The sequence below is a fragment of the Psittacula echo genome (assembly GCF_963264785.1).
Source record: "Psittacula echo genome assembly, chromosome: 7".
Taxonomy (NCBI): Eukaryota; Metazoa; Chordata; class Aves; order Psittaciformes; family Psittacidae; genus Psittacula; species Psittacula echo.
In genome coordinates this window covers 282,085-343,845 of record NC_137740.1, presented here as the reverse complement: position 1 = coordinate 343,845, position 61,761 = coordinate 282,085, and the positions used below count along the sequence as shown (strand labels likewise).

The 61,761-nt window shown below is 42.3% G+C and overlaps 1 protein-coding gene across 1 annotated transcript; it reads left to right on the top strand.

The window, feature by feature from the left end:
• Positions 1-1,043: 1,043 nt before the first annotated feature.
• MSH4 (mutS homolog 4) lies at positions 1,044-31,695 on the top strand (the record flags this gene model as incomplete). The annotated part of the gene is made up of 20 exons (XM_080623339.1): positions 1,044-1,311; positions 3,460-3,621; positions 6,425-6,588; positions 9,190-9,300; positions 10,348-10,463; positions 11,061-11,234; positions 13,616-13,788; positions 14,519-14,586; positions 17,354-17,428; positions 17,845-17,909; positions 18,461-18,630; positions 21,398-21,534; positions 21,980-22,083; positions 22,895-23,019; positions 24,799-24,999; positions 25,641-25,759; positions 26,326-26,454; positions 26,824-26,998; positions 31,076-31,164; positions 31,510-31,695. The coding sequence occupies 20 exons, from the start codon at positions 1,044-1,046 to the stop codon at positions 31,693-31,695; spliced, it is 2,811 nt and encodes a 936-aa protein (XP_080479465.1).
• Positions 31,696-61,761: the final 30,066 nt, after the last annotated feature.

The window sequence follows — 61,761 nt, the reverse complement described above, 5'->3', positions numbered from 1 at the left end:
GTTTGCATCAGGTGTCCTGTCTGCTTCTTCCCGGCTTCCCCTCCTCCCTGGCAGAGCATGAGACTCAGAGTAAATATTACTGAGCAACAACTAAAACCATCGGTGTTATCAGTGCTGTTCCCAGGCTGAAAGTCAAAAACACAGCACTGCACCAGCTACTGAGAAGGAGAAAAATGACTGCTGCTGCTGAACCCAGGACAAAAGGAAAGCTCAGTGTAGGACTTTAAATTGATGACAAGCAGTAGCTGGAATGGGCACCTGCAGCCTGCCATCCATCACTGCCGTGACGCTGAAGTTCCTGGTACCAGGCTGGTGATAACTCGCTGCTGAGAAAGCACGTGCTGTCTGAACTGTGAGCAGATGCCAGCAGAAGAGCTGCAACTGCTGTCATTTCAGTTGTGAAGCTGAATATCCATCAGACTGCAGTTGTCCGTGAAGAGCTGTGGGCTGGCAAGGGCTGGCTTCTGTTTGGAGTGTTTTTTAATGCAGGTGTGTTACGTTCCAAGGACGAATCTTGTCTAGTCAGGATGTTTATTGGAACGGTTTTAGTGGTGTGTATACATGCTAATGCACAAAGTAGTGTCACAGTGTGCTAAGGACATGTTCTAACACAATTCTTGATGTACACAAGCTTTATGGTTGTTATTGGGATCTTTTAGCACCTAAACTCTTGAGCAGGGAGGACGTGGCTGGTACGCTGCTGGAGCAGTTTCTGGATACTGAAGAACATATGTGGGACAAATTGCATATAAATGTTTCGCTCCCGGTTTTAAGGGTTCCCTTTCCTTGCACTCGGGCCACCCTTTTTACTGCGTGTTCAAAGCGGGACTGGTTGCGGGCCGAGCAGCGCTGTCTCCGGCAGGACAGCGCTGGCAGCGTTGGGCAGGGTGGGGCCCGGGCGCTGTTTGTGTCCGTGTGCGGCGGGGGCGGGAGGTGCAGGGCGCGCGTGTCCCCTCAGCGGCAGCCGGGGGTGGGGGTGTGAGAGCTGGGCGCAGGCGCCGCCATTGCTGTGGGTGGCGGTGGTCGTTCGGGGCGAGGCGGCGATGTTGAAAGAAAGCAGTAAGGCGGACTCGTACAGGCGGGAGGCCACCTCGGAGTCCTACACCGGCCGCTGCTCCTCCACGTCGGGGTTGGGAGGGCGGGTGGAGCGGCCGCCCCGCTATACCCTTGGGCTGCTGCAGACGCCGCGCAGCACGACGGGCAGCACCGGAGGTCTCTCCAGCGGCGGAGCGAGGCCGGGCAGCTCAAGCGGGGAAGGCCTCGCTCTCAGCCAGGTTGCCGGGGTGAAAGCGCCGGTTTCCGGAAGAGGAGGTGGGATGCTGCGTTGCCCTCTCTGTACGGGTCTCGGCCGCTTTCTTCTGTCGCCCTGACCTCTGTTTCGGTCGGTCTTCGCAGGGGCTGTTGCACGCGGTGGTTGCCTGAGGAGGGGCAGCAGTAGCAGCATCTCCTTAGCGACCTTTCTCTCCCCCCTCGCCCCTTCTAGCCGTCAGGACAATGGTGGTCGTTCTTCACACTTCTTCAAATAAATCTTCATTATTTTCTTTATGTGAGATTTGTAGATAGCATTATCTCAGTTTCCTGATGGGGTCAATAATTCGGTCTGAATTGCAACACAGTATTGCTTCATTAGAGACCTGAACAGCGTTCAGGTGGTTATGGGGTTTAGGTTTGATTTCTTTGGTGGTGTTTTTTCTTTTTTTTTTTTTTTTCTGTTTTTTGTGGGTTCCTTTTTTTTTTTTTTTTTTTGGTTGGTTGGGTTTTTTTTTTGTGTGTGTGTAGTTTTAAGTGCTGTTATCCTCCATGTGTTGTAAAGATGTTGAGGTCCTAAAATGTGACATTGCTATTGCCATCCTCCACATAAAGCCGCTGTTCACCCCGGGCTGCTGGCTCCCGCTGAGAACACGCCCCCTCAGCTCCTGGCTGCTGAACATGTGTGCACCAGCCAGTTCATAGATTTTCATCCTACCATGAATCTCTGTATTTTGACACAGAAAAAAAATGGTTCAAATTGTATGTTTTCCAGTGAAAAAAAACTATAAAAGGAGCTAGAAATTATTTTAACATTTGCTGGAATGCATTCTGAAATGCATACATCTTCATTACATGTAAACTGGGAGGAGGGTAACGTGGTTGTGGGTAATGTACGTGGTCAGTCATGAATCCTAAAAAATGCCAAACAACAAACAAACAGAATTTCAATTTGAGTAGTGCGTAACTTGTTAAATGCTGGTTTTAAAAGATACCCATAGACGGTTTGGTTCATCTGGTCTTGAAAATTACGTTTTTCCCCATGTTATGCCAGGAAAGCAAAGTCTTCTCTGCCGAACTTCTGAGTGAACTTATGCCAAAACCTAAGTGAATGATTTTTTAAAAAAGCATCACTATGCATTGCAGTGCTGATTTGTCCACTTTTAAAAAAGCAAGCAACCAACCAAAAACCCCAAACAAAACGGACTGAACTAATGATGTTTTGTTTTTTTTTTTTTCCAGATGTCACAGTTTTGTAAGGTCTAAACAAAAGCAAACAACCCCCACAAAAAACCAATATTGTCAGTATTTTTGTACCAACCATGAGGAAATGTCATGCAGTTAATGGGTCATCTGAGGACAGTGCTGAAGTATTCTGTCTTGTAGATCTATTTTTAATTTAATAGAAGGAAATGTTTGGGCTTCCATGTCTCTTAATACCTGGAATTTTGTAACTGCTAAGTGGAAAAACTGTTTCTATTTCAATTCATTTTTATGCAACTTACAGCAACTATTCAAGCTAAATTAAGGATGTGATGTTGGTTTTAGGCATCTCAAGAGAACTGAAAATAAATATTTTAAATAATTCGTTAAACAGAAACATGATGTGAGAGATTTTGCAGGACTTAAAAATAGAGATAAATCCAAAGATACATGTGTAAAAGAAACTGCAGTTTCCCAGATTGTTGTATGATTTCTGAGAGCTGAACCCCATAAATTCTGAGGGAGATCATTCTCAAGCTGAGGAGGTTTTGAGCATGGTTCTTCGTTTTCTTTTATTAAAAGAAGAATGCTGACCTTCAAAAATAAATGAACCCATAAACACATGCAGTTTCAGGTACAGATTTACAAATTGATAGGCAAATGTAAGATGGAGCTGACACCACATTCATAACTTTAAGGTACATTAGAATATGAAATTATATGTGGTACAGTGATTTCTGTAGTATTTCAGTCTATAGCAATGCAAACAATGGCTTCCATTGGTGCTGCAGGTTATGTCATTGTGGAAAATAAGCATTGGTAAAGGTTTGATTTCAAAACAGACTAATTTTTATTTTATTTCATACTTCGTAGAGCTTCTGTGACATTAGAGGTTGTTGCTTGGATATCTCTTTAGTAAGAAAAATAAAGTTTTCAAAGTGGTATATGTGTGTATTGCTTTCTGAATAAAAAAATTTCTGTATTTTTTTTTCCTCCCCCCCCTTTCAGAATCATATTTTGGGGACAAAAGTTCTTGTGTAGAAAACACTAGCACACTGAATCTCACAAGTTCTTCTGTGCGAGGTCTGAATAGCGCATGTGTAGGAAAAACACCCCTCTCTTCTAGTAGATCTGTTTGCAGAAGCCATACGCCTCTTATGGGATATTCAGGTAAGATTAACAGCTATTAAAGGAAACAGTCCTACTTACATTTCTTACATTATTTTATTAAGCACACTTTATTTTTTAATGTGATCCAGTAAGATACTGAAGTGTATTCAAAACTCAGAACACAATGTGTTTTGTACTACAGAGGATGCCTGCCAATGCAAGATGTACCCATAGGGGAAAATGCTACATTAGATACTTGAGTAGATGTTTTGGTATTGCAATCTCTTGTCATTCTCCATTCATATATAAATTATCACTATAGTTATAATTCAGGCTTTTTTCAAATTGTTCAAAATGGATTTATTTTTGTGGCCATGTTGGTTTGTGTGGTGACTGAACTGAAGATCCCAAATTCATGCACATTGCTGATCAAGGTTTCTTAGGCTTGTAAATGCTTTGTACATTGTATATCATGATGTCATTTTCAAGTCTCTTAGCGCAAGTTTTACATGGTTTACATTGGTATCTTCAAAGATGTAGAACACTAGATCTTCAGAGGAATGCTTATCCATTGGGTATGAGCTATTTGTGAAAATGTTGTGCTACAGGTTAATGATACCTTGTGCCAGGTTATGTGTATCTGTGTGCTCTGGTAGTGCAGAAGTGATGGGATTCAAAGTTCTTTAACTGATTAATCAGTTCGGTCTTCGGTGTTCTTAAAGTTGTTTAATGGTAATTCTTTGAAGCAATGAAATTATTTAAATATTTATTTGAAAAAAATACCTATTCCTGATAAGAATATAAACTGGCTCTCCACTTGCCACTGAATTATTATTTTGCAAAATGTAAGTATCATGAAGTGTATGATTTCCTGCAGCTATTGTGATGCAGTTTTCTTTGTGACTACTCCAGGAATTGGAGTAACTATGATGTTGAAACCCACAGAGCAGATTTCTCTAGACATTATGCAACTTAACAGTGAAACAAGATCACTTCGTCAGTTTCCTTTGATTTTACCTGTGTGTTCTTTAGCCTGGAGAAGTTAATTTTTTCTGTTTTGTGTGTGACAGTCCTTAATCAATCCTTCACTGACCTTTAATGACTACAGCATATCCAGAATCTCATATTCTGCTATGTAACAAAGTGTATGTAGCAGCTGCTTTCCATAGTGTGATAGTTACTTCAGTATTGCTCAGTAAGTTACACATTTGCTCGTTTGAATAGCACAGTCTCACAATATTTGGTCGCAGATTTCCAAACAAAACATTGTTAGTAGCTTCTCCGGTAGAATTTGGAAGAATGCAACACCATTTTGCAAATATGAAACAAAAATTAGATGAGATACCAAAAGAAGCAGTGTATACATGTTTTTAGTTTTTCATAGACTAGGAGAATTTCAGTACACCGAATAAAACGACATCAACCCATTACAAGAGCACTGCTTCTTAAATGTGGAACATAATTTGGTGTGTTGGGACTTCATTATTATTGGTTAGACATGTTGTCGCACTGATTTGTGATGGCAGGCACCTAGCGCAAAATTGGGGAGAAGTGGGAGGGCAAGCTCATTTCATTCAACTTCTTATCACCCGAATTCTGATTGTGGATGATAACCTCATCTCTGAGACTGTCCAACTTCCCAGCTCACAGCTTTAGCTTTTAGGTGCCAGAAGAGTAATGCTAAGACAGTACTATATGAAGTGGTGTGGGAAGAGTGAGATGAAGGAATGTGTCAACCTTTGTCTCCAGGCAGCTATACTGCATTAAACCATAGTTGAACAAAAAATAGGCCCATTTTTGAAATTTCAGCTATTTGGCTAAATGACATGCGATGAGGAATCACAGGTCTGTTCAGGAATCACAGGCCTGTTCAGGTTAGATATAAACATCAGGTTTATTGTAGGTCTGTAATACAATCCCAAAGTAGATTTGCTGTATTGTGTTGGGCATATTGCTAAAGGAGTTGAGTTGGTGGTTTTATCTGCCGGGGGGGGTGGTGGGGGGAAGAGACTAGGTAAGAAAATGAGGGTTAGTGTCTTCAGGAAGGAAGACATTAGGCGTTAAGGAGCTTAATTTTCACACTTAGTCTTTGCAAGGGGTGTCTTGGAGAGATAGCTGGGTATTTGAAGGAGGAGATGACATTTGTTAAGGTTGTGATGATATTTGGGAAAATGCAAGCTAAAAAAATTTTCAGATATCAAAAATGATAAAAAAACCCTCCACACCAAAATAAAAATCTAGTTACTGGGACTCAAGCATACTATAGATATAGATATTAGAATAGTTTAGCATAAAATCAGATAAAATATATGTATTTGTGTATAAAAACATTTGTTTTCCCTAACTTTATCTAAGTTCCCTAACTAAGATCTAAGCAACCTAGATCAGTTGTGCCTTTAGTGGAATATTATGCTACAGTATCTCTCTGCAATTAATACATCTGATTTTAACTAATGGTAATAGCTGTGCATCATTTGAATTTAAATGGCAAGTGTTTAATAATAGCCATGCCTTTTGGCATGTAATAAACATTGGTTCTTTGTTTAGCACAGAGGTAGTGACTCAGAAAGTGTTTTCAGTTGCAACAGAGATGTGGTTAGTTCTGACAATCTTTAATTAATGTGTTCAGTCAGTCTTTTAATGTAAGATGTGATGATCATGCTTTGGAAAGTGCCTTGCCTGTATGGTGTGGCAAGTAAGGAGTTCAACAACCAGGATTTTTAATTTTTAATGAAATTTGTTAAATTGAATGGGATTTCCATTATATGGGAGTACAAATACATATTTCACTTGAGATGTCAAAGAATGATTCTGTGAACGTAAAGTAGTGGCTTGTAACCGAATATATGCAACTGTTTTACAGTTACATCCTCGTCTGCAGTCTCTACTCATACTGCTGCGTCAGTTATTGTAGCTGTAGTAGAAGGAAGAGGCCTTGCCAGAGGTGAAGTAGGAATGGCCAGTATTGACTTAAAAAATCCTGAGGTGATATTATCACAGTTTTCAGACAATACAACTTATGCCAAGGTATTGTTGCATATACTTAATTGCTGTGTCTCTTACAGGCTAATTATGACTTCCTTTCTTAAAAAAGCTTGTGACTAATGGGAACATAATAGTTTGTAGAAGAAACTTCTCAAATGTGAAAGTAACAAGTTCTAGAAAATGTGCAGTGTTGAAAGGACTGTTTTCCTTACTATGCCTCAGGTTTTAGATGAAGGGGAAAGAATGTTCTGCAAAAGAAAAATAGCCTTTGCAAAAACCAGTGTGTCTGAATTGTGAGGGAGTGAGATGCCTAGTTTTGAAGATCATTGGGCAATACCTGGTAGTAGAACTTGCAAATATTTTTCATCAGACAGAACAGCTCTGAGGGCAGAATGGCATTTATGGCATGGTAGGGTAGGGTAACTGTAGGTCTGGCTTTGTTTGATTGCATAAATATTCTGTCTCAGCTTGAACTGAAATTCACTCCATTTACAGCCAAGTATTCTGAATACAGAACTGAATATCCCAATTTGGAGAGTAATATCTCTGCTTTATGCAACACAAACATTAGTAAAACATCTAATGGTTTTGTTGTAGTTATGCATACTAGAAAATAATGTGGCTTGTAGGATCTTTACAATATTTGAAGGCATAAAAACTAAATTTAGGAGAATAAGTAGCTATGACTCAGGATATAAACAGCCATCAAATCTATTTACTAAAATATATGTTGTCTAATGTAATTCTTTTTTTTTAATCAGCAGTACTTTTAAAGCTTATCCTGATCTTGACACACGTGGGTACATATTAAACCTGGCAGCTACAGAAGTACTTCCGTAATACGCAGTACTAAAATTCAAAATGAGATGTACACCTTGAAAATGTGGGTGCATGATAAAATGTTGAGGTTCAGGTGATGATGTGGCAACTTAAATAACCATTCTCTTAAAGGTGTGGAAGTGAAAACTTGATCTACTAGTACCTAGGAGAAAAACCCTGTCCTGTGTAAGCAAAAGAATGTTAAGACTAGAATCTTGCAAGGAAATGTCGGATTAATTTTGTGGAAGCTGTTCAATGGTTTCATGAAGATTGCAGTTACTTCTAAGTGTAAAAGGCTTTCTTTTCAGCTAGCAATAGCTGTGTTTAGAGTCTCCCCTGTTCTACTGTGTCAAGGTTAACTGTGTTAGTGTCCCATGAAATTTATCTTTGTCAAACTGAGAAGTGTTTTAGCTGCCCAAACTCCCTCCCTATCCGTTTACTTTTGATTTTTGCTTTGCATTTAATGTTAAAATAATGTTACTTCTCTTAAGACTCATGTTTTGTCTTTAAATTATGGTAACACAACTTTCCTCTCTGCTACTCAGGCTTCTAACTTGTCAAGTTTACATCTTCTGTTACTGCTTGTCAGGCCTTGACCAGATTGTTCAATGTTTTCTTCCCTTACTATTCTAAAAGATGGCATTTTTTTTTTTTTGTATGCATATCTTTATATTTTTCCATTCAGATTACTGAGTTCTTCAGTCTGTGGGCATACCTGATACTGTATTGACCATCCAGTCAAAAAAACCCCAAAATCCCAAACAAAGAACCCCAAAACGAAACAACTCAACTTTCAGAACTTCTCCCCAAAGGCACTACATGGCTTAGTTTCATATCTCATTCTTTACCACGTTTAACAGTACTGTCTTATCTGCTGATCAGCTGCTTTTTTACAGTGTCACTATCCATGTTTTGCTAGTGATTGGTATCAAACTTTTTGTATTTTATTTTTCTTGTACACCCTTTTATTTTTGAATGTTCTGTAAGTTAATTCAGTGAAGTTTTCGTGTATTCTTTAAGTTCCTCAAGGTTCACTTTATCTGTGATGCCTCTGAAAAAAACTTCCTAATGATTACCAAACACGATGGGCAGCAGCAGCTTTCCCTCCCACCCTGCAATACCCTTATATTATATATTTTGTGTATTTTTTCTTTATGCTTGTTCACCTTTCCATTTTTACCTGTCCCTTCTATCACATCTTAAATTCTAAGCACTTAAAGTTTTTTCATGTTTCTTCCTTGAGAATATGTGGATGATTATATAAATGCATAATGTTTGTTCTCTCTTATGAAGTAAATAAATAGAAAAGCATTTAGTGTACTTTGAATCCCTGCAGCAGGTGTGTAAAAATGAGAGAAATGTTGTAAGAGGAGGTTACAGGAAAGGCTAAAGCAAGTCTCAATCAAAAAATTATTGCTATTCAGACATGTTACATTTCTTCATGTTCCAGAGCACCATTGACATTACAGCTGCAAGCCCAGAAAGCTGCTGTCTGTTGAAAATAAGTCCTTCTCCCATCTTAGCCATGGAATACAGTTCTGGATATTTATCTCTTGCTTTGACAACAAACATGTTTTGGTGTTGGACATGGAATAGATACCTGTCTTTTTTGTTAATGTGGTTTCATGTATATTTAGATACCCATATCTATAGATATGGATAAATTTTACTCAGTGTAGAACTCAGCAGAAAGTTTGGTCTTTATTTACAATATTTACACATATTTGTAATTTTTAAAATACAAGGATGCTGTAATTCTTCATTGCTGGTTCATATTTTAGATTATATATGGATTTTCATTGATTTTATAATTTTTTTGTTCAGGTCATTACTAAACTCAAGATTTTAACACCACTAGAAATCATAATGTCAAACACTGCTTGTGATCCAGGGAACACAACAAAATTGTTCAGTCTGATAACAGAACATTTCAAGGTAAGCTCTTAAATTTCATTCAATATTTTAGAGTTCTTGTTGATCACTTTTATACGATTGTTGATTTGAGAGCTTTCCACAACTTGTAAAACCCTGAATGCAATCAGATTTTGTGTGGTTTATGATTTTTGGGCCTAATTTTACCATGGTAAAGAATAAATGCAGTTCCAGCACTAGTAGATCTCATCTTAACAATTGCAGAGAGAAGTATATTTCTGATTAAAGACCCAGGTTTCAAATTTATAGTATTGAAATAATTTGAGCAATACTGAACCTAGGAAAGACTCAGAGGTTAAAAGAAATCAAGCAGTTTCCTTTGCTCCTTTTTTGTTCTCTCAACCTGATAAATAGATGGGGCTAATGTATCACAGAACAGGAGAAAGAGCACTGCAGGGTGAAAGAGCATGAGATAAATAGTGTATGTAACTTATAAGTATTAAAGCCTCGGAAGTTTTAAAAAACTCTGTATTGAATACTGGTTTAATTGCTCCCTTGTCTGTACTGCTGATGGCCTCTTCACGAGTCCTTTTCTGCTTCCTGACCTCTCCTCTTTGTTTTGCATATACCGCTTGCACATCCCACGCATAACATTACATTAATCTGTGTATCTTTATTGCCAGTTTACCACTGACAGCTTGATAATGATCCCTTGGACTTAAACCTTGACAAGAGAAAACTGCAGTTTCAGTGTCAGCATTGATGCTACCATGAAAATAATTTTCCATAGTCATTAATTTTAACCAAATCCAAGTTCTTTGTCTCATTCTTGAGAGCAAGAGCAATATCCAAGAAAAAGCCTACATTAATTTGCTCAAAACAGTAGTATGAGCTTATTTATATGTACTTATTAGCAAAGAGAAGGAAAAATGAGTGGCGGTAGTGTGGCTTGCATGTGCTAATAAGCTAGAATGAATACTTACACAGATTGCTAAACCAAATGATAGATTTTCTTGGAAACACATATCACTAGAAAAATAGGGAAGTTTGTCTGATGATAAAATCTTTGTAACTCTTAAAACTATCTGCTTTTCCCCTCCATCTTCACAGAATGTGACTTTTACAACTGTGCAAAGAAAATATTTCAATGAAACTAAGGGTTTGGAATACGTAGAACAATTGTGCGCGTCTGAATTCAGCACCATTTTCATGGAGGTTCAGTCAAAGTATGTTTAAATAAGCAAAAAACACACGGTGTTCAGATAAGTTTTTAACACCTTTTTGCATACTTAGCACACAAGTCTTGTGGGTTGGTGCAAAAGCTAGAAAACCAGAAGAGAGCTGTTCTTTTATTCTGCCCTCCAGTGTTTCTGATACATCTAGAAACTTGCATTGGAAGCCCATTACAGCCTTTTTTTTGTTTGGGGCTTTTTTTTTTTTTTCCTGTTATTGTTTTGTTTTGTTTTTGTTTTCATAGCTTTCCACTTTCTCCTCTTTGTTTTCCTTGTACCAACAATTTTAAGTAGTGGTCCTTGGTGACTTGAGTCTTCAAGTCATGTACTGAAATATGTATGTTTGAAGTACCAGGTATATAGTGTGGAGTGTCAAGTGTACAGACAGTCAAACATGAATATTTTATTTACATGCATATATGTGCACTATTCATGGGTTAGTGCATACCTAAAACATACTGTGTTTTCAGTGCTATCAATCCCGGTAGTTGTCAAGCACAAGTGTGAATGTAATTTCTGTAGTGCAGTGCTTGGTTTTGTGGTATTTCAATAGCCCTGTTCAACATTCATTAAAGATTGTTTCTTTTCAAGGTATTACTGTCTTGCAGCTGCTGCAGCCTTGCTAAAATATGTAGAGTTCATTCAGAATTCAGTTTATGCTCCTAAATCGCTCAAGGTGCGTTTCCAGGGGAGTGAGAAAACAGCCATGATAGATTCATCATCAGCACAAAATCTGGAATTAGTGATTAATAACAGAGATTCTCGGTAAGAATATTTAAGTTTACAAATTGCATTTTTTAAAGTTGTATTTTACCAAGTGTTCTTGATGTTTGTGTCAAAGAGCTGACCATTATATTTATTTCTGACAGATCTTATATACTATTCAGAGCTTACAAAAAATACTTGGACAGAGAAATACATTTCGATTCAGCACAAAATTTCTAGCATAGGAATCCCACAAATGAATTGCAGAAAGATGACACAAAGTCATCTTTGAATCAGTGTAAACTTAAAAAGATGTTGATGCAAAATTTCACAGATAATGAAATGAAAGAGGTAACATGTCCACAAGAAGTTGCTTATGTTGGATTAAACTGCCTGGATTTTATTCATTTTACACAAGATTAACAGGTTTGAAACATTGTTTTGTTTTCCTTTACTTCTAAGGACTAGTGCAAGTTGTTCTCCACAATGAGAACAATGCTTGGAATGCTTCTTTCACCAGGAGTTCCTTGCTTTCTGGGCAGAAGGGGAGCTGCAAGAGTTATGTTCTCAAGACTGTTACACTTCTGGTTGGAACTGGCTGCCTGCCAAGTTCTGAGATCCACCTCTGCTTATAAGTCCATTCATCACCCTGACATAAAAAGGAGAGCCTGAAGATTGCTCGCTCTCCAAGTATTACTTGTAATAGCTTTCTGCTTAGAGGTATATCAAAATTATGAAATGGTTTTGGTATGAAGGGACCTTTAAAGATCTTCTAGTTCCAAGCTCCCTGCTCTGGGCAGGGGCACCTTTGACTAGATCAGCCACCCTTACCTTTCTACCACTGTTCTTTTGCCTTTTGTCTTGCTCGGCTCTTGCTCTGTTTTTCTCCCTGGTTTTCTCTTCTTGTGGGGATCACAGAGAACAAAGTTAGATCTGTTCTTCAGAAGAGGGTGGTAACTATGGTTTCTTTCTATTCATCTGCCATGCTTTGCCTCCAGTTCCTTCTTGTTTGCTCCATTGCTTCATATGTAACTGCAGAAGCCAGCCTGTAGGATTGGCACCCTCAGAGCAATATTTCTCTGAAAGCTCCTCTAATTTGACAGATAGTTTTGGGAGGAAGGAGGAGGAACTGAGCAACAGTAAACTGCCTGAAGGTTTGCTGCCTTTTTTTTTTTTTTAGCATTATAGCTGCACAATTTTTTGCTGACCCAGTAGCAAGTCTGAATCAGACCAGACAGAGCTGTTTCCATTACCCAAATATTACCCCTAAAGCCTATTTTGATATCTTTTTATCAGATACTGACAGGTGAATGTTAATAGTACAGGCACACACCAGTACAGGCATGCCTGGTTCAATATCTTTTTATCAGATATTAACAGGTAAACGTTAATAGTACAGGCACACACCAGAAACACCTAAATCAAGTTCTTGTGGCAGTATCTGTAGGGACTTGTCTCTTTTCATTTACCGTACAGGGAAATGAGCCCTCAGTTGCTTAAAGGTAAGCAGTGTGGGTACTGTCCCAAATGTAGAGTTCCCCTTAATTGTTGCTATGAATTGCAGCTAATGGTAAGTATGTCCTTAATAAAACTGGCTTTGAATTTCACCCTTTTTTTAGTTCTCTTGACTATTGCTTTCTTCTTTTGGACCATGATATTTCAGGAGTTTCTGTACTGTCTAGCTATCTTTATGTAGTTTGGTGTCTGATTTCTTCTTATTCAAATTCTCCTTTCAGTCACAGTGTTTATGTGGCCTTCTTTCAAGCCAGTAGCATTGAAGGTTTCTAAAACTGAAAAAAACCTTAGGTATGTACTAGGTGTAAATATTGTAGGCTGTTTATTTTAAACAGATACAATCAGCCGTTAAGTGTGAGGCCCTGGGATGTAACATGTAAAAGCCATGAACATGAGAATATTATTTACAGATCATAAGCATGTTATTTGTGTTCTGTAATGGCTGTAAGTCTGTTCTTTCAAAAAATAAATCCAAAGCTTAATTCTCTTCTGGACTTTTAAGGATTTGAAATAATTTTCAGAAATGTATTTTAATGAAAATGTTCAGATTAGTGTTTGATCTCAGACTCTAACTTGCCTCCTAATGTTGGGTTTGTTTGGTTTTAATTAGCTCAACTGAGAGGAAAAATGTGAACTGCACCACTGCAGTAGGAATGGAATACTACCACAAAAAATGAAGAAAATACTGAACACAAATGAATTTCTATATTTAGGAAAATGATATAATGAGGAATAATATTGCATTAAATTGCATTAAATTGCCTGACTTCCTAAACTGCTGTAGTTCATAAAATACACATGGCAAACAGGGAGGTGTTGAGCATCCCAAAAGCATGTCTCAAATTTGTAGGGTACTCTTATCTGAAAATGTCCTTGACATTTACCGTCTTTGTGAGTGTATTCTCCAGTCCATTTTGTTTTCAAAGGAATGGTCACACACTTTTTGGTGTACTAAACTACACCAAAACTCCGGGTGGAAGTCGAAGACTTAGATCCAATATCCTGGAGCCACTAGTAGACACTGAAACAATTAACACAAGACTGGACTGTGTTCAGGAATTACTCCAGGATGAGGAACTCTTTTTTGGTCTTCAAGCAGGTAGCAGTTTATTTTTTAATTCATAGTATTATATTTCTTTTTAAACATTTATTTCTGATAGATGAAAGTATGAGGGGTGACTTAATACGTTTGAAAACTTGGGTTTTGTGATTGTCAGGTAACATAGCGGGCACTTAATTTTTGAAGTAATCTTTATTTGATAGTGATGTTTTTCTCAAGTATTTTGCAAAGAAAAGTTAATTTCACTGCTTAAAGTGGATAGTAGTCAGCAGGCCAATAGCTTTTTCAAAGAGTTTAACTCTTCATCTCTATGGCTAGATACACACTGTGTTGGAAGAATACAAATATGTATAATGTATACATTAAAAGCGAAGGCATCACTGCTGTAATACTTGTGTATGCATGTTCTTTTGTCATTGCTCCATAAAGCAGTGGCACAGACAAATGTAAAATAAAGACAGTACCAGAGTATGAGTTAGTCCACCTGAAGCTGGATCATGTAATCTTAATCATAGAAGAAATATGATTCAATCTAACAAAAAGAATACTGCTGAATTGATATATGACCTCCAGTAAATAATATTTAGATGCAGTAAATAATTGAGATAGCAGCTATTTTTAACCCATTTTTTAACTTGGTAAAGAATTTCTGAAAATAGAATGAAAGAAAAAAATTAACGTAAGTATTACTAAGTAATTATGTGCATGTAAAAAAATTGATTTTACTATAATTATAGTTCATTTTCTGTTCTGTACTTTTGTTTTACAGTTATCTCAAAATTCCTGGATACAGAACAACTACTTTCAGTTTTGGTACAAATTCCAAAGCAGGATACAGTATGTTTTGAAATACACTTTAGATAATGAGTTATCTGGCTAAAATGTGCAATATATAAATGTGATCTCTATAAATACGTATGATATGATGAGAAATAATGAGGAATAATTATATTAATTATATAATATTATTATGAGGAATAATTCTATTACAGATTGAGAGTAGATCGTATTTTACAGCAGTAGAGGATTCTCATAGAAGAATGTTAGAAAAATGTGTTTGCTTCAATATCACGTTCCTCTAAATCTATGCCAATTGACTTCAAAACTGTTTACTTTTTCATCACTCCCCACCTTTATTCTTCGTACACGTACATCCTATTCGACAGTTCTATGATGAGAGAGAGGAATGTCCTTCGCATCAGCCTAAGAGGAAGAGTATAACAGAAATTTACTTTTATTTTTGGAGGTCGATAAACTTTTTAATAGACTAAAGAAAATTAAACATCTTTCTTACTAGAAAATAAATAATTTCTTAATTGTCATATAATGCAGGTCAATAGAAATTAGTCCTTATTGCCTGAAAAATTATTTTGAGAAAGGTTCTTAGGAAGCATTCTGACTTTGCTCAGCTCTGCATACAAAACAGATGGACTAAGTCAGTCACATAAACATACAGAGCCAGAAATGGAACTTACCTGTTAGTTTCCAAGGCACAGATGCTGTATGAACCAAGTGCAGCTTTTTCATGCAGGGGTTAATGAACAACCTCTGAACAACGAGCTGACAGAAAGCAATATACTCACTTGCATAGCATAAGCAGTATCAAATGAAGCAGAAGTTGCCGCTACACTGACTGTTCTCAAAAGCAGATAATCTTATGTCTCAAGCACATAACAGAGACCTCTAGGTTATGGATAGTGTTTGGAAGTCGTTTGTGCATCCTGTTCTCAACTTGACCCATGCTTCTCTGTTAACCTTTGAATGCAAGTGATAAGTAATGTATTGGCGAAATGATTACTCTTAAGTTTCCTCATGGTCCTGTTTTACAGATTGAAAGAGTACCCTGCTACATTAAATCATGTATCTAACTATTCTATGATGAATGTCAAATGAAATGTCAAAAATTAAATGCAGATAAAAGCATTTATTCATAAAAGTATAACTAGACAATAAAGCTATGAATGCTTAGAATAACATAGCTTAGTTGAAAGACAAGCAATACTTTATCTGCTTGTGTTCAGGCTTCAGCAGGAAGGTGTTTTATTCCTTATGTGTGTGACAGTGGCAGCCATGGTTTTGGTCTGTATGTGTTGTATGCCTCCTGTGACATCCATCAGAGTGCATTCAGGAGCTCAGCCGACAGAGAAGGTTTCCATCACAGATCACCTTTGAGAAAATTACGGAATATACCTTCAGATTCAGATTCCTTAGAACTTCTCTTTCCTCCTCAGTGTTTATAATGAATTTCCCATGTGAAATCTTTTAGGAGCTTGAGAAAGGTTTAATCTTTCACCTTGAAAATCACAGTGTAACATTTTTAACCAGGGAGTAGTTGTGATTAATTAAAGTAAGGTTTCTCTTTCTTCAGTGTACCGCAGTGTGTTTGTTCGACTGGAGGTCAGCTGCTGTTCCTAACTAGTTTATAAACAAATGTTGGTGAAGACTCCATAAAAGACAGGCTTGCATTTTAGTCACTAACGAGTCTAAAGAAAGTAACATTATATGGAAGAGTTACTGACTATTGACTGTATTTGTTCATTTTCTCCCTTTGAGCATGCATGTACAAAGATCCTCTTAACACCAGTTAAAGTTCCTGTAAGAACTATTCTAGCAAGGTACACTCTGTGAATACCAGCTCTACATATCTGACCGTACTGTTCTTTCAATGTCCAATTCCATCATGGGGACTTAGACTCCACATGTATTTGCAGATCATGATTCTTCCATTCATACATGTAGCATTATTTAGTCTTGTCTTTTACAGAAAAATGACTTCATATAGAAGGTTAAGAGAAGGCAAGGAATGCCCTCTACCACAAGAGTAAAGAGTTATTATATACAAAGAGGAAAAGATTTCACACAGGGTCATACTCCTACATTTGTGTTGAAAACTGACATTAGGTTTTCTTCAGAACCAAACAGTGTGCTTATCTATGTTGGTTTCTTAAAATCCTCTCACACAGCATATATGTAGTACATATGCTATGCATTACATATGCTATGCTCTAATATCATCAGCAAAATTCTTTACTGTAAATGTTAATGGGCATAGAAAGCAAGGTAGAATAGCTATGTGGACAAAACATGTTTAAGTTAGTCATTAATGTAAGCAAGACTTTTAAACATTTATTGGATTTGTTTTTAATTACAAAGGTAGATGTTTAAGAACATATATTAACCAAGGATAAGTCAACCAAATTGGGTTATGTTGTATTTAACATCATTTCTGAAAAGGGCTATGCTGCTTAATTATTGTGAATAATGTATTCAATTTGAAAGAGTTTATGAGCTTGTAGAGCTCACAGAGCTATGTAGGAGATTAGAAGTTTTCATGGCTTGAGCTAGTCAATCATTATCAGTACAGACAAATGAAAATATTAGCTACTGGTAGGCAAGCTATCACAATAGGCCATGTAAAATTTAGGTAAGCATTTTTTAATGCTGTTACACGTCAAGTTGTCGAAGTGAGCTTATAAAGCATTGTAGCAATTTTTGTTAAAAGTACGAAGGTGTTACAGTTAACAGTATGAGTTCTGCTAGTTCTTAAGTACGTCAAACAGGCAGACTTACAAACATCTCCAATATTTGTAAAATTTTTCAACAGGTTAAAACTGCTGAATCAAAAATAACTAATTTAATCTACCTGAAACATACCCTAGAACTTGTGGAGCCTCTAAAGGTAAGTTATGTCATTTTTTTGTAAAGCACAGACTGCTTCTTCCTTATTTTTATACAATGCAGTTTGTTAAATGTCATAGAATATTTCAAGCTGGAAGGGACCAATAGGTATCATCAAGTCAAAAAAAAAAAAAAAAGAAAAAAGTAAGTTTACTTTAATCTGTCAGAACATGATCCTGCCAACACAGTCTGTTAATTCTTAAGCCTATTGGAAATAACGTATTTGAGTCTGATACTCTGTTAAGAACTGGATTCCTACCATTACCTGAATAATTGGTTTTATAACAGACATTTAACTGAAACTCCTGCTCATATTATCCAACCACTGATGTAGCCTCAGTGAATCTGAGAACTTTGTCCTTTGAAAGGGCTAAAAAGCTCCCTAACTGTTCATGTCCATATTTTACTCTTCAACAGGCTGCTTTAAGAAGCTGTACCACACCACTGCTAAAGGCTTATTACAATTCTCTTGAAGATACAAGGTATTTATCGGGATACTTTAGCTAGTATGTTAAAAACTCTTATGTTAAGAATGTGTGTAAGAATTAAGATGTTGCATCTTTGCTTACCTGTAGTTACAGGTATAGCTCAGTTCTTTTGCCTAAAAGTTGATTTTAATTGTCAAAAAATCTGTTGTTCATCTAACAAAAAATACAGAGGAAAAAAGTGAACCAGAAAGTTAGTTGTGAGACTTCAATTGCTGATGAGCTGCACTCTTTTAGAAATAATTCTGAGAAGACAGAAGTAGTGGTTTCCCAGTATCCCCATAGCAATGCAAAAATCAAGTGTTGCCTATATCTTTGAGAAATAATTTCCATCTCCCAAACGTTTGAGTGACGTCTTTGGTCAGACTTGGCTATAGTCATACTTCATTCTGAGGCAAAAGTAGACATGAAATTTAGTGGTTTGTTTTAACAGTGCATAATTTGCTTCAGTAATCTGTAATGCTCTTATTTGTAATTTTGAGATGCTATTACAAATAAAAAATAGTAAAATATTATGTAGCTAATTAGCAATACAACTAATACTGCAGATTTGGAATTATACTTGAAAAGATTACAACTGTCATTAATGACGATACAAGGTACACAAAAGGATGTCTGAGTATGAGGACCCAGAAGTGCTATGCTGTTAAGCCTAACATCAATGAATTCCTCGACATAGCTCGTAGAACATACACAGAAATTGTTGATGACATAGCAGGTATTTCTAAACCAAATTTTATTTATTTGGAGTTCAAAGTATATTGCACGTGGCATATAGAAGCCATATAATCCCATCTGTTATAACCTTCTAATGTGTAAAAAATAGTTACTATAAACTGATCGGCGTTGATAAGTAACTGAAGTACTTTTGAGATACATACTGAGATTCTCCTTTTTGCAGATAAAAACTCAGTTTTATTTAATGAAGTTGAACAATTGTATTGTGGCTCCTATATTTAAGTCTGTTGATCCTTATCCTTTGAAAGTACAATAAAGTTAAAGTAATGTAACAGAATTATTCCACCTAAAACATTCTGCATAAAGCACATAAATCTTTAGTTTAGCTTCTTGACTTAAAATATCAGAGTTCTGTGTTCTTTATATTTTAAGCAGTCTTGATCTGTGAACTACTTTTTAGCCAAGCTTGTAAGAGTTGGAAAACACAAATGAAAGGAATTTTGCCATCATGTCTGTTACTGTGCTTTAATAATCTTCCTGTTTATCATTCAGTCAAAACAGAAGGAAAAACCCCAACCTTCTGAAATGGATCTCCAGTGTTAGTAATAAGATGTTGATTTCTAGCTAGAGGACCATCTTCTTCGTTTTTTGAAAACTTAAAAAGAGCATCAGAAACTTTAGCATCTGTCATATGTTCTGAGCTTCCTGTTCCTTTCCAGTCTTATATTCTACATAGTTCACAGTGAAAAGTACAGAGGCTATTGTTTTTCGTTTCCTAAACCTTCCAATATTTGGTAGCTGCTGGGAATCCAGCATGTGTGAATGTCTTCCGTGTGCCTATTTTCACTGTAGCCCACGTGCTTGCAGAAGGGACTCTTCTCTCTTTTCTTGTTACTGGATTAAACTCTTCAGTGACTAAGACTGAAATACTGATGTCATCTGCCTGGAGTTCTGTAAGCCTTTGATTCAGTCCTCCAGAACATCCTTGCTGCTAATTAGGAGAGAGAGGGGTTTGACAGATGGACTAAGGAATGAGAGGTAGATATGAGATGGATAAGGAATTGGCTGAATGGCCACATCCAGTGAGTGACAGCTCAATGTCCAAGTGGAAACCAGTAGCAAGTGGTGTCCCTCAAGGGTCCATACTAAGACAAATACAATTTACCATCTTCATCAGTGACATGGACAGTGGGATTGAATGCATGCTCAGCAAGTTTGTGGACAATACCAAGCTGAGTGGTGCAGTTGATTGGTGGGAGGGAGCAGATGCCTTCCACACGGACCATGACAGGCTTGAGGGTGGGCCTCTAGTCTTGAAGTCCAGCAAGTCAAAGTGCAAGGCCCTCCACCTAGGTCAGGACAGTCCCCAGTATCAGTATGGGCTGGGGAATGAATGGATTGCAGGGAAGGATGTTGGGATACTGGTGGACAGAAAATTGGACATGAGCCGGCAGTGTGAGCTTACAGCTCAGAAAGCAAATCATGTCCTGGCCTACGTAAACAAGAAGCGTGACCAGCAGGTCGAGGAGAGAGATTCTCCCCCTCTCTTCTGCTCGGGTGAGACCCCAGTGGAGTACTGTGTCCAGCTCTGGGTTCTCCAGCACAAGAACAACAGGGACCTGTTGGAGTGGGTCCAGTGTAGGCTACAAAACTGATCAGAGGTCTGGAACACCTCTCCTGTGAAGAAAGGCTGAGAGACTAGGCGTTATTCAGCCTGGAGAAGAGAGGGCTTCAGGGAGACCTTCAATATGTAAACAATATGGGGCTTTTCAGAGGGAAGGAGAAAGACCTTTCTTTTTTTTTCCAGGGTCTGTGCTGAAAGGACATGGGGCAGTGGTTTTAAACTGAAAGAGGATATGTTTAAGTTGAACATAAGAAATTTTTTATAATGTGTGATGAAATGCTGAAACAGGTTTCTTATAGAAGTTCTGAATGCCCCATCACTGGAAGTGTTCAGAGTCAGGTTGGATGGGACTTAGAGCAACCTGATGTAGTGAAAGATGTCCCTGCCCATGGGAGGGGAGCTGGACTAAATTCTTTAAAGGTGCCTTCCAGTCCAAACCATTCTGTGATTCTATATCCAGAATGTCCTCAGTTGCTAGTCTACATTTGGAGTGGTTGGAATATGAGAGTGGGCAAGCATAGAGCCTTGAGCAGCAGGGAAACACTACTAAGTAACTCCATCCTTTCTTCTTGCAGGAGTACTACACCATTACCATCTTTGAAGTATTCAGAATTCCCGTCATTTAACACTACATGTTCTTTTATCATCTAACAGTTTCCCACATATGGTATCTTCTCAGCTAGGAGCAAGATGGATTTAAGGGGGGGATTACAAATGTAAAGCACAACCCTCAGTCTGGGGGAAGAAGATTGCTTAGAATCATGAACTGGTTAAAAACTGAGAGTTCCTGAGTTCATCAATCTCATCACTCATCATCTCTCATCACTCACTGTTGATGAGACAGTGACACTAGGTGCTTGAGCAAACGTTCCTTGCCATCGTTAGGCCCATGTGGGAGTTGGTCCAATGCATGACCTGCCTTTAAAAGCCACATGAATTTATCTGATTCTCCACTCGATTTTTTTTTTCTCAATAGCTTTATGCAGTCACATCTGTTACATTGATAAGTTACTTCAGTAACTCCCTGGAGACCTGCCTCTGAGGCCTTTTGTCATGTTGCTTACCTGACACATGCAGCACCTATAAATCTCATTAACAGTATGTCTTTGTACCAAAGCAAACGTATGTGTGCATGCACAAGTCTCTATGTAATTTGGGTCCAGTCTGTATTTGTGGTATATAGGTATGATCACACAGCTTGCAGAAAAGTACAACCTGCCAATGAAAACAAGTTTCAGCTCTGCTCGTGGGTTTTTTATCCAGATGAATATTGATTGTTCAACATTACCCAATGGCCAACTTCCTTCAGAATTTACAAAGGTATCTGTACTAGATATGTTTTTGCATAATGTGTTTGTATACTTAGTATATAAAAAATGTATAATACATTATTAAAGGACACATTAAACGGTAATTTAAGCAACAATTAGAATAATTTCATTGGAGATACGTAGAAGTAAATGAAGGTGTAATGGGTATGTTTTTATAACTGCCCTATTTCTAATTAATATAGTGAGAAATGTGCAATCACATGCAATTATGTTGTGTGTGAGGATAAAGTTATATATCTTGCTGATAACGGCATTCTCTTATATGGATTCTTCATTAAAATGTATATGGAAAAAATGAAACCAGGCATTGTTTCTCCTGCTCCATCCATCCTCTTCCCCCCCCGTCCTGGATTGTTCCCAATTTGCATTTTAGAAACTATTTTTTGTTTCTGATAATGTGGCCAGCTCTTACTGTTGGTTTGTATTTTCTATAGATCACTAAAATGAAAAACACATATAGCTTCACTTCAGCAGATTTAATAAAGATGAATGAAAGATGTCAGGAGTCCCTGAGAGAAATATATCACATGACCTACTTGTAAGACCATTTAATATTTGTTAATTCCATGGAATTTGTCCAATTAACAGCTACTTACTTTCTTAAAGCTGGATTTCTGTTCAGTTGTGGCCACTTGCAGAAATAATCCAAAGTGACATTTACGACATGTACTTCCTGAGACCAAAAAAAAACCCAACCAAAACCCAACTAAACCACAAAGTGTGTATTGTATTAAGCGTGATTACAAACATATTGGCACTTTTTAATAAGAGTGGCCATCATATATGTTAGTTTTTTATGGGTGACTTATCTATGCAGAATGACACAATGAATGCATTGTTTGTAATGCAGAATCCTTGCATTTCCAGGAGAACTGTCTGTTTCTGTATTTTGCCCTTGCTGCTGTCATGTTGCTCTGCTGTCTGTTTCAGGAGACTCACTAAGCATAACATTGCATGTCAGTTTTACGGAAATTCTTTCTAGAAACCGTATGGGGGCTTTATTAACATAAAGGCCTAAGGGAATTAGAATTGCATTTGATGTGTTAATAAAATATACTTGTTTCCATAGCTGTATTTTTAGTTCATTCTCTTTGTGAAGCTTTCCTGTGAGCTGTTGGTATTTGAGTCTTGGGTCTGATAGGAGAATTTGATCTGAGATGATGGTATAAGATCTTAATTTGCTTCAAAGAAATGTATACATTTGCTTGCATGTAGCAGAGATGATTGTATTTTATGAGTAACCACCTATCCTAATGTATGCAGTATGCACATTTTTAACTTGCTTTATTTCTGTAAGGTGTATGAAATGACAGTATTACTGTGGAACAACTACATTGGTCTTATTTCAGAATAGTGTGTAAGCTACTGAACGAGATCTATGAACACATTCATTGCCTATACAAGCTGTCTGACATTGTGTCCATGCTGGATATGCTGCTTTCATTTGCCCATGCCTGCACCCTTTCTGATTATGGTAAGTTTCTTCTTTGATTCAGTCATGGGCCAGATAAAGTCCCTCCTGCTGGAGAATGTCCAGGCTGTTTTGTCTGGTTTTCCAATTGCTAAGTCCACAATTTCTTTTTCTAGGTCTCAGTAGACTTCATGTGAGTGTCTCTGACCTATCCTTGCCAGTTTTGTGCTGATGTTCTTTCCATTCACTGAAATTGCATTCTGCCATTTAGATTCTGTAAGCCTTCACAGCCAGTTTTTTTCAAAAGTCTTTTCAGTTTAAGCATATTCTATTGAAAAGTACAAAGTCTGTGAACATTCTGAGTTTACACTTCTGTTCTGAAAGGACACAAGGTAATACAAGCAGATCAACACTAAGTAGCATAAAACAAAATATGTGGCTACCTTTGTTTATCTGCTTCAATTTCTGTAGCACATCTGGATGTTTTTGGAAGTAGAGTCTTGTAAGGAATCCAGGATCACATGCTTACTGTCATATTGTTTCACCTGCTTCTCTTGCCCAGTTCTGCAATGTACAAATGATCACATTGTCTTCAATTAATGCTGAGCTGGAATACCTGCCTCCAGTACAATACAGTGTAGATACTTAATCAGGTCTAGAAGCCATTAGGAGATGTATTAGCCCATCATTACTGATGCTGCTATGTAATTCTCCATTCATGAGCAGGATCAGTTTACTTTGCACTTTGGACTGTGAATCTTCATGTGCTGATGATTCCAGTCATAGCATATGAATTGATATGTAAATGAACTGAGCATTACCTGATGTGATCGAAGCATCACAGTCTTTCCCACCAAATGAATCAGAGCACAAGTCTTCTTCAGCAGTAATAACAAGACCAAAGCCACTTAGCTTCTCCTGTAAATCTACACCTGCAGTTTGCACAGCCAGGCATGAATGTGCATCCGCTAAAAGAAATGTACTCTCATGTGTAGCTTTCAGTCCCCTTTACCAGGTGACTTTCTCATCTAAATCATTAAATGACTAAAACCTACACCAGGCAATTAGAGTTCCCCAATATTTAAAGCTGAGGAACTGTTTTAGCACTTCTCTCTTGAAGTCTGCTCCATTAAAGCAGACTGCCAAATTTAGCAACACTTCTTTGTTAGCCTGGGGTACTGCCATTGAGGTGGACAAAGAGAACATACAGAACAGGTTCAGAGAAGAACTGTATTCTCACAGAAATGCATACAGATAGTCTCAGTATCAAGTGGATCTTTGTAGGCCTAGTACCCACACAGATAATCAATGCAATAACATAGAACAGAAATAGAACGAATGCTACTTCCTCTTGTGCTTGTATAACGAGGTACATAAGTAGTAGTAAGAGAGTTGATGACCCCATACTTGGTATGCTCATAGCAGTATAAACATAAATTAATAAGGATATATTAGTTATGAAACTGGCTTTCAGGCTTTCTGTTTTAATTACTTTTCAAGTTTTGCTCTTCGTAGTTTTCTTTATTACTGGAGTCTAACCATACTTACTACAGAACACAAACACAATGTTAATTTAGAAATGAAGTGTTATGGGGTTCTTTCTGTAGTAACAAGTCATGAAGATTTGCATGACAGTCAGAATCTGTACCTGAAAGTGGCTGGTAGTTCTTGCCAAGTGCTGCATGTCAGTTTTGCCCTCTACAGGAAAGTGAAAATCGGGGAATAGAGTCCGAGTTTGGCTTTTGCTCTGCAAGAATGACTTTGTTTCGGAACTCACTAGTTTAAAAATGTCAAGCTTTCCATACCAACTCTGCAGTGTCCTGTATCCTTTTTCTCCTTTAGTTCGTCCAGAATTTACGGATACTTTAGCGATCAAGCAGGGATGGCATCCCATTCTTGAAAAGATAGCTGTGGAAAAACCTGTGCCTAACAATACATATCTGACAGAGGGTAACAATTTTGTCATTATTACGGGACCAAATATGAGTGGAAAATCAACATACCTAAAACAGATTGCTCTTTGTCAAATTATGGCACAGATTGGTGAGTAATAATGTACCGTGTTACTAATCTTCTGCAGATGGTTGTTTTCTACTTAAAAATATTTATGAAGTTGAATGATTTGGCTTCTAGAATAAGATTCTGTCTAAATGGTACCAGGTGTTTTTTAGTCTGTTTGCTCCTACCAGCTCTTGTGTTGCTGACAGAAGCCACTGCAAGGTTTTGGGTCTGCCATTGGCCCTGTTTGTGTATCTGGAAGCCTCCGCAGTCTGTTCTTAGGAGAGGTACAGTTGTGTGCTTCAGCCCTTTGGAGCGTCTTAACCCAGTCTAGCACCTTATATTAGATTGATAGCAAGTGTCCTTGAAGTGTGCTCATCAAGCTACGTATGTGTTGGTAATTCAAAAGGAGCATGAGAAATTCCTGAGTATAGGAATGAGTCTCAGTTAGACTCCTCATGTTTTTTACCTTAAAGATGGAGGTAACCACCCATTCCACATCAGGCTGGTAGCACGGAAGAAACACCTTAATAAGCTGACCCTGTCTCTATTAGGATGAAATTACTTAGCAGTGGGGAATAAAATTTGTCCACCATGTGTTTGTGGGTGCAGTCCCCAACAACTGCAAGTTCCAGATTGTCATGTCACACTGATACGAGAAAACTCATATTTTACTTGTTTCGTAGGTTCTTATGTCCCAGCAGAGTATTGTTCCTTTCGAATAGCAGAGCAGATATTTACCAGAATAGGTATGGATGATGATATAGAAACAAATGCCTCAACATTCATGAAGGAAATGAAAGAGGTATTGAACATGGCTAAGTCAGGGTCCAAGGCCCATTTTTGCTGTTAGGCTAATAAGAATTGTACTAGTATATTTCCACTGTAAGAATGTACTTTTAAAAGTAGTCAGAAATTCAGCTGTCATCTGTTACTTAATGATAAACCACAGAAACCCAGGCATATCTTAAATAACAAGATATGCCAATACAAGAAAAAATCAGTGGTCTGTTGGACAGTAGTTTTGACATTTTACTGTTCCTTGGACCTTAAATGAGCCTAAGCTCCCTCAGTTCCCTTTCCCAAACTGATACAGTTTTGAGGGAAAAGGATATATTCAGTGGACAAGAGGAGGAATGCTGCAAGAGGAGTCTTTGCTTGGTTAGAATTGGCAGCTGTTGGAAAGCTGTGAAAAGGTAAAATTTATGGCTCTGACACTATTTTTAAGAATTTCTGTTGTAAGTTTCATCTGAATAAGGCAGAGTATTCCTCGAGTATCCCTCTGGGCATCCCTCTGAGCAGCACTGTTCCTAATGGGGGTTCTTAAAAAATGCATTTGTAGGGATGGTAACATGTGAAATATTTTTTTAGATAACATACATCATACAAAACGCTAATGACAAATCACTCATCATAATTGACGAACTTGGCAGAGGTACCAGTGCTGAAGAAGGAATTGGCATTTGTTACGCTGCCTGTGAATATCTGTTGAATTTAAAGGTATTTCTGTTTTGGAAAAGAAACAAAACCAAAAAAAACCTGCCTTCTAATTATTTTATCCTAAATGCAAGTTTGCGTTTCTGTCTAGAAAGGGAACAACCCCGATCTCTTTAGTTTTGCTTCGTACAGCTTTGAATGCTCAAATGTTGAACCTTTTTACTTGGCTTTTACCTTTCCGAAGTACAGTGGCAGTTCCACACAGCAGTCACACAGGCTGGAGGCTTGTTTAGAAAATAGGGAGATGGTTTTAGATGGGTTGAAAGTTTCACCTCTGTCATGAGTTAGGTGATCATCTAATTTTTCTGATTTAATGTAATTTATTCCAGGATCATTTCCAACAGAAATTTTCTTTGTTGTTTCCTTATTTAGGCATTTACATTGTTTGCTACACATTTCCTGGAACTGTGTCATATAGATGCCTTATATCCCAATGTGGAAAACTACCATTTTGAAGTACAACATGTGAGAAGTAGTGCTGGAAATAAGGAGAAAATTGCTTACACTTACACACTCTCTAAAGGATATACAGAGGAAAAGAACTATGGTAATGGATTCTACTATGACTTTAACATAGTAAACGTTATATAGGACATTATTTCAGTTAATAGGCATCTAACAATATTTTTCTGCTGACGGATTTCTCCTGAGTTAGTATCTCTCTCAGAGTTACAGCTGCAGATCTGTAATATATTCCTAATACTTACGTGCTTTAACTGTGCAGTGAGATGTTAGTTTTGGTGTAGTATGAAGAACTTGGATGAAATTTTCCATGCCTGTGGTGGGGGATTGGAATTAGATGATCCTTAACATCCCTTCCAACCCAAACCATTCTGTGATTCTATAAAAAAGCCCCATTTTTATAATGTGAGCAGCTACTTCATTCACCTCTGAATGAGAAGAGCCAAACTCAGCACACAGTGCTCGAGTCAGTGATGGAAATGAGTGAAAGTTCTGGAGAGACTCACAGCTGTGAATGTTGAGGTTTATGTAAAACTCTCTTACGTGTCTGCCATATGTAATGATATATCATTTAAATAGCAGCTTGGCCTTTTTCAGTTAGAAAAAAGGCATAGAGTTTCTTTTAAAAATGGCAGGAATTATACGGTGTATCAGCCAAAGGCTGATTTTGAGAGGTTCCACTAAATCATCGGTGTTCTCAGGAAAGAGCGTTTACTTCTCTTTTAACTTCAGCTCTGTGCTTCACTGTAATGCTCTATAGACAGATAGAAACAGCCTCACTCTCACAGGCCCTTGTCCTCATGGGGAACTTCAACCACCCTGATATCTGTTGGAGACAGTATGGCCCAGCACAAGCAATCCAGGAGGTACCTCGATTGTGTGGAAGACAACTTTCTTCTGCAAGTGATAGAGAAGCCGACAAGGAGAGGTGCCATGCTTGACCTCATGCTCACCAACAGGAAAGGGCTGGTTGGAAATGTGGCGCTCCAGGGCAACCTTGGTTGTAGCAATCATGAGATGGTCAAGTTTGAGATCCTCAGGACAGTGAGAAGAGCGTGCAGCAAGCTCACTGCCCTGGACTTCAAGAGAGCAGACTTTGGCCTCTTCAGGCACCTGCTTAGTAAGGTTCCATGGAATATAGCCGTAGAGGGCCGGGGGGCCCAAGACTGTTGGTTGATATTCAGGGATCACCTGCTACAAGCTCAGGAGTGTTGCGTCCCAACTAGAAGGAAGTGCAGCAGGAGGGCCAGGAGACCTCCTTGTATGGATAAGGAGCTTCTGAGGAAACTTTGAGGGAAAAAAGAGGCTTATAGAAGGTGGAAGCAAGGACAGGCAGCTTGGGAAGAATACAGGGATGTTGTCCCGGAAGCTAGGGACCAGGTTAGGAAAGCTAAGGCCCAGTTAGAATTAAATTTGGCTAGGGATGTGAAAGATAACAGGAAGGGATTCTATAGTTACACTGCAAATAAAAGGCAGACTGAGGACAGCGTGGGCCCCCTCCGGAAGCTATCGGGAGAACTGGCTACCCTGGATTTGGAGAAGACTGAGGTTCTTAATGACTTCTTTGCCTCAGTCTTCACTGGCAAAGGCTCTGATCGCACCACCCAAGTCTTGGAAAGCAGACGCAGGGGCTGTGAGAATGAAGACCCTAGGCCCACTGTAGGAGAGGATCTGGTTCGAGACCATCTTAAAAACCTAAACGTGCACAAGTCCATGGGACCTGGTGAAATCCATCCATGGGTCCTGAAGGAGCTGGCGGATGAAGTTGCTAAGCCAGTGGCCATCATATTTGAAAAATCATGGCAGTCAGGTGCAGTTCCCGATGACTGGAAGAAGGGAAATATAACCCCCATTTTCAAGAAGGGGAAAATGGATGACCCGGGGAATTACAGACCAGTCAGTCTCACCTATGTGCCTGGCAAACTCTTGGAGCAGATTCTCCTGGAAGGCATGCTAAGGCACATGAAAAACAAGGAGGTGGTTGGTGACAGCCAGCATGGCTTCACTAAGGGGAAATCCTGCTTGACCAATTTGGTGGCCTTCTATGATGGGGCTACGGAACTGATGGACGAGGACACAGCAGTTGATGCCATCTTCCTGGACTTGTGCAAAGCGTTTGACACTGTCCCACATGACATCCTTGTCTCTACATTGGAGAGACATCAATTTGATGGGTGGACCACTTGGTGGATACAGAACTGGCTGGATGTCTGCACGCAAAGAGTTGTGGTCAATGGCTCAATGTCCGGCTGGAGACCGGTAACGAGTGATGTCCCTCAGGGATCAGTGTTGGGACCGATCTTGTTCAACATCTTTGTCGGTGACATGGACAGTGGGATTGAGTGTGCCCTCAGCAAGTTTGCCGATGACACCAAGCTGTGTGGTTCGGTTGATACGCCGGAGGGAAGGGATGCCATCCAGAGGGACCTCGACACGCTTGTGAGGTAGGCTGATGCCAACCTTATGAAGTTTAACCATGCCAAATGCCAGGTCCTACACCTGGGTCGGAGCAATCCCAGGCACAGCTACAGGTTGGGCAGAGAAGAGATTCAGAGCAGCCCTGCAGAGAAGGACTTGAGGGTGCTGGTCGATGAGAAAATGAACATGAGCCGGCTGCAGTGTGCGCTCGCAGCCCAGAAAGCAACCGTATCCTGGGCTGCATCAAGAGGAGCGTGACCAGCAGGTCGAAGGAGGTGATCCTGCCCCTCTACTCTGCTCTCGTGAGACCTCACTTGGAGTATTGTGTGCAGTTCTGGTGTCCTCAACATAAAAAGGACATGGAACTGTTGGAACAAGTCCAGAGGAGGCCACAAGGATGATCAGGGGACTGGAGCACCTCCTGTATGAAGATAGGCTGAGAAAGTTGGGGCTGTTCAGCCTGGAGAAGAGAAGGCTGCGTGGAGACCTCAGAGCAGCCTTCCAGTATCTGAAAGGGGCCTACAAGGATGCTGGGGAGGGACACTTCGTTAGGGACTGTAGTAGGAGGAGAAGGGGTAACGGTTTAAAACTTGAACAGGGGAAGTTTAGATTGGATCTAAGGAAGAAATTCTTTACTGAGAGGGTGGTGAGGCACTGGAATGGGTTGCCCAGGGGAGTTGTGAATGCTCCATCCGTGGCGGTGTTCAGTGCCAGGTTGGACAGAGCCTTGGGTGACATGGTTTAGTGTGAGGTGTCCCTGCCCCTGCCAGGGGGGTGGAACTGGATGATCTTAAGCTCCTTTCCAACCCTGTTATATGATTCTATTCTATGATTCAGAATAAGTCAAACTGAAGACTCTGCAGGTTGACCCATAATGGGTCAATAAAGAAATGAGTGAGTGACAGTAAGGCACAGCTGCAGAACTCCGTACATTTCCAAATACTAGATTCTGAAGTTTGATTTAGGTGACTTTTAATCAGCAGAAAATTAGCTACACATGTCTTCTGAAGACTAGTGGTAACTGAGGCCTAGGAATTATTCCAGTCAGGCTTCCATTAACTGGACTTAAAATGTTTCTTTATCAGAATTTCAGAATAAGTTTCCTTCCCTTCGCCTGCACAAGCTCAGTTTCAGATGCTGCAACAGCCCTTACTTGAGCAAAGTTACGTTCTAAGAAAGAGGGCAGGTTCCTTTCTTGACCCTTTTTCATTTTTAACCCTACAATATGAGAGTGCCAGAGGAAGCACAGCTTTCTCAGAACAGCCAGGGCCACAAGCAGAGGGGAAAAAGCTATGTTAGGGCAGGGACAAAAAGGTACATCTCTTCCTTTCCATATCCACTGGAGGTCTGGGTTTAAGGGAGAGTGCACTTAACACAACCACAGCATATTCTGGCCTGCCCAACTAAAAGAATAGAACAGAGAAGCTGCTAGCACCAGCTTGCTATTTTTCAGCTTCAACCCCGCATGTGCCTCATCCTGCGCAGTTACAGTGTTCCCAGCAGTAACTTCATGTGGAGGCCTATCTCAGAGGTAGCACAGGAGGCATTTCGTTTGTAACTCCTAAAACCGTACTGCTTATTAAAAACAAAAAGAGACACAAAGAGAAAATGTATATAAAAATTATTTCAATAAAAATTGAAATTTTTCCCTTCAAAAATAGGCCAAGTTAATTCTGGCAGACATAGTGTGGAAGGTAGGGGAAAATGACATCAAAACCCCTGATTTGTCTTTTTATATATTTAGGATTAAAAGCTGCAGAAGTTTCCTCCCTACCATCATCTATCGTTGTGGATGCAAAGGAAATCACAAATCACATTGCAAAACAAATTTTGGTATGTAATAGAAAATTGTAATGGAGTAATTCACAGTTTTTATAAAACTCTAAAGACATTTTCAGTTCCTGGAAGGATATGGGAGAAGCACTGCCCCTGGTTTTAGCAAAGTAGATGTCAGTAAAATCTCTATTTCTGAACCAGTTACAAAATACTATACTGAAGGTTGCAGTTAGGTGACAGCCCACAGCAGTCCTTAGGGTGAAGGAGTTTAGGATGGAGTGCTGGTGTACAAGTCAAGAATCATGAGGTCTGAAGGAGGTGGAAAATAGCTAATATTAGCATTTTAATAACAGAAGATAATTGATTTCCTATTTTACTTCGTGGGTGTGTTTTTGAGAACAGCACAGGCAGAAGAGCACTCCTGAGATGCTGAGACAGAGAGCTGTGTACCAGTTAGCAATGAGATTGGTTCAGACTGCCAGAAATTCTCGATTGGATCCAGACAGTTTGCGGATATATTTGCAAGGCTTGAAAAAGAAGTATGAAGCCAGTTGTCCTGCACCTGGGCAGAGTGATGAGCAACAGTAATGTATTGCACAGGATGTTGCTCTAATTGTTATGACTGCGAGGTGATTCTGTTTTTTTTCATAGCATTAGAAAACACTGCTTTCCACATGTTTTTAATTTTTTAATGCTTAGTCTGAATTATATTCACTACTGAAAGACCATATGCTTCATGGTTTCTTTCCACAATACACACCTGAAATAAAAGCATTTACTCAATATGAGGAACAGAGGTTTTTTTGATAATGGACTACATCCCTTTCATTATTTTCTAGAGACAAATAAATTGTATAACATTCAGTGTTTTCTTCCAATGTATCTGCTATTATGGTTCTTACATCTGATAGTAAAGGTCTTGCCTAACGAAAAGCAGTCTTTGAAACAGGTGATCCACTTGTCTTGCACAGGCACGCTCTATTTGCACTGCTGAACATGCATCCATAAATCTGCATAAATGGGTGCATATAGAGAATTTACTATGCATTTATCTATTAAATGGGTAATATAGAACAGCACAATATGTAATTTGTAACAACAAAATGTATTTTATATGTATTTATAGCATCTATTTCCTTTTAACGTATCTTTCTTTGTAAACATACCAGCGCAACAGAGTAACATTTATAATGGGCGCGCTGTGGTTCTTTACTGAAGAAGGATTTTTATTGATTTAGGCTACTAACCACAGTTCACCTCTCTTCAGGCCGTTGTTGCCAAGTCTCTCACTCATCACCTCCATCAGTAAATACCGTATTTGTTGGGTACACCAGTGAGGGCCATGGCAGAAAGAAGTCTTCTGTATTCAGGGTTCTTAACAAGAGGAACCAGATGGGAAGTGACGCACATTTCAGACATTGACTAGGCAGGGTGCACTTCTCGCTGTTGGGGTCAGCCAGTGCAGCACCAGGAAGAACAGTTCTGGGGTGCGTGCCTGGAAGCCTGGCATAGTTTGACCCAATCAGAACTGTTCCGCTCTTCTGTGCACCTTATTTTGGAGCCTTGGGCTTGCTTCCAGCCCATCAAGACTCTGTGTTTACCTACTCTGCACACTGCTCTCTTGAAACAGATGTTAAAGAAGGAGTTTGGTTTTGATGTTTTCTTACTGTCATCTGTATGCCAAGGAGCGGGACCAGAACACAAAAAGATGGAGTAGATGCTTTCAAACTTATTTTAACATTACCTGTAAATGGTCCTCAGTAGCCAAATGGGCTTGAATTTGAGGGTCTTTGGTAGCACTGTCCATAGCTCCATGAAGGCGGGGGGGAAGAAAAGTACCTTCAAGGGCTTTTGTTGCAGATGTGTCGTGAGGCTCCATAAGGTACCAGGGCCGTGGTGCTCTGGCGTCCCAGCACGGGAACAGAGAGGGAATGTCGCAGAGCAGAGCCTGATCAAGAGCTGTGGCACCATCCTCTGCAGCCTGTGGGACAGGGCTGCGGGTGCTGTCCCCTCTTCTTTCTGGCATTTTCTTCAGGCTGCATGTACCTGTGTGAATGGCAGTTACTAAAGTGATGAGCTGCTGCTTGGGGCAGCTTTCCTCATTGTTTGGAGGTGTTTTATGGGGGTGATGTGTGACATACATAAAAAGGGGGATGTGGGGGAATCTGGGGATGGATGGTGTCATTTGGGGCAACCCAGTCTCAGTGGGCTAGGGGGTGATGATTTGGCAGAGGAGCAGGTGAGGATGGGGTGGGTTCCCTGAAAAAAGGGGGGTAACAGCTTGATTTGGGTCCCATTCCTCCAAACAGGGACCTTCTGTGGCAGGCTGTGCTTGTGGAGCCCAAAAGTCCTCCCACTCCTGTGATCCTGGGTGTGCGGGGAGGTGGGGGATACCCACACAAAGTTTTAGAGAGAAACCCATCCCGTTTGGGATCTGTGCGGTTGCTGCTTGTTCAACTGTTTGATCTCAAGCCAGCAGTGTTCTCTCGCTTACCTTCTGGTTCTCTTCCACATCCCAGCGGCGGCGGGTGGGCAGCACAGCCGGAACCGCCAGCGCTCCACAGGGGGCAGGTGTGCTGAGCAGCATCTTGTACGTGAACGCGCCTTTGCGCTTTCCCTGCTTGGGGAGCGTGGGCAGAACAGGCCCAGCCTTGTCCCATCGACAGCGGCAAAGGCCTGGAATGGTTTTTGGTACGGAGGCACCGGGGACAGAGAAGAGTCAGCTCTGTTCCCAGTCAGCAGTTGGTGTCCTCGGAGGATGGAAACTGGGCGGGAAGAGGCCGTTTCGCAGCCCGTTATCTCTTCGGTGCCGAAAAAGTGAGCGTGTGCTGCCGTCATGTGTCCAAGTCGCGGTACTGCAGGTGGTGGAGATGGGAGGGGCCATGGCGTGGCGCCGGGCTCTGCTCTGTGCTGCCATCATGAGTCCAAAACAAGGTACTGCAGATGGTGGAGACGGGAGCGGCCTGAGTAACGACGTTCACCGCTCGCTGCTGCCGTCATGTGTCCAAAACTCGGTACTGCAGGTTTTGGAGACACGAAGGGCCATGGAGGGGCGACGGGCTCCGCTCTGTGCTGCCATCATGTGTCCAAAACTGGGTACTGCAGGTGGTGGAGATGTGGGGGCGAGGTGCCTCAGTGCAACCAGACCTGCTGCCATCCTGTGGCCAAAACTTTGTACTGCAGGTACAAGAGCCGCTGGGTGGCACCGTTAGCTACTTTTAATACGGACTTAATAGAGGGTAATGGGGGGCAATGGTGGGGGAATGGGGGTTAATAGGAGGTAATTGGGGGGAAATAGGAGAGTGACGGGGGTTGAGGGTGGGTAGTGGGAACCATCGGCTCATCTCGCACCCCGTCGGAGACCCTCGGGTCTCTTCGGGCGGCTCCGCCCTCTTGGGGTGGCTTCGGCTGCCACAAGGGCAGCGCCATCTTAGGCTTTTCGTCCTCCCTCCCGCGCGTCCAGTCTCGCACCTCCCGCCGCCGTAGGGCGGCCATGGAGGAGGCGAATAGGGAGGTGCGGGTGAAGGAGATGTGAGGGGAGGCGGCGGGAGGCGTCTTGGTGGGAGTACTTCATGGCCCGCGCCACCTGGAGTGCGGCTCAGCGCCACCATGTTGAGAGTGGGAGAAAGGGGGCGGCCATATTGGTGGCGCCACTGGATAGGCGCCATCTTGTGTACGGCCGCTGCGGGCGGCCATATTGGTGAGGCGCCATCTTGTGCATGGCACCCGGGGCCGGCCGTGTCGGCGAGGCGCCATCTTGTGTACGGCTCCTGTGGGAGGCCATATTTGTGGAGCGCCATCTTGAATACGGCACCTGGCGGAGGCCAAAATAGTAGGGCGCCATCTTCTGTACGGCACAAGGGAGCGGCCATATTGGTGAGGCAACATGTTGTGTAAAGCACCTGCCGGCGGCCATATTGGTGAGGCGGCGGCCAAACTAGTTGGGCGCCATCTTGTGTACGGCGCCTGCGGGCGGCCATATTGGTGAGGTGCCATCGGCACCGTTGTGTACCCGCCATTCCTCCATATGGAGACCAGCCGCTCCCTCTGGCGGCCGCGTTGCCGTGGTAACGGTCGCACTGCGCCTGCACCGCTGCCATTTTTCGTTTCAAGATGGCGCTGGTGAACGAGGTGTTGGCGGAGACTCCGCTCCTGTGCCGTTCCGTTCCATCCGGGATCCCCCCCCAAACCCGTCCTGCATCGCTGCCCCCCTCCTCCGGGAGCTTCCGCCGCTACTGCCCGGGACCGGCATCCACCTCCTGCACGAAACCATCACGGGCATCTGGCGGTCTGGAGTCCCTACATGGGGGTCTATGAGGGTATGAGGGGGCATATGGGGTTCTGGAGTTCCTAGATGGGGTTCTGTGGTGGTCTGGAGACCCTTTATGGGGGTCTATGGGGTGTCTGTGGGGGGATTAAGGGGGACATGGGCATTGGGAGTCCCTACATGGGGGTCTGTAGTGGTCTGGAGACCGTTCATGGCATTCCATGGGGGAATACGGGACGATGTGGGGGGGATTTGGGGGCCTGGACTCTCATTATGGGGGTCTGTGGGGGAATACAGGAGGATATGGGGGGATCTGGGGGTCTGGAGCGCCATTATGGGTGTCTATGGGAGGATATGGGGGGAATTTGGGGGTCTGGAGTCCCATTGGGGGGGGTCTATGGGGGAATATGGGGGCATTTGGGGGCCTGGAGTCTCTCCATGGGGTTGTGTGCGGACCCTTTATGGGGGTGTATGGAGGAATATGGGGGATATGGGTGTCCAGAGTCCATGACAAGGGGTTCTAGGGGGAAATATGGGTGGATATGGGGGGATATGGGGGACCAGCGTGCCTACATGGCGTTCTATGAGGGGATATGGGGGTAGATAGGATGTCTATGTGGGGATATGGATGTCTGGAGTCCCGAAATGGGATTCTATGAGGTCTACGGGGCGGATATCGGGTGTTTACAGGGGGATATGGGGCGGTTATAGGGGGATTTGGGGGCCTGGAGACCCGTAATGGGGTCTGTGGGGGTCTATGGGGGGATTAGGGGAGATCCGGGGATCTCTGGTGACTCGGAGAAAACTCCAGGAACAAACTGGCCAGCAAAGGTTTCCAGTTGACAAGCAGGTATTCTTTATTGCAGTCTTGGTCTCCAAGTCTGAGATACAAAGTCTGAGACCCAGAGTCTGGGCCACAGAGTCTCAGCCACAGTCTGTGGGTAGCCAGGGTCTGGCGGCCGGAAGATATCGCGCTGTACGGAAAGATAGGGCCCCTCTCCTTATAGCCAATAGTGTTTAGTTTATGATGTAAGCGGACGGAGGTGACATCACATATCTCGGCTATATAATGCCATGTCACGTACCAATAAACGCCATTTGCCGTCCACCACATTGGTGTCTGTGAGCTAATGGTCCAGTCGGCCAGGGGTGGGCCGTTGCACCGTTCCTGAACCAGGTTGCCACGCCCACTAGAGGCAACAAGTGGTGCCGAAACCTGGGAATCGCCTGGACGGGTGAATGACAGCCGGAGCGGCAGGAACAGCCCAGCGGGGAGGACGCTCCCGGACCCACAAGGAGGATGGAATCCATTGTGAAGGTTGTATCCGAAATACATAGGCAATGGGGTATTGATTGTAAGCCCAGAGATTTTACTCTTGCTGTTGCGAGGCTTTTACAACTCGGGGTCATTGATCAGCCGGGGGATATTCTCCACCCGGAGGTGTGGGACAAATGCACCAAGGTATTAGCTGAGGAGACTATGTCCTCGGGCTGTGGCAAGAGCCTTAAGTCGTGGGGAAGGTTGTACAAGCCCTGCGGAAAGCCATACACGAGCAGGAAACCTGGAAGGCGACGAAATCCTGCCTGCGAGACACCCCAAAACTGGGCGGCCACGCAGACTCTACACCCCCCCGTCAATCCCAGCTCTCCTGAGCCTGTAGTATCTCAGGAGGGCGACGCACCTCCCCATATCCCGAACCCCGATCTGTTTCTGGATAAAAACCGCCGGAATCCTTTTGGGGTGGGCTAGCTGAGGCAGCTAGAAGTGCTGCGAGGAATGCAGAGCCCGGAGAAGGTTGGGTTGAGCCACCACCCTATGCGCCTCAAGATGGCGCCGAGCAAAAAGGCAGAGGGCGGGGCGAGGACACCCTTGGTGGGAATAGGGAGGAAGCGCTGGCTCTAACGAGCAAGCACGGACGGGAGGGGGAGGAGAACGCGAAGGATACCGAAGGCAGAAGTGACTGGAGAACGGGGGGTTGCGCGAGTGAAGAGCGGAAAGGCGCGAACGAAGGGCGGAAAGCCAATCAGAGTGGCTATCCGCAAAAATGCCCTTGTAGGGCAAATACCCCGCCGAACAGAGGGCGGGACGAACCAAGAGGGAGGAGCGGACCAGGAAGGAGGGGCGAGCAAAGGGGGAGGGAACGGCCCACCCACAAGGGGAAGGAACAGCCTGCCCACAAGAGAAGCGGGCGGGGCCAGAGACCTACAAAAAGATACCGGACACCGGATACAACCAGTCAGTCGAGTTCTGATTCTGAATCAGACACTGGCTGGGGATCAGACAATAGTTGGGATGAGCGGCTCACAACTGGTCCAAATTTAGAGCGGCCAGAAACGGAGATAAACAGAATTAAGGGCCAAAATATCCCCATCCAAATTAAAAAGGAATCATGAGGGGAGGAGGTCCCTCTCACGGACTGGAGAAAAATAACAATTGAGTGTGCCAACTGGACCCCATCGACCGCATTAGCGTTTCCGGTCCGAGTGGCGGATGGGGGACAGAGGGTCCACTCGCCAATAAACCCTAAGGATATACAAGCAATTGTTAAAGCAATCGCAGACAAAGGCCTTAATTCTGCCATGGTCTCTACCCTTACAGATGGTGTCTTTGGGGGAGACGATATGCTCTCGTTCGATATAAAACAAACTTGTAGATTGATTTTTGATGGAGTGGGGATGATCGTTTTCAAACAGGAATGGGAGGATAACTGTGCTAGACAGTTAGCCCAAGCAATCGGGGTAGGTCATCCGCTACATGGCTCCAGTCTGCAGCGGCTGATGGGTACAGACCCAACAATGATTACCCCCCAGGCACAGGCCCAGGGCCTGCGGGCTCACGAGGTAATGACAACCACTCGCGCAGCTAGAGAAGCCATTCGCACAGCTTCTAGAGTTATTGCTAAGCCATTGCCATGGGCCACAATAAAGCAAAACGAAAGTGAAAGCTTTACGCAGTTTGTGGATCGTCTCCAGGCCGCGGTTAACTCTTCGAACCTGCCGGTGGAAGCAAAGGGCCCGGTTGTGGCAGAATGTTTGAGTTTTTGTTTACAGGACCGATTCATTGGACACCCTCGTGACCAGTACTTCCTACTGCCAGAAGGGGACGATGAGCCAACAAACTCCCTGCCCAGACCTAAGAGCCCTACAGCAACTGAATACCCCGCATCGACAGAACACCAGCAATGTCAAAATGCCCCTTGCAGGGGGGGCCACGGTACTTTTGTGCGATCATGCTTTTGGGTTTACTGGTTTACATCCTGGTTTACCCAATCACCATGGCTGATTTCCTTGATATCTACCTTGATGGGACCGATTGTAATGATTGTACTGGCACTGGTCTTCGGACCCTGTATATTAAATAAGCTTGCGTCGTTTATTAAGAGCCGGCTAGAAACGGTTAACATTATGTTAGTAGAACGCCGGCAATTGCTTTGATATCGTGTTTGGTTAATGTTACCTCAAGTTATTTTACTTGAATTTAACTATCTGGACAAATCCAAACCCCTGGGAGACCTTTTTGGACATTGTCACCCCCTTTTACCACGTAGACTGGCCTCCTACGTGGTAACAGGTGTGCACTTTTAAAAGTTGGAACGCCCGAACCTCATCCTGAGTGAAGGGAACAAAAACTCATCACAGGTCAACGTTGCCTGCGCGGGGACGCCCGCTAGGGTTGAGTCTGTCATCTCACACAGCAGTGATGCCTCTCGGAGATAGTTTATCGATGGTCTTCCCAGGGCCCATAAATTCGATCTGGAATACAATACCTCAGAGAGATCTTGTTTTCAGCTATACTTGTTCTTGACATTCCCTTTAGTTACCCCCAATCTTACCTCGTTGTTCCAATATACCTCTTGATTACCTTTTACTTAATGTGCCTTATGTTTTCTACTCGAGTTTGTGATGTATAGGATAAAATTATTTTACGGTACAAAGAAAAAATAAGGTTCTTTTAGTATGTTTTCTATCCAATAGTATGACATATATTCTTTAAGCTTGTTACATTTTAGTCGATATAATTATGCATAGGGAGGGGGGAAATGTGGGTAGCCAGGGTCTGGCGGCCGGAAGATATCGCACTGTACGGAAAGATAGGGCCCCTCTCCTGATAGCCAATAGCGTTTAGTTTATGATGTAAGCGGACGGAGGTGATGTCACATATCTCGGGTATATAATGCCATGTCATGTACCAATAAACGCCATTTGCCGTCCACCACATTGGTGTCTGTGAGCTAATGGTCCAGTCGGCCAGGGGTGGGCCGTTGCACCGTTCTTGAACCAGGTCGCCACGTCCACTAGAGACAACAACAGTCTCAGCCCCAAAGTCTGAATCCCAGAGTCTTAGCCGTTGAGTCTCAGCACCAGAGTCTCAGCTGCAGCGTATCAGCCACAGCCTCAGCTCAGAGTGTGAGCCCTGGAGCCTTAGACACAGAGTCTGAGCCACAGCTGCAGTCTGAGTCCCAAAGTCTGAATCTCAGACTCTCACCCATCTGAGCCAGAGAAAGCAAAGCAGAATATTAAATCCATGGAGCACCCACAGAGCAAACAGTGAGCAGATATGGAACGGCCAAGGGACTCACTGAGCAGGCAGTGAGAAGGCATAGAGCCAGAGCCAGGTAATACAAAGTCCCAGCTGCAGCTTTTCAGGGTGCTTTAATCCCAGCTGGTGGTTTGCCCCTCCTCTGCCCCAGCCCATTGAGGGAGGGGTTGTGGGTGGGGCCTGTGGTATATGAGGCCCAGCATTTCCTCTGGGAGCTCTTTTGGGGTTCAGCTCTCATCAGGGTGAGTGCAAAATTTTTTCTCCCCCCACTGGGTGTTTTTTTCCCTGGTCCCATCCAGTCTGCGAGGCGGCATTCATCACCTATGTTCGGGTGCAGGCCGTCGCAGGGACAGGGTTTTCTCAGGCAGGGCATTTTCAACTCTCCCGGGACCGTTATTGCCGAGGAGTTTCTCAGAGTGAGCGATGGCTTGCTATAGGCACAGATGATTTGCGATTAAATTTGGCCTGCACTGTAGACAGCAAGAGGATGCTTTTGGGATGTGTGTGTGAATGTGTGTAAGCTTAGTGAATTATGTATTGTAAACTAAAAATTTTTTCCTTTTCAGATATTTAGACAAAAAGAAAAAAAGAAAAAAAGAAAAAAAAAAAAACCAGATGGGCTTTTGACGCTGGAAAAGGGACATGTGACGATTCATATGTGACCAAACACAGTAGGTATACGGCGTTTTGTGTGAGTTATAAAGAGTTGTGGGATTTATAAAGATGAATTGTGCATTGTGCAAAATGTCATTTATGTATGTAATTATGTGTAACTGAGGGGTAAAATGTGAGTAATTTCTAAACTAAATGCAAGGTCAATGTGAATTGGATCGATTGTAGAATGATTGTGTCAGTTTTAGGATTAGGATTGAGATTAGGATTAGGGTTAAGATTAGGATTGGGATTGAGATTACGATTAAGATTAGGATTGAGATTGGGATTAAGGTTCAGATTAGGATTAGGATTGAGATTAGGATTAGGATTGAGATTGGGATTAGAATTAGGACTGAGATTAGGATTAGTTTTGAGATTGGGATTAAGATTTGAGATTGGGATTGGGATTGAGATTAGGATTGGAATTTGGGATTAAGGTTTGGGGATAGGGTAAGGGTTGGGGCGCAGATAATTTCTGGGGGCATGTTTAAGATTAATGGGCAGAGTTGGTGTTGAGGGTCTGTCCAATCCTATGGTGTGGAGACAAACCTAGGGGCATGTCCAACCCTAGGGTGTGTCCAACCATAGTAGTGTGTCTAACAATAGGGGGCGGAGTCAGCCTATAGGGCGTGGCTAAACCTAGGGGGATCAGTCAAGCTTGGGGGTATGTCCAACCCTCAGATGGGTGGAGTCAGGCTCGGGGGCGTGGCCGGTCCTATGGGGTGGAGTCAAGCTAGGGGGCGTGGTCAGGGTTGGTGGCATGGCTAGGATTAAGGCTGGGAGTTAGGCTGGTGGGCAGGGTTAGAGTTGGGGGCAGGGCCAGGACTAGGGGGTGGAGTTAGAGCTAGGGGTTGGTGTTAGCATGAGGGGGTGGGGTTCGTGCTCGGGGGCGTGGTTTAGCTGCAAATCCCACTCAAATTCGGAGAGGCAGAGGTTAGGTTCAAGATCACCGAAAGACTTCCGTGGAGCAGCAGTGGCCGTATAGTTCACATAGATGGAGCACTATGCCAGTAAAGGTAAGGCCACTGGTTCGAGTCCCGCCGGATACACTTGTGGGTTAGGGTTAGTGTTAGGGAGGATACGGTTAAGGTTAGGGCTCCTGTTAGGGAGTTAGGGATTAGGGTTAGGGATTAGCGTTAGGGCTCCACTACATCTATGACGTGTATTAACACTTGTTGCTCCATTACAACTATTAGGGTTAGGGCTCCCTTACATCTATTAGGATTAGGGTTAGGGCTCCATTACATCTATGACATCTATTAACCCCTGTTGCTCTGTTACAACTGTTAGGGTTAGTGATTAGGTTTAGGGCTCCATTACATCTATGACATCTATTAACCTCTGTTGCTCCAATCCAGCTATTATGGTTAGGGTTAAGGTTAGGGCTCCATGACCTCTATTACATGTAGTAACCCCTGTTGCTCCATTACATCTATTAGGGTTAAGGTTAGGGATTAGGGTTAGTTTAGAAATGGGGAAAAATTTGTTAGGAAAGTCCAAAATGGCTGCAAAGATGACAGAAATAGGCAAAAATGGCTAGGAACTGGCAAAAATGTCTTAAAATTGGTTAGAAGTGGGCAAAACTGGGTTAAAAATAAATAATAAAAAAAAGGCTCTAAATGTGTTAGAAATAGGGAAAATGTGTTAAAACAGGCAAAAAATGGCTTGGAAGGGGTTAGAAATGAGCAAAATTGGAGGTAGTGGCAGCGGATTGCTCTGTGTCCAGCAGGGGGCAGTATAGTGCCGCAGGTTCAGCCAACTGCACCTCCCCTCTGGTCTATGGGGGGGCTCTATGAGGTATCTATGGGGGGCTATGGGGTTATAGGCATGGAATTGGTGTGTCTGTGGGTGTCAATGGAAGATATGGGGCTCTATTGGGGGGCTATTGGAGGCTATGGGGTGTCCTGGGGGTGTATGGGGTGTCTATGGGAAAGTTATGGGTGGCTATGTGGCATCTATGGAGGATATGGGGTGATAGGAGTATTATAGGGATGGAAATGGGGGCTCTGTGTGTCTCGATGGTGGGCCTATGGGGGCTATGGGGCGCTACGAGTGTCTATAGGTCTCTATGGGTTCATATGGTTCCTTATGGGTTCCCCATGGTGCTCTGTGGGTCCTTATGTGTCTCTACAGATCCCTGTGGGTCCCTATGGGTCTCTACGGGTCCTTCTGAGGTTTCTATGGGGTGTCTAGGGGTCGCTATGGAGTATCTATGGGTCCCTATGGGCCTCTATGGGACATTCACCCATCGGTAGCTGCTGTCACTGCCACTACTTTCCCTGCCAGCGCCATTGGGAGCGCTTGGAGCCACTGCCCCACAGCAGCTTCTGCCCTGGGAGGTCACTGGGGGCAGTGAGGGGCCTTGGGGGGACCGGGGGGGTAATGGGAGGCAATGGGGGGTTAATAGGGAGTTAATAGAGGGTAATGGGGGGCAATGGTGTGGGAATGGGGGTTAATAGGCAGTAATGGGGGGTAACCTAGATGAAGTAGACCTGATGTGGCTAGCCAGGGTAGACCTGATAGCCCTATTCTGCCAATCTGCTAAGGCTTTAAATCTGCTAAGATGTGTGTTGGAAATGGTATGGAATTGCCTTCAGTATTGCTTGGTGAATCTGCAGAGCTTCCAGTCTGCTGGGGAAAAAAACACCAACACTTTTTATTTAACAGCAGGAGAAAACCCATCGGCCAGGTCCTCCTCTGCTCCAGTCAGCAGCCGTGTGGAGAGTCTGTGGGTGAGAATTAAGGGGCAGGCTGGCAGGGGTGATACTGTTGTGGGTGTCTGTTACAGGCCACCAGATCAGGGTGAGGAAATTGACGAGGCCTTCTACAGGCAGCTGAGAGCGGCCTCAGTCACAGGCCGTGGTCATCATGGGGGATTTTAATTTCCCTGATGTTTGCTGGAAGGACTACTCAGCAACCCAGCCACAGTCCAGGAGGTTCCTCCAGTGTATGGATGATAACTTCCTCATCCAAATGGTGGATGAGCCAACCAGGAGAGGAGCGCTGCTGGATCTCATCCTCACTAACAAGGAGGGGCTGGTCGAAGCAGTAAAGGTTGAGGGCTGCCTTCGTTGCAGCGACCATGAGATGGTGGAATTCAGGATCTTGTGTGGTAGGACCAGTACAATAGCAAGTAGAATTGCAACCCTGGACTTTAGCAGGGCAAACTTTGGCCTTTTCAAGCAATTGCTAGGGGAAATCCCATGGGCAAGGCTGCTTGAAGGTAAAGGAGCCCAAGATAGTTGGTTGACATTCAAGAATTGCTTATTCCAAGCTCAAGAGCAGAGCATCCCGACACGTAGGAAGTCAAGGAAGAGGGCCAGGAGACCTGTGTGGCTAAATAAGGAACTGCTGGGTATGCTCAAGTGGAAGAGGAGAGTTTATAGGTCATGGAAGGAGGGGCTGGCCACTCGGGAGGAATATAAGGCTGCTGCTAGAGGATGTAGGAAGGCAGCTAGGATAGCTAAGGCCTCCTTAGAATTAAATCTGGCGAGAGGGGTCAAGGACAGCAGAAAGAGCTTTTTCAAATACATGGCTGATAAAACTAACACCAGAGGCAAGGTTGGCCCACTGGTGAACGGGATGGGTGCCCTGGTGACAGAAGATACAGAGATGGCAGAGTTATTGAACGCCTTCTTTGTCTCTGTCTACTCTGCCGGAGGCAGTCCTGAAGAGTCCTGTACTCCTGAGACCTCAGATGAAGTCAGGTCACTGGAGCAGTTTGCCTTAGTCGATGAGGAATGGGTTATGGACCAGTTGAGCAATCTGGACATCCATAAATCCATGGGTCCAGATGGGATGCACCCACGGGTGCTGAGGGAACTGGCGGAAGTCATTGCTAGACCACTCTCCATCATCTTTACCAAGTCTTGGGAAACGGGAGAGGTGCCTGAGGACTGGAGGAAAGCAAATGTCACTCCAGTCTTCAAAAAGGGCAAGAAGGAGGACCCGGGTAACTATAGACCGGTCAGCCTCACCTCCATCCCTGGGAAAGTGATGGAGCACCTTATCCTTGATGCCATCTTAAGGCACGTCAAGGATAAGAGGGTTATGAGGGGCAGTCAACATGGCTTTACCAAGGGGAAGTCATGCTTGACTAACCTCATAGCCTTTTATGAGGAAATAACACGGTGGATGGATGATGGCAGAGCAGTGGATGTGGTCTACCTTGACTTCAGCAAAGCATTTGACACAGTCTCCCACAGCATCCTCATAGCTAAACTGTGGAAGTGTGGTCTGGATGATCAGGTAGTGAGGTGGACTGCAAACTGGCTGAAGGACAGAAGCCAGAGAGTTGTAGTCTATGGGGCGGAGTCTAGTTGGAGGCCTGTATCTAGTGAAGTGCCTCAAGGGTCAGTACTGGGACCAGTATTATTTAATATATTCATCAATGATTTAGATGAGGGAATTGAGTGTACTATCAGCAAGTTTGCTGATGACACTAAGCTGGGAGGAGTGGCTGACACGCCAGAAGGCTGTGCTGCCATCCAGCGGGACCTGGACAGGCTGGAGAGTTGAGCAGGGAGAAACTTGATGAAATATAACAAGGGAAAGTGTAGAGTCCTGCATCTGGGCAGGAACAACCCCAGGTTCCAATATAGGTTGGGGAACGACCTGTTAGAGAGTAGTGTAGGGGAGAGGGACCTGGGGGTCCTAGTGGATGGCAGGATGACCATGAGCCAACACTGTGCCCTTGTGGCCAAGAAGGCCAATGGCATCCTGGGGTGTATTAGAAGGGGGGTGGTCAGTAGGTCGAGAGAGGTCCTCCTTCCCCTCTACTCTGCCCTGGTGAGACCGCATCTGGAATATTGTGTTCAGTTCTGGGCCCCTCAGTTCAAGAAGGACAGGGACCTGCTGGAGAGAGTCCAGCGCAGGGCAACTAAGATGATTAAGGGAGTGGAGCATCTCCCTTATGAGGAAAGGCTGAGGGAGCTGGGTCTCTATAGTTTGGAGAAGAGGAGACTGCAGGGGGACCTTATTAGTGTATATAAATATATAAAGGGGGAGTGCCATGAGGATGGAGCCAGGCTCTTCTCAATGGCAAACAATGATAGGACAAGGGGTAATGGGTATAAACTGGAACACAAGAGGTTCCACTTAAACTTGAGAAGAAACTTCTTCTCAGTGAGGGTGACAGAACACTGGAACAGGCTGCCCAGGGAGGTTGTGGAGTCTCCTTCTCTGGAGACATTCAAAACCCGCCTGGACACATTCCTGTGTAACCTTATCTAGGTGTTCCTGCTCTGGCAGGGGGATTGGACTAGATGATCTTTTGAGGTCCCTTCCAATCTCTAACATACTGTGATACTGTGATACTGTGAGGCAGTGCAGTCGCCGCTCCCACAGTTCACACCTCATGTCCTTCTAGCACATCTGTAAGGAAAAGTTTATTTAAAAAAGGTCTCATGCAGTTAAAACCGTTCAACCCTTCTAGGCAGTCTCTGCAGTCAAATACAGCTGTGCGGTTTTGTGTCAATCACTCAGAAGTGACTTTACTCCTGACTAATGATGAATCTTGCCTGACAGACCAAAACAGCTTCAAATCCGACAGAAATGGGCGAAGCTGGGTTAGAAATGGCCATAAATGCCTTAAAACGGGTTAGAAATGGGTAACAAAGGGTTAGAAACAGCCAGAAAATGGCTTAGAAAGGTTAGAAATTGGCAAAAATTATTTAGAAATGGAAAAAATGGATTAGGAATGGCCAAAAATGGCTGAAAAAAAGTTATAAATGGGAAAAGAAGGCACGAAGTACATTAGAAATAAGCAAAAATGGCTTAAAATGGAACAGAAGTGGGCAAAATTGAGTCAGAAATGTCCTAAGACGGATTAAAATGTGTTAGAAATGGGAAAAATGGGTTAAAAATGGAGCAAAATGGATTAAATTTGGCTAGAAATGTGCAAAATTGGTTTAAAATAGGTCAGAAGTGGTCAAAATTGGTTTAAAATAGGTCAGAAGTGGGCAAAATTGGGTTAAAAATATCCTAAGATGGTTGAAAATGTGTTAGAAATGTGAAAACTGGGTTAGAAATGGTCAAAATGGCTTAAAATGGGTTAGAAGTGTGCAAAATTGAGTTAGAAATGTCCTAAGATGGCTTAAAATATGTTAAAATGGGGAAAATGGGTTAGAAATGGAGCAAAATGGATTAAATTTGGCTAGAAATGGGCAAAATTGGGGAAAATAGGTCAGAAGTGGGCAAAAGTGGGTTAAAATGTCCTAAGATGGCTTAAAATGTTTTAGAAATGGGAAATACGGGTTAGAAATGGGAAAAATGGTTAGGAATGGGCCAAAATGGCTAAAAATGAGTTAGAAGTGGGCAAAAATGGCTTAAAATGTGTTAGAAGTGGAAAAACTAGGTTAGAAATAGTACAAAATGGGTTAGAAACGGCCAAAATGGGTTAAAACAGGTTAGAAAAGGCAAAAAAAGGGTGAGAAATGGACAAAAATGACTTAAAATGGGTTAGGATTGGGAAAAGAAGGCATAAAATCTGTTAGAAATAAGCAAAAAAATGGCTTAAAATGAGTTAGAACTGGGGAAGATCAGGTTAGAAATGTCCTAAGATGGCTTAAAATGTGTTAGAAGTCAGAAAAATTGGGTTAAAATGGGCTAGAAGTAGGCAAAACTGGATTAGAAATGTCTTAAGATGGCTTAAAATGTGTTAGAATTGGGAAAAATGGGTTAGAAATGGCCATAAACAGTTTAGAAATGGGCCAAAATGTCTTAAAATGGGTTAGAAATGGCCAAAATGGCTTAGAATGGCCTAGAACTGGGCAAAATTGGGTTAAAAGGGGCTAGAAGTGGGAAAAATTGGGTTAGAAATGTCCTAAGATGGCTTAAAACGTGTTAGAAATAGGAAAAATAGGTTAGAAATGGCCAAAAAGGGTTTAGAAATGGCCAAAATGGGTTAAAATGGGTTAGAAATGCTCAAAAAGGGCTTAAACCAGGTTAGACATGGGAAAAAAGGCATAAAATGTATTCAAAATGGCCAAAATTGGGAAAAATGGTTTAGAAGTGGGCCAAATTGGGTTAGAAATGTCCTAAGATGGTTGAAAATGTGTTAGAACTGTGAAAACTGGGTTAGAAATGGCCAAAATGGCTTAAAATGGGTTAGAAGTGTGCAAAATTGGGTTAGAAATGTCCTAAGATGGATTAAAATGTGTTAAAATGGAAAAAAAATGGGTTAGAAATGGAGTCAAATGGATTAAATTTGGCTAGAAGTGAGCAAAAATGGCTTAAAATTGGTTAGAAGTGTGCAAAATCAGGTTAGAAATGTCCTAAGATGGCTTAAAATGTGTTAAAATGGGGAAAATGGGTTAGAAATGGAGCAAAATGGAATAAATTTGGATGGTAATGGGCAAAAATGGCTTAAAATTGGTTAGAAGTGAGCAGAATTGAGTTAGAAATGTCGTAAGATGGCTTAAAATGTTAAAATGGGGAAAATGGATTAGAAGCGGACCAAAATGAATTAAATTTGTCTAGAAATGGGCAAAATTGGGAAAAATGGGTCAGAAGTGGGCAAAGTTGGGTTAAAATGCCCTAAGATGGCTTAAAATGTGTTAGAAATTCGAAAAAATGGGTTAGAAATGGCCAAAATGACTTAAAATGGGATATTAGTGGGTAAAATTGGGTTAAAATGGGCTAGAAGTAGGCAAAATTGGATTAGGAGTGCCTTAAGATGGCTTAAAATGTGTTAGAAATGGGAAAAATGGGTTAGAAATGGCCAAAACCAGTTTAGAAATGGGCCAAAATGGCTTAAAATTAGTTAGAAATACGCCAAAATGGGTTAAAAAGGGTTAGAAGTGTGTGCAATTGGGTTAGAAATTTCCTAAGATGGCTTAAAATGTGTTAGAAATGCAAAAAAAGGGGTAGAAATGGCCAAAAAGAGCTTAAAAGAGGGTTAGAAATGGACAAAAATGGGATAAAATGTGTTACATATGAAAAAAATGTGTTAGAAATGTACCCGGGCCTTAGACTTAGTGCCTAATTGGTGATCTTAGTGCCCAATTGGTGATCTTAGTGCCCAATTGGTGATCTTAGTTCCTAATTCCTGATCTTAGGGTCTGCTTCGAGGACTTGGTGTCAAATTTGTCATGTTAGGGTCTCATATGTGATCATACCGTCTGCCTGGAGGACTTAGTGTCTAATTTGTGATCTTAGGGTGTGTTTGGAGGATTTTGTGTCTTATTTGTCATCTTAGGGTCTGCATGGAGGGCTTTGTGTATTATTTGTCATCTTAGGGTGTGCTTGGAGGGCTTAGTGTCTGACCTGTGATCTTAGTGTCTAGCTGTGGACTTAGTGTCTAATTTGTGATCTTAGTGTCTAATTTGTGATCTTAGGGTCTGCTTGGAGGACTTAGTGTCTAATTTGTGGTCTTAGGGTCTTATTTGTGAACTTAGGGTTTGCTTGGAGGACTTAGGGTCTCATTTGTGATCTTAGGGTCTTATTTGTGATCTTAGGGTTTCCTGGAAGGACTTAGGGTCTCATTTGTGACCTTAGTGTCTGCTTGGAGGTCTTAGTGTCTAATTTGTTTTGTTAGTTGTCTAATTTGTGATCTTAGGGTCTTATTTGTGAACTTAGGGTTTTATTGGAGGACTTAGTGTCTCATTTGTGATCTTAGGGTCTTATTTGTGATCTTAGGGTTTGCTTGGAGGACTTAGCGTCTCATTTGTGACCTTAGTGTCTGCTTGGAGGTCTTAGTGTCTAATTTGGCATCTTAGGGTCTAATTTGTGATCTCAGGGTCTGCTTGGAGGACTTAGTGTCTAATTTGTGATCTCAGTGTGTTCATGGTGGACTTTGTGTCTAATTTGTGAGCTTAATGTCTAATTTGTGATCTTAATGTCTGTTTGGAGGACTTAGTGTCTAATTTGTGATCTTAGGGTTTAAGTTGTGATCTTAGTGTGTAATTTGTGACCTTAGTGTCTGCTTGGAGGACTCGGTGTCTAAGTTGTGGACTCGGTGTCTAAGTTGTGGACTCGGTGTCTAAGTTGTGATCTTGGTCTCTAGTTTCTGATCTTAGGGTCTGCTTGAAATTAGTGTCTAATTTCTGATCTTAGTGTCTTCATGGTGGATTTAGTGTCTAATTTGTGATCTTAGTGTCTGCTTGGAGGACTTAGAGTCTAAGTTGTGATCTTAGGGTGTCATTTGTGATCTTAGTGTCTGCTTGGAGGACTTAGTGTCTAGTTTCTGTTCTTAGGCTCTAATTTGTCATCTTAGAGTTTAATTTGTGATCTTTGGGTTTGCTGGGAGGACTTAGTGTCTCATTTGTGATCTTAGGGTCTTATTTGTGATCTTAGGGTTTGCTTGGAGGACTTAGCGTCTCATTTGCGACCTTAGTGTCTGCTTGGAGGTCTTAGTGTCTAATTTGGGATTTTAGGGTCTAATTTGTGATCTTAGGGTCTGCTTGGAGGACTTTGTGTATTATTTGTCATCTTAGGGTGTGCTTGGAGGGCTTAGTTTCTGGGCTGTGGACTTAGTGTTTAATTTGTGATCTTAGGGTCTAATTTGTGATCTCAGGGTCTGCTTGGAGGACTTAGTGTCTAATTTGTGATCTCAGTGTGTTCATGGTGGACTTTCTGTCTAATTTGTGAGCTTAATGTCTAATTTGTGATCTTAATGTCTGCTTGGATGACTTAGTGTCTAATTTGTGATCTTAGGGTCTTATTTGTGAACTTAGGGTTTGCTTGGAGGACTTAGGGTCTCATTTGTGATCTTAGGGTCTTATTTGTGATCTTAGGGTTTGCTGGGAGGACTTAGTGTCTCATTTGTGACCTTAGTGTCTGCTTGGAGGTCTTAGTGTCTAATTTGTTTTGTTACTGTCTAATTTTTCATCTTAGGGTCTTATTTGTGATCTTAGGGTTTGCTTGGAGGACTTAGCGTCTCATTTGTGACCTTAGTGTCTGCTTGGAGGTCTTAGTGTCTAATTTGGGATCTTAGGGTCTAATTTGTGATCTTAGGGTCTGCTTGGAGGACTTAGTGTCTAATTTGTGATCTCAGTGTGTTCATGGTGGACTTTGTGTCTAATTTGTGAGCTTAATGTCTAATTTGTGATCTTAATGTCTGTTTGGAGGACTTAGTGTCTAATTTGTGATCTTAGGGTTTAAGTTGTGATCTTAGTGTGTAATTTGTGACCTTAGTGTCTGCTTGGAGGACTCGGTGTCTAAGTTGTGGACTCGGTGTCTAAGTTGTGGACTCGGTGTCTAGTTTCTGATCTTAGGGTCTGCTTGAATCACTTAGTGTCTAATTTGTGATCTTAGTGTCTTCATGGTGGATTTAGTGTCTAATTTGTGATCTTAGTGTCTGCTTGGAGGACTTAGGGTCTAAGTTGTGATCTTTGGGTGTCATTTGCGATCTTAGGGTCTCATTTGTGATCTTAGTGTCTGCTTGAAGGACTTAATGTCTCATTTGTGATGTTTGGGTCTGCTTGGAGGGCTTCTCGTCTCATTTGTTATCTCAGGGTCTGCTTAGAGGGCTTCTTGTCTAGTGTGTGATCTCAGGGTTTGCTAGGAGGATTTAGCATCTAATTTGTGACATTAGTGTCTGCTTGGAGGACTTAGTGTATAATTTGTGAGGTTAGGGTCTGTTTGGAGGTCTAAGGGTCCAATATATGAGTTTAGGGTCCAATATGTGAGCTTAGGGTTGAATTTGTGATCTCCGGGTCTGCTTGGTGGACTGAGTGCCTAATTTGTGATCTTAGTGTCTGCTTGGAGGACTTAGTGTCTAATTTGCTATCTTAGGAGCAGCTTGGAGGTCTTAGTGTCTAATTTGTGATCTTAGTGTCTGCTTGGATGTCTTAGTGTCTAGTTTCTGTTCTTAGGGTCTAATTTGTCATCTTAGAGTCTAATTTGTCATCTTAGGGTCTGCTTGGAGGACTTAGGGTCTGATTTGTGAGCTCAGGGTCTGGTTTGTGCTGTTAGTGTCTAGGTTGTTCGCGTAGGTTCTGCTTGGAGGTCTTAGTGTCTAATTCGTCATCATAGTTTCTGCTGGGAGGACTTAGTGTCTAATTGGAGATACTACTGTCTGCTTGGAGGACTTAGCGTCTCATTTGGGATCTTAGGGTCTCATTTGGGACCTTAGTGTCTGCTTGGAGGACTTAGTGTCTAGTTTGCGCTCTTTGGGCCTGCTTGGAGGACTTAGGGTCTCATTTGGGATCTTAGGGTCTCATTTGTGTTCTTATGGTCTCATTTTTCATCTTAGTGTCTGCTGGGAGGACTTAGTGTCTCATTTGTGATCTTTGGTTCTGCTTGGAGGACTTTGTGTATTATTTGTCATCTTAGGGTGTGCTTGGAGGGCTTAGTGTCTGGGCTGTGGACTTAGTGTTTAATTTGTGATCTTAGTGTCTAATTTGTGATCTTAGCGTCTGCTTGGATGACTTAGTGTCTAATTTGTGATCTTAGGGTCTTATTTGTCATCTTAGGGTTTGCTTGGAGGACTTAGGGTCTCATTTGTGATCTCCGGGTCTTATTTGTGATCTTAGGGTTTGCTGGGAGGACTTAGTGTCTCATTTGTGACCTTAGTGTCTGCTTGGATGTCTTAGTGTCTAATTTGTTTTGTTAGTTGTCTAATTTGTGATCTTAGGGTCTTATTTGTGAACTTAGGGTTTGATTGGAGGACTTAGTGTATCATTTGTGATCTTAGGGTCTTATTTGTGATCTTAGTGTCTGCTTGAAGGACTTAGTGTCTAATTTGTGATCTTTGGGTGTGCTTGGAGGACTTAGTGTCTAATTTGTTATCTCAGGGTCTGCTTAGAGGGCTTCTTGTCTAGTGTGTGATCTCAGGGTTTGCTAGGAGGATTTAGCATCTAATTTGTGACATTAGTGTCTGCTTGGAGGACTTAGTGTATAATTTGTGAGGTTAGTGTCTGTTTGGAGGTCTAAGGGTCCAATATATGAGTTTAGGGTCCAATATGTGAGCTTAGGGTTGAATTTGTGATCTCTGGGTCTGCTTGGTGGACTGAGTGCCTAATTTGTGATCTTAGTGTCTGCTTGAAGGACTTAGTGTCTAGTTTCTGTTCTTAGGCTCTAATTTGTCATCTTAGAGTCTAATTTGTCACCTTAGGGTCTGCTTGGAGGACTTAGGGTCTGATTTGTGAGCTCAGGGTCTGGTTTGTGCTCTTAGTGTCTAGGTTGTTCGCGTAGGTTCTGCTTGGAGGTCTTAGTGTCTGATTCGTCATCATAGTTTCTGCTGGGAGGACTTAGTGTCTAATTGGAGATAATACTGTCTGCTTGGAGGACTTAGCGTCTCATTTGGGATCTTAGGGTCTCATTTGGGATCTTAGTGTCTGCTTGGAGGACTTAGTGTCTAGTTTGCGCTCTTTGGGCCTGCTTGGAGGACTTAGGGTCTCATTTGGGATCTTAGGGTCTCATTTGTGCTCTTATGGTCTCATTTTTCATCTTAGTGTCTGCTGGGAGGACTTAGTGTCTCATTTGTGATCTTTGGTTCTGCTTGGAGGACTTTGTGTATTATTTGTCACCTTAGGGTGTGCTTGGAGGGCTTAGTGTCTGGGCTGTGGACTTAGTGTTTAATTTGTGATCTTAGCGTCTGCTTGGATTACTTAGTGTCTAATTTGTGATCTTAGGGTCTTATTTGTGAACTTAGGGTTTGCTTGGAGGACTTAGGGTCTCATTTGTGATCTTAGGGTCTTATTTGTGTTCTTAGGGTTTGCTGGGAGGACTTAGTGTCTCATTTGTGACCTTAGTGTCTGCTTGGAGGTCTTAGTGTCTAATTTGGGATCTTAGGGTCTAATTTGTGATCTTAGGGTCTGCTTGGAGGACTTACTGTCTAATTTGTGATCTCAGTGTGTTCATGGTGGACTTTGTGTCTAATTTGTGAGCTTAATGTCTAATTTGTGATCTTAATGTCTGTTTGGAGGACTTAGTGTCTAATTTGTGATCTTAGGGTTTAAGTTGTGATCTTAGTGTGTAATTTGTGACCTTAGTGTCTGCTTGGAGGACTCGGTGTCTAAGTTGTGGACTCGGTGTCTAAGCTGTGGACTCGGTGTCTAGTTTCTGATCTTAGGGTCTGCTTGAATCACTTAGTGTCTAATTTGTGATCTTAGTGTCTTCATGGTGGATTTAGTGTCTAATTTGTGATCTTAGTGTCTGCTTGGAGGACTTAGGGTCTAAGTTGTGATCTTTGGGTGTCATTTGCGATCTTAGGGTCTCATTTGTGATCTTAGTGTCTGCTTGAAGGACTTAATGTCTCATTTGTGATGTTTGGGTCTGCTTGGAGGGCTTCTCGTCTCATTTGTTATCTCAGGGTCTGCTTAGAGGGCTTCTTGTCTAGTGTGTGATCTCAGGGTTTGCTAGGAGGATTTAGCATCTAATTTGTGACATTAGTGTCTGCTTGGAGGACTTAGTGTATAATTTGTGAGGTTAGGGTCTGTTTGGAGGTCTAAGGGTCCAATATATGAGTTTAGGGTCCAATATGTGAGCTTAGGGTTGAATTTGTGATCTCCGGGTCTGCTTGGTGGACTGAGTGTCTAATTTGTGATCTTAGTGTCTGCTTGGAGGACTTAGTGTCTAATTTGCTATCTTAGGAGCAGCTTGGAGGTCTTAGTGTCTAATTTGTGATCTTAGTGTCTGCTTGGAGGACTTAGTGTCTAGTTTGTGTTCTTAGGCTCTAATTTGTCATCTTGGAGTCTAATTTGTCACCTTAGGGTCTGCTTGGAGGACTTAGGGTCTGATTTGTGAGCTCAGGGTCTGGTTTGTGCTCTTAGTGTCTAGGTTGTTCGCGTAGGTTCTGCTTGGAGGTCTTAGTGTCTAATTCGTCATCATAGTTTCTGCTGGGAGGACTTAGTGTCTAATTGGAGATAATACTGTCTGCTTGGAGGACTTAGCGTCTCATTTGGGATCTTAGGGTCTCATTTGGGACCTTAGTGTCTGCTTGGAGGACTTAGTGTCTAGTTTGCGATCTTTGGGCCTGCTTGGAGGACTTAGGGTCTCATTTGGGATCTTAGGGTCTCATTTGTGTTCTTATGGTCTCATTTTTCATCTTAGTGTCTGCTGGGAGGACTTAGTGTCTCATTTGTGATCTTTGGTTCTGCTTGGAGGACTTTGTGTATTATTTGTCATCTTAGGGTGTGCTTGGAGGGCTTAGTGTCTGGGCTGTGGACTTAGTGTTTAATTTGTGATCTTAGTGTCTAATTTGTGATCTTAGCGTCTGCTTGGATGACTTAGTGTCTAATTTGTGATCTTAGGGTCTTATTTGTCATCTTAGGGTTTGCTTGGAGGACTTAGGGTCTCATTTGTGATCTCCGGGTCTTATTTGTGATCTTAGGGTTTGCTGGGAGGACTTAGTGTCTCATTTGTGACCTTAGTGTCTGCTTGGATGTCTTAGTGTCTAATTTGTTTTGTTAGTTGTCTAATTTGTGATCTTAGGGTCTTATTTGTGAACTTAGGGTTTGATTGGAGGACTTAGTGTATCATTTGTGATCTTAGGGTCTTATTTGTGATCTTAGTGTCTGCTTGAAGGACTTAGTGTCTAATTTGTGATCTTTGGGTGTGCTTGGAGGACTTAGTGTCTAATTTGTTATCTCAGGGTCTGCTTAGAGGGCTTCTTGTCTAGTGTGTGATCTCAGGGTTTGCTAGGAGGATTTAGCATCTAATTTGTGACATTAGTGTCTGCTTGGAGGACTTAGTGTATAATTTGTGAGGTTAGGGTCTGTTTGGAGGTCTAAGGGTCCAATATATGAGTTTAGGGTCCAATATGTGAGCTTAGGGTTGAATTTGTGATCTCTGGGTCTGCTTGGTGGACTGAGTGTCTAATTTGTGATCTTAGTGTCTGCTTGGAGGACTTAGTGTCTAGTTTCTGTTCTTAGGCTCTAATTTGTCATCTTAGAGTCTAATTTGTCACCTTAGGGTCTGCTTGGAGGACTTAGGGTCTGATTTGTGAGCTCAGGGTCTGGTTTGTGCTCTTAGTGTCTAGGTTGTTCGCGTAGGTTCTGCTTGGAGGTCTTAGTGTCTGATTCGTCATCATAGTTTCTGCTGGGAGGACTTAGTGTCTAATTGGAGATAATACTGTCTGCTTGGAGGACTTAGTGTCTAGTTTGCGCTCTTTGGGCCTGCTTCGAGGACTTAGGGTCTCATTTGGGATCTTAGGTTCTCATTTGTGTTCTTATGGTCTCATTTTTCATCTTAGTGTCTGCTGGGAGGACTTAGTGTCTCATTTGTGATCTTTGGTTCTGCTTGGAGGACTTTGTGTATTATTTGTCACCTTAGGGTGTGCTTGGAGGGCTTAGTGTCTGGGCTGTGGACTTAGTGTTTAATTTGTGATCTTAGCGTCTGCTTGGAGGACTTAGGGTCTCATTTGTGATCTTAGGGTCTTATTTGTGTTCTTAGGGTTTGCTGGGAGGACTTAGTGTCTCATTTGTGACCTTAGTGTCTGCTTGGAGGTCTTAGTGTCTAATTTGGGATCTTAGGGTCTAATTTGTGATCTTAGGGTCTGCTTGGAGGACTTAGTGTCTAATTTGTGATCTCAGTGTGTTCATGGTGGACTTTGTGTCTAATTTGTGAGCTTAATGTCTAATTTGTGATCTTAATGTCTGTTTGGAGGACTTAGTGTCTAATTTGTGATCTTAGGGTTTAAGTTGTGATCTTAGTGTGTAATTTGTGACCTTAGTGTCTGCTTGGAGGACTCGGTGTCTAAGTTGTGGACTCGGTGTCTAAGCTGTGGACTCGGTGTCTAGTTTCTGATCTTAGGGTCTGCTTGAATCACTTAGTGTCTAATTTGTGATCTTAGTGTCTTCATGGTGGATTTAGTGTCTAATTTGTGATCTTAGTGTCTGCTTGGAGGACTTAGGGTCTAAGTTGTGATCTTTGGGTGTCATTTGCGATCTTAGGGTCTCATTTGTGATCTTAGTGTCTGCTTGAAGGACTTAATGTCTCATTTGTGATGTTTGGGTCTGCTTGGAGGGCTTCTCGTCTCATTTGTTATCTCAGGGTCTGCTTAGAGGGCTTCTTGTCTAGTGTGTGATCTCAGGGTTTGCTAGGAGGATTTAGCATCTAATTTGTGACATTAGTGTCTGCTTGGAGGACTTAGTGTATAATTTGTGAGGTTAGGGTCTGTTTGGAGGTCTAAGGGTCCAATATATGAGTTTAGGGTCCAATATGTGAGCTTAGGGTTGAATTTGTGATCTCCGGGTCTGCTTGGTGGACTGAGTGTCTAATTTGTGATCTTAGTGTCTGCTTGGAGGACTTAGTGTCTAATTTGCTATCTTAGGAGCAGCTTGGAGGTCTTAGTGTCTAATTTGTGATCTTAGTGTCTGCTTGGAGGACTTAGTGTCTAGTTTGTGTTCTTAGGCTCTAATTTGTCATCTTGGAGTCTAATTTGTCACCTTAGGGTCTGCTTGGAGGACTTAGGGTCTGATTTGTGAGCTCAGGGTCTGGTTTGTGCTCTTAGTGTCTAGGTTGTTCGCGTAGGTTCTGCTTGGAGGTCTTAGTGTCTAATTCGTCATCATAGTTTCTGCTGGGAGGACTTAGTGTCTAATTGGAGATAATACTGTCTGCTTGGAGGACTTAGCGTCTCATTTGGGATCTTAGGGTCTCATTTGGGACCTTAGTGTCTGCTTGGAGGACTTAGTGTCTAGTTTGCGATCTTTGGGCCTGCTTGGAGGACTTAGGGTCTCATTTGGGATCTTAGGGTCTCATTTGTGTTCTTATGGTCTCATTTTTCATCTTAGTGTCTGCTGGGAGGACTTAGTGTCTCATTTGTGATCTTTGGTTCTGCTTGGAGGACTTTGTGTATTATTTGTCATCTTAGGGTGTGCTTGGAGGGCTTAGTGTCTGGGCTGTGGACTTAGTGTTTAATTTGTGATCTTAGTGTCTAATTTGTGATCTTAGCGTCTGCTTGGATGACTTAGTGTCTAATTTGTGATCTTAGGGTCTTATTTGTCATCTTAGGGTTTGCTTGGAGGACTTAGGGTCTCATTTGTGATCTCCGGGTCTTATTTGTGATCTTAGGGTTTGCTGGGAGGACTTAGTGTCTCATTTGTGACCTTAGTGTCTGCTTGGATGTCTTAGTGTCTAATTTGTTTTGTTTGTTGTCTAATTTGTGATCTTAGGGTCTTATTTGTGAACTTAGGGTTTGATTGGAGGACTTAGTGTATCATTTGTGATCTTAGGGTCTTATTTGTGATCTTAGTGTCTGCTTGAAGGACTTAGTGTCTAATTTGTGATCTTTGGGTGTGCTTGGAGGACTTAGTGTCTAATTTGTTATCTCAGGGTCTGCTTAGAGGGCTTCTTGTCTAGTGTGTGATCTCAGGGTTTGCTAGGAGGATTTAGCATCTAATTTGTGACATTAGTGTCTGCTTGGAGGACTTAGTGTATAATTTGTGAGGTTAGGGTCTGTTTGGAGGTCTAAGGGTCCAATATATGAGTTTAGGGTCCAATATGTGAGCTTAGGGTTGAATTTGTGATCTCTGGGTCTGCTTGGTGGACTGAGTGTCTAATTTGTGATCTTAGTGTCTGCTTGGAGGACTTAGTGTCTAGTTTCTGTTCTTAGGCTCTAATTTGTCATCTTAGAGTCTAATTTGTCACCTTAGGGTCTGCTTGGAGGACTTAGGGTCTGATTTGTGAGCTCAGGGTCTGGTTTGTGCTCTTAGTGTCTAGGTTGTTCGCGTAGGTTCTGCTTGGAGGTCTTAGTGTCTGATTCGTCATCATAGTTTCTGCTGGGAGGACTTAGTGTCTAATTGGAGATAATACTGTCTGCTTGGAGGACTTAGTGTCTAGTTTGCGCTCTTTGGGCCTGCTTGGAGGACTTAGGGTCTCATTTGGGATCTTAGGTTCTCATTTGTGTTCTTATGGTCTCATTTTTCATCTTAGTGTCTGCTGGGAGGACTTAGTGTCTCATTTGTGATCTTTGGTTCTGCTTGGAGGACTTTGTGTATTATTTGTCACCTTAGGGTGTGCTTGGAGGGCTTAGTGTCTGGGCTGTGGACTTAGTGTTTAATTTGTGATCTTAGCGTCTGCTTGGATGACTTAGTGTCTAATTTGTGATCTTAGGGTCTTATTTGTGTTCTTAGGGTTTGCTGGGAGGACTTAATGTCTCATTTGTGACCTTAGTGTCTGCTTGGAGGTCTTAGTGTCTAATTTGGGATCTTAGGGTCTAATTTGTGATCTTAGGGTCTGCTTGGAGGACTTAGTGTCTCATTTGTGATCTCAGTGTGTTCATGGTGGACTTTGTGTCTAATTTGTGAGCTTAATGTCTAATTTGTGATCTTAATGTCTGTTTGGAGGACTTAGTGTCTAATTTGTGATCTTAGGGTTTAAGTTGTGACCTTAGTGTGTAATTTGTGACCTTAGTGTCTGCTTGGAGGACTCGGTGTCTAAGTTGTGGACTCGGTGTCTAAGTTGTGGACTCGGTGTCTAAGTTGTGATCTTGGTCTCTAGTTTCTGATCTTAGGGTCTGCTTGTATCACTTAGTGTCTAATTTGTGATCTTAGTGTCTTCATGGTGGATTTAGTGTCTAATTTGTGATCTTAGTGTCTGCTTGGAGGACTTAGGGTCTAAGTTGTGATCTTAGGGTGTCATTTGCGATCTTAGGGTCTCATTTGTGATCTTAGTGTGTGCTTGAAGGACTTAATGTCTCATTTGTGATCTTTGGGTCTGCTTGGAGGACTTAGTGTCTAATTTGTTATCTCAGGGTCTGCTTAGAGGGCTTCTTGTCTAGTGTGTGATCTCAGGGTTTGCTAGGAGGATTTAGCATCTAATTTGTGACATTAGTGTCTGCTTGGAGGACTTAGTGTATAATTTGTGAGGTTAGTGTCTGTTTGGAGGTCTAAGGGTCCAATATATGAGTTTAGGGTCCAATATGTGAGCTTAGGGTTGAATTTGTGATCTCCGGGTCTGCTTGGTGGACTGAGTGCCTAATTTGTGATCTTAGTGTCTGCTTGGAGGACTTAGTGTCTAATTTGCTATCTTAGGAGCAGCTTGGAGGTCTTAGTGTCTAATTTGTGATCTTAGTGTCTGCTTGGAGGTCTTAGTGTCTAGTTTGTGTTCTTAGGCTCTAATTTGTCATCTTAGAGTCTAATTTGTCACCTTGGGGTCTGCTTGGAGGACTTAGGGTCTGATTTGTGAGCTCAGGGTCTGGTTTGTGCTCTTAGTGTCTAGGTTGTTCGCGTAGGTTCTGCTTGGAGGTCCTAGTGTCTAATTCGTCATCATAGTTTCTGCTGGGAGGACTTAGTGTCTAATTGGAGATAATACTGTCTGCTTGGAGGACTTAGCGTCTCATTTGGGATCTTAGGGTCTCATTTGGGATCTTAGTGTCTGCTTGGAGGACTTAGTGTCTAGTTTGCGCTCTTTGGGCCTGCTTGGAGGACTTAGAGTCTCATTTGGGATCTTAGGGTCTCATTTGTGTTCTTATGGTCTCATTTTTCATCTTAGTGTCTGCTGGGAGGACTTAGTGTCTCATTTGTGATCTTTGGTTCTGCTTGGAGGACTTTGTGTATTATTTGTCATCTTAGGGTGTGCTTGGAGGGCTTAGTGTCTGGGCTGTGGACTTAGTGTTTAATTTTTGAACTTAGTGTCTAATTTGTGATCTTAGCGTCTGCTTGGATGACTTAGTGTCTAATTTGGGATCTTAGGGTCTAATTTGTGATCTTAGTGTCTGCTTGGAAGACTCGGTGTCGAAGTTGTGGACTCGGTGTCTAAGTTGTGGACTCGGTGTCTAAGTTGTGATCTTGGTCTCTAGTTTCTGGTTGTAGGGTCTGCTTGAAGGACTTAGTGTCTAATTTGTGATCTTTGGGTGTGCTTGGAGGACTTAGTGTCTCATTTGTTATCTCAGGGTCTGCTTGGTGGACTGAGTGCCTAATTTGTGATCTTAGTGTCTGCTTGGAGGACTTAGTGTCTAATTTGCTATCTTAGGAGCAGCTTGGAGGTCTTAGTGTCTAATTTGTGATCTTAGTGTCTGCTTGGAGGACTTAGTGTCTAGTTTGTGTTCTTAGGCTCTAATTTGTCATCTTAGAGTCTAATTTGTGATCTTAGGGTTTGCTGGGAGGACTTAGTGTCTCATTTGTGATCTTAGGGTCTTATTTGTGATCTTAGGGTTTGCTGGGAGGACTTAGCGTCTCATTTGCGACCTCAGTGTCTGCTTGGAGGTCTTAGTGTCTAATTTGGGATCTTAGGGTCTAATTTGTGATCTTAGCGTCTGCTTGGAGGACTTAATGTCTAATTTGTGATCTCAGTGTGTTCATGGTGGACTTTGTGTCTAATTTGTGAGCTTAATGTCTAATTTGTGATCTTAATGTCTGTTTGGAGGACTTAGTGTCTAGTTTGTGATCTTAGGGTTTAAGTTGTGATCTTAGTGTGTAATTTGTGACCTTAGTGTCTGCTTGGAGGACTCGGTGTCTAAGTTGTGGACTCGTTGTCTAAGTTGTGGACTCGGTGTCTAGTTTCTGATCTTAGGGTCTGCTTGAATCACTTAGTGTCTAATTTGTGATCTTAGTGTCTTCATGGTGGATTTAGTGTCTAATTTGTGATCTTAGTGTCTGCTTGAAGGACTTAATGTCTCATTTGTGATCTTTGGGTCTGCTTGGAGGACTTAGTGTCTAATTTGTTATCTCAGGGTCTGCTTAGAGGGCTTCTTGTCTAGTGTGTGATCTCAGGGTTTGCTAGGAGGATTTAGCATCTAATTTGTGACATTAGTGTCTGCTTGGAGGACTTAGTGTATAATTTGTGAGGTTAGTGTCTGTTTGGAGGTCTAAGGGTCCAATATATGAGTTTAGGGTCCAATATGTGAGCTTAGGGTTGAATTTGTGATCTCCGGGTCCGCTTGGTTGACTGAGTGCCTAATTTGTGATCTTAGTGTCTGCTTGGAGGACTTAGTGTCTAGTTTGTGTTCTTAGGCTCTAATTTGTCATCTTAGAGTCTAATTTGTCACCTTAGGGTCTGCTTGGAGGACTTAGGGTCTGATTTGTGAGCTCAGGGTCTGGTTTGTGCTCTTAGTGTCTAGGTTGTTCGCGTAGGTTCTGCTTGGAGGTCTTAGTGTCTAATTCGTCATCATAGTTTCTGCTGGGAGGACTTAGTGTCTAATTGGAGATAATACTGTCTGCTTGGAGGACTTAGCGTCTCATTTGCGACCCTAGTGTCTGCTTGGAGGACTTAGCGTCTCATTTGGGATCTTAGGTTCTCATTTGTGATCTTAGTGTCTGCTTGGAGGACTTAGTGTGTAGTTTGCGCTCTTTGGGCATGCTTGGAGGAC